Here is a 72089-nt window from a genome sequence, read left to right as displayed (position 1 = left end):
GCTAGCAAAGACGCACGCTCGACATAAGGTCGAACGCTAGCAAATCATTTATTCTTGTGAACGAACGTTCGGTCTAAGACCGAACGCCACTTAGTACTGACACTAAATTTAGGATTTCAAATGGGGACGCTCGTTCTAAGACAGCATCCTTTCCAAAACGAAAGAATTTAACTCTAATTCAAATTTAGAGAAGACGAACGGTAAATGACCGCACAAGGACGAGCGTAATTGATCAATCAGAGACAGAATATTTTTCCAGACTTCTCGTTTTACAATGACTTTACAGATTTTCATAACTTACGATTTCTCTCCACCATAATTCTCATACATTCCAGAATTCATATTATCATCTCATCAATATAAAATTTTCCAGTTCTAACATATCATCATCAACATCCAGTTCAAAACATTAACATTCCAAATCATACAGAAAATTTAATCATATCCTAAATCATGCTTCTACTTCTCTGCGTACAGTTCAACCAATAACATCATAAACATACAGTTCAAAGCATTTACCGTCATATACAACCAGTACAACATACAAGTACATGCATACTTCAAAATTCATATATTTCATACAATTCACATCCAACACACTTCCTTACTGTCATAAACATCAACCAAGTATTAAATCAAATTACTCAAGCTTCCCTTACCTGGTTCAGCAGTGACTTCCAAATGCTAAGGTTTCGCTCTTGCTCTCACAGATTTCTATCCAGCAACTTACACAACCAAATCCACTTAACCTAATATCACGAAACCATAGACAGATCAGACCCCTAACCCACGCATGCAACCAGAATTTTGGTTTGCAGGAACAGAAGAGAAGAACGTTCCAGGGAAGAGAACTCACCAGTCACAGAATGCAAACTTGATCGGTTCAACTGAAAGCTTACAGCTCCGAGAATGATCCTACGGTTTCTGAAATGGAAACAGAGGTGCTGGTGGTGAGTGATCGTAGAGAGAAGATGGAAAGGGTTTAGAGAGAAGTTGGAGAAAAAAATGGTTAGGGTTTCGTGAGGAAGAAGATGAAAGCTTGAATTGAAGTGAAGCGTATCAGAGAAATTATTTTCTCTTCCTCGCCAGCCAGCCATGCATTCACGCACTGCCACATGGTTTTCCACTAACGTTTTAGAAGCTTCTGTCGTGACAGTAGAGTGACAGCGCATGCAGAGGGTAAAAATTTCCTTCCTCTACGCAGAACCAACGTCCAATCCACTGCATGCCACTTGTTTCCCACCAAGCTTTCCGGAACGCTCCCTCAGTGACACATGGCAGGCGCATGCAGATTGGTTTTGACGTGTCAAAACGTGTTTAATGGTGATTAAAGAGTGGATTTTGGTGCGTTAATTATTTAGGGCTTCACACATTGTATCATTGGGCAAAATTATATATAGTTAAAGAAACATTCGTATACACTTATGATAAAAAGATATGTTCCTTATGTCATTTTCAAGGGCTAAGTAAATATGGTGACAAAACCCTCATTATCATTGATCTTTGTCAAGTGAAATAACTCATGTAAAATGTTTTAACCAAAAGATATGAAATTCGATTACCTAAAGCATTAAGAGTGTTTCGTTTTCTTACTTTCCATCTTTTTTTTTATCTACCCCCAAGCTTCTAATCTACCTTTAAAAAGTCTTTAAAAGTAGTTGTAAGACCTTGGAAATTTAAAACCGTAAGCCATCTGTCAAATCAAAATTAATGCGTTAAAAACCCTGCTCAGACCATTAAAAATCCACTCACTAACTCTGACGCGCAACTGCCAAGTGTCAAATTGGAACATTCTGAAATTAGTAGTGGAAGACAGGTGTCCGTATGAGAGAGTGTGTCCGTTTGACATTGGGAAGAAAACTGATTTTTCTGAAACACTTCTTCCCACTCTCCTACACGCACCTTCTTCTTCCCAAACTCAGACCTTCCATTTTCTCCTCCTTCTTTCTAGAAAACCTTATCTTCTCTCTACAATAACTCATTTTTCCTTTCCTCCGATCAACTTTCAGAAATCGTAGGAGCGTTCTCTGAGCCGTGAGCTTCAAGTTGGACCGAACAGTTTCAGAAGCTGAAGCTGGTAAGTTTTTCCCTTAGTTGTTCGTTCTTAGGTTTCCTGAAAAACTAAGTTTTGGCTGCATGCAAGTGTGTAGTCTGAGTACCTCGACTTTCTTGTGGTTAGATTTGATTGGAAGAGTTAAGTGACCGTTAAGGGTACAAAATGCTAGCTGGACGAGCCACAATTCTTACGTATAGAACGTTTCAGTCACAAATCCGGGTAAGGGAAGCTTATTTAATTTAATTGATACTTATGTGTTGTATGAACGTCCATTTTTGACTAAATGTATGAGATATATGCTGATTGATTAGGTATGATGATGGTTGATATGTATGCATGTGAATATGGATAATTATTGTAGAGTATGAATTGTTAATATGAATACTATAAAGTATATGAATTGATGATTGATATGAAATCTTAAGATATGAACTGTATGAGAAATGTTGAGTTAGAAATAGATGAAAAATCTGAATATGACTTTCTTAATATGATAATGTACGCTCGTCATCGAACGGTCTTATATCGTTCGGTCTTATATCGTTCGGTCTTCTAGTAAACGGTTTAAAAATGAAATTCTTTCATTTGGAAAGAACTCTGGTCGAGAACGAGCGTCCTCCTGTGAAATGCTATGTTTGAGCGTTCGGTTCAGCCTAGCGGTATCCGAGTCTCTGAAATAAAATAATGATATTTATACCCTTGTATTTTAAAAAGAGTAACGCTCGGTCTTACACCTAGCGTTCGAAATAAGTAGCGCTCAATATTATACTTAGCGTTCGTTCCAAGTAGTGTTCGGTTTTATACTGAACGCTCGTCCTTACCTTTGATTACCAACCGGGCGTAAATAGCGTTCGTCCAAATACTTTAGTAAATGTGTATTATCGCGTTCGGTCATTGACTGGCAGTCGATCTCTTTAAATGATTTGTCCTCAGTATAGTTAATTACTCGTCTTGTTGTATCTTTATCCATTTGGATTAAGTCTAGAGCCTTTGTACTTAAATTAATCTGAATATTGATTTGGATCGTTCTAGAGTCAGTTCATTCGACTGATTCGAGTGGCAATGACGTTCGTCATATAATACGTGTCGGTTTTGTTCTGTTCGGAAACGAGTCTTTCTAGGTCTCGTCTTTAACGTTCGTCCTCGTCCTTCAGAGGGCTGAACGTTCGTTATTTTAGGTATCTGAAACTAAAGACGAAAATGAGAATAAAGTAAAAGATTTAAAAGGGTGAACATGATATGGAATGATTATACTATTATGGATTTTGGACGAGCGTTCCGGGGAGGAACGACTCATATATATTTGAATATTGGATTTTTGGTAAAGTATGACTGTGGTTATGCTAATGCTGGCAGTCCATCCTGATGTTCCGTGAGTACTCATCCTCACGTAGAGGGGGTAGTTCATGTGTGGGAACGGTAGGAGGTCTTAGTCCTTAGGGGTACTTTGGATAGGGCTAACCTCGAGTGGCAGCTGTTGAGTGTATCCCAATTACTACATCACTCGGGTGCAAGGACGCCTGTAGCTACACAGATTCATACAGTCCGGATGGTCTGTCTAGTAATATATTTTGTAGGATGTTATATATTGAACTATGTGCTTGTGTGGATTGAAATGTTTATTTTATATGTTGATGTATGAATTAAATTACATAAGCTTACTCTTCGTTTCCCTTGTGTTGTCTGTTGTCCTTGTACGTCTGTCTTGTCTTTGCAATGACCATCCGTGTGGATGTGAGCAGATGGAAGTGTGCTACTTGAAGAGGCGCTGGAAGAAGAAAATTTGGAAGATGCGAACCTGGTAGACGTGGAAGTTAAAGCCGAGCCCTAGAGCGTTTGTTTGGTTTAGATGCTAGCTAGTTAGTTTTTGAACGTTCGGTTATTTGGTTTTGTAAAACCGTTCGTTCCGAACTTCTATTAGCTTTTAATTATGTATGGAATTCTGTAATTAAAGCCTTTTGGTTTATTGAACTCTAATCTTAGTGTAAGACTGCCTTGTTTTACTGTTAATTGTAATTAATTCTATTATATGGTGATTACTGTATTTTGGGATGTTACAGTAGTTTTCTTCCTTTATTGATTTTATTAAATATGTCGTCTTACTTAAATATGTTTCTTTAACCTTATCCTTTTTGTATTCCCTATCATAATATCCAATAAATGACAAAAACAAAATCCAATCGCTAAAATGTCACTCGTGACCCAATCAAGTGATGGCGTAATACCTATCACTCTTAAGCCCAATGATCCAATCAACATTCGACTTACCACCACAGGCAGGGGAAGAAAATTACTAAAAGAAAAATAACACAGTAAAATTTCGCCTAAATTTTTTGTAATCTAGTTTTCACTTTGTGGTTTCCATTTAGATAATGATACATATTATCACATATATTTTCACAATATTTTAACATAATATACATGTCATTTTTCATATTGAATTTAGAGTACAGTCAATATAATATCAAATAAAAAAAAATACACGTATGCAATGTCAAAATATATCTTTCCTTTTCGTTCAGACGACTAGAATGTACTAAATTTGTTCACTCCTAAAAGCTCTCAAACTTCCAAAAACACTTACCTGCTACCATGATCACCAATCTGAACTAAGAAGTTTCCATCGTCATTGAAGATGTTTATGATGTTGCTTGCAGAGTTTCAATTGTTGGTCCATCAAAAGACAAATCAACAAGGCTCTACCTTTAACACTAGGTTAATCTTCAAGAACTTAAGAGTATGTCTATGATGTTCTCACTGTGGCACCCACAACTACTTTGATTGGGATATCCACATGCTGACAGAGTTGGTCGTACAATTTTGGAACAACCTGTAATTTCAACCAAATGACCTTGTCTCGAAGGTCATCAAACAAGAGATTATGGTCAATCTCCAAACTATTGTTGTTGCCTTACAACTATGCTCCTTAATTGTTTAAAATGCTGAAAGCTCTATAATTAGTTTTCAAAATTCAATTAAAATAATTGATTATATGTTTCATACAATCAATAAAAGCGTAATTTTGTATTTTAAATAAGTGTTTTAAAAACTTTATAAATAGACATTCAATCTCAATCTTTGAAGTAATTTTGCAATTATTTTGACTGAATTATATTAAAATTAACAAAGTTGTTTCATATTTTGAAAAGTGTTTTCTAGCTTCAAATAATCAAAGTTGTGTTGAGTTATAAAATCTTTATGATTATTTCTATTTGTATTGACAAACTCTTTTTAATTTGTTATCATTTATTTGTTTCAATGTTGTTTTATGGTAGTTGTATTAAGAATTGATAAATCATATATCTTTTTTAAAAGTTGATGGAGACTGATATCTTTTTGAAAATGATATCTTCTTAGGTGTTTCAACATTCAACATTGATTGTTGTATTAAATTTGTAATTGTTGTTTGCTTTCTACAAACTCCATTTGATAGTTGAACAATTTTTCATCAGTGAGAAACTAAGGATTGAATATCAATATTTTGTGCAATATTTTCTATTATTATCAAAAAGACACATTAATACTAAGTCTATTATAAAAAAGACACATTAATACTGAGTCTATTATCAAAAAACACATTAGTTATTGATTATATTCATTTTGTAGCATTTTTTCTCATATAAAGTAATTTGGGTTTTTTATAACGAAAATGAATTAAAAACATAAAACAAAGATTGAAAAATATAAAATAAGAAGATAAAAAAGTCAATTTACAAATTGAAGCTCCATACAATTCACCTTATCATAATTATCTAAAAATTTAGATATAAATTGAAACAATTAACCAATTAAATTAATCAAATTAAAATATCATTTAATCTAATTTTTACCTAATTATCAAATAAAGATTCAATTGATTTCTAAAAATAAACACATTAGATTACAATCACAAAATAAATTTAAATTAGAAAAAAGAAGAACAATCTCATAGCATCAATTAATTGATGCAAATTTTAATCTGATTTGTATATATTGAATTCATAAATTAGTTTTCAGTAATTACTTTTCCATATATATAAAAATAATATCACAACAAGAGACAGAAAATGAAACAACAATTCTAAATTTGAGAGAAAAGGAAAGAAAAAAAAACAATAAACAAATGATTTATGTCTAAATGTTTAGAGTACATTTAGACTGTATATGACATAAGTCTATAGAAGGAATCTAACGAGGTCCATAACTTCAAATACAAAATTTCACTTTAATACAAGAAAAATCAAACACATAAATTATTTTATAGAAATTCAACAAATTTGTCTAAACTTCCAAAATTTATAAACGAGACTTCAAATCCAATAACTAATATATTCATTTTGAATCCTTTAAAAATGTAGATTTCAATGTAACTAAAACCAACAAATAAAATAACATCTAAAAAACATTGCTAGTCTATCTAACACTATTCACCTTATGTGATTAATAATGTCTAAAAATATACTTGTTAGCTTAATTAAAATATATTAACAAAATATGTGATAAAATATTAGTAGTTTGATTATATTTTATATATTCTTAATATTATATATCAACATAATATAATATATTTTATTAGTTTGTATTATCTTTTATTATTACTAAGTATAGGATATATCATAAGTTATCATTATTATTATTATTATTGATATTATGATTTTTGTGTAACTGATTTCTTAAGGACTTATAAACATTATAAATATATGTTATTTTTTATTGATTTGTAAATTAGAGAATTTTTTGTAGATGAATATTTTGTTTATGTTTCGATAGTCAAGAACATTCATGAAAAGTTTTCAAGCCACTCAAATCTTGTTATAAACAAAAAAACAATTATATTCAATTCAATTTATTACAACTAAAATAAAATTGATTTATATTAATTATTTTAAATAATATTTAAAAGATATTGATGTGAACTTTATTAAATATCCTCTTCATAATAAACTAAATTAAAATGATTTATATTTTTCAAAGAATATAATTAGGAAAATGATACTCGAACAACCAAATTTGACAACATTTGGACACAGCACACGTGTCAGCGTTTGAGCGGCCCACGTTTTGGTTAGAAAAAGCTGCTGTAGTCTGAGAATTTCTGATGAAACCTGGACGTGGCGAGGACGGGCACACGGGCACGGGCAGGGGTGTGCGTTTCAAAAATTAAAATGAAAATGAAATATCACTTGGAAAGGGAGCGGTCAGGGGTTTTTGTTTGGCGTTTGAAATTTGAATTTCATTTTTGAACAATTTTAGAGAGAAGTGAAGGTTGAGAGAGAGAGTGAGAGCCCGAGAGAGTTGGAGAAAGGGAGTTCGAGAGAGAGAGGTCCGACGGATTGCTTGCCGGAGTGCCGCCGGACAACGTTGAAGGCCGTGTCGGAGCTATTCAACCCCTCCAGCCGGTTTCGATTCACGGTCGCCGCAGCTCCGACGTTGGCCAACGATACGAAGGCGGCATCGTCTTCCCTCCAACCCAGCGAACTAGGGGCGCGTTCTGAGTCTCGATTCGTCCCACCTGCTTCCCTCCCTGTGCCGGACCTTTGCATTCACCGCCGGAGCATCGCCGGAGTGCCGCCGGAGTGTCGACTGTTCGGTGGACGAAAAAGAGGGGTTTTCCGGGTTGTCAGTCCCACCCACACCGTAGGCAATCGTCTCTGTTTCAACCGCCACACCTCGTGTTCACTCAAGGTTAGTTTTTTTTTTATTTCAGTGGAATGAATGTTGAATACGTGCATGATGTTGTTTGTGGATGATTTTGGTTATGTATGAGCTGTTACTGGATACGTAAAAGATAGGCAGGCAGTGATGTGTGATATCTTGTGGCAGGATAGCGAGAATTTTGTCGATGACGGGATTCAAATTGAGCCTTTCAACCTAGATAAAGAAACGGAAGAAGGTTATTTTCATGCAGCAGCCAATTTTGTTGAATATGTAAGAGAGAATGAGATTAAGGTGAGGGATTTATGTTGTTTTCTTTCTTTATTTGTGATATTTCATTTGTTAAGTGTTGGATTTTGGGGCAGCGATGGTGTGCAGAACATGCAGAAGTGTAAACAAAATGGAGGGCCCCACATGGCTTTATCTGACAGAGAAGCAAAAGAGTGATGGAAGAAATTCATTAAAGGTTGCTAATGGGAGACAACAGCATGGCAACCTGGCTGGAAACGCACGAGGCAGCACCAGAACGAGACTTGAGAATTTGGCTTTCTGTATTGTAATGAATTTTAATTTGAATGAACAATGTCATTTAATTTCCTGTTACTGAATTGTCAATTTTATTCTACTGATGCGATTAAATTTCTTCTGAAATCTGATCTGTGTTGTTGTGTGTCTGCCATTTAATTTATACTGTTGTTGATTGTTTGAAATTTAATTTTTACGTTTGTTTGTACTGATAGCTTTATTGTGCGAGTTTACTGTTCCTGCAATTGCGTTTCTGCTGGTTTTGAATACTACACGTTTACTGTTTCTGCCTGTCAAACCGTTCGGTCTTTAACGTCACTGTTAGAGTCGTTCGTCCATCTTTCATCTGATTTTTACTTCCTCTGTGACGTTCGGCTTGTCTCTGTGTTCATGCTTGTTGTTTATCGACCGTTCGTTCTTAATCTTCATACCGTTCGGTCTGTTAGAGATCGAATGGCTCCTTCATTTATACTTACATCTACCGTTCGAGCCTCCTCTGTGCGCGCTGGACGAGCGTCCCCTCTGGGCGACAAGCGTCTGGACGAGCGTCCTCAGCCAGCGTTGTCCGCTAGCTGGGCGAGCGATCTCCGCTCTCTGGACGAGCGTCCACTTACTGGACGAGCGTCCACTTACTGGACGAGCGTCCACTTGCTGGACGAGCGTCCACTTGCTGGACGAGCGTCCTCTGCGCGCTGGACGAGCGTCCTCTGCGCGCTGGACGAGCGTCCGCTGCGCTCTGGACGAGCGTCCCCTCTGGGCGCCAAGCGTCTGTGCGAGCGTTCTCCACTAGCTGGGCGAGCGATCTCCGCTCTCTGGACGAGCGTCCACTTGCTGGACGAGCGTCCCCTGCGTGCTGGACGAGCGTCCCCTGCGCGCTGGACGAGCGTCCCCTCTGGGCGACAAGCGTCTGGGCGAGCGTTCTCCGCTAGCTGGGCCAGCGATCTCCGCTCTCTGGACGAGCGTCCACTTTCTGGACGAGCGTCCTCTGCGCGCTGGACGAGCCTTCTCTGAGCGCTGGCCGAGCGTCCTCTGCGCTGCGCGCTGGACGAGCGTCCTGGCTTGCTGTTGGATGGGCGTTCTCTTCTCGATGCTGACAGCCAAATGATGCGCTCCTAACGTCCTAACGGCTCACAGTTGAGGACGAACGGTCACAGCAACAGTCAAAAGCCGAACGTCCTTTCTTCCTTCTTTTTTTTATTAATTTTTTTTATTTTATTTATTTTATTTTATTTTATTTTATTTATTTTTATTTTATTTTTTCTTTATGATGAAAGTTAATTTATTAATCAACCTGGACGAAATTGAGTGTTGACAATGCCCAAGGAACCATTCTTTGTACTGTGTGATTGAACGTTCGGTCTCTTTAAGGACGAACGCCCGGATCACTAAACCAAAACGAACGAACGCTCGAAATTGCATATGCTTTTAACGCTCGCTCTTGGTTCTGTGTTACTGATTGTGAGCGTTCGGTATGATTCAGACTGTGAGCGTTCGGTATGAAACGGAATCTCCAGCAAGGTCACCTGGGCATATTCAAACCGAACTCCACCACCAACATCATTATCCATTTTCACGGCATAATCCTTCAATCACCACCTCTGACCCCCGCCAAATACCGTGACCACTTCACTCATCAGCCACCAGGTTGCACCTCCACGGGACCACCAGGAACCCATCTTTGAGTCACAGTCGTCATCATCCCAAGCCCCCTCAGCCACCATTGCCATCCTCAATACTACCGTCTAGCTCCTTCATCACCATTGCACCACTGTAACTCTCCACCGTGACCAGTCCAACACCGTCATCATCTTCCTTGGAAACCTTCCACCCAAACCGCCAAGTTGCTGCCACCGTGCTCAGTCTAAAACACCAAAACCGAACGCTTAGGCTGAAACATCAAAGTTTGAATGGAACCATAAAACGCGTAGTATGACCTTACGTTCATGCACAAATTAAACTTAAGCATAAAACGCAAACCCAGAAACACAAACTTGAATGGAACCAGCGACTGAAAGCAAGCATGAACAATAAAATCCTACCATGGCAGCGTGAAAGAGATGATGAACAGTAAAACTTGCAGTACAATGAACAGTTAAAGCGTAAAATGAATAAGAAACTTGAGTGGAGAAACAGATTCAACTAGAAAATTTCAAAGAGACTCAGTTCAATACATGAAAATGGGAAAGAAACCAAACCCTAAACCTCCCCAAATGGGAAAGAAACCTAAACCTAAACCCCTCTTTTTCGTCCACCGAACAGTCGACACTCCGGCGGCACTCCGGCGATGCTCCGGCGGTGAATGCAAAGGTCCGGCACAGGGAGGGAAGCAGGTGGGACGAATCGAGACTCAGAACGCGCCCCTAGTTCGCTGGGTTGGAGGGAAGACGATGCCGCCTTCGTATCGTTGGCCAACGTCGGAGCTGCGGCGACCGTGAATCGGAACCGGCTGGAGGGGTTGAATAGCTCCGACACGGCCTTCAACGTTGTCCGGCGGCACTCCGGCAAGCAATCCGTCGGACCTCTCTCTCTCGAACTCCCTTTCTCCAACTCTCTCGGGCTCTCACTCTCTCTCTCAACCTTCACTTCTCTCTAAAATTGTTCAAAAATGAAATTCAAATTTCAAACGCCAAACAAAAACCCCTGACCGCTCCCTTTCCAAGTGATATTTCATTTTCATTTTAATTTTTGAAACCCTAAACCCCAAACTGCCCGTGCCCGTGTCCCCGTCCTCGCCACGTCCAGGTTTCATCAGAAATTCTCAGACTGCAGCAGCTTTTTCCAACCAAAACGTGGACCGCTCAAACGCTGACACGTGTGCTGTGTCCAAATGTTGTCAAATTTGGTTGTTCGAGTATCATTTTCCAAGTTGAAACCCTATACGGCGGGAAAAGAAAAAGGGAAACGTCCTTGGCGGGAATCAAAATAAAAAACGACGCGCAATTTTGATTAATTCATTCAAAGCATAACATAACCCACAACATATACCATCAACTGTTTCGCTTCCCTCTCTTTCTAGGGCTTCGAAGATGTTCTCCAGCTCCCAATTCGATGCCACCGCCGGCTTCTCCGGCGGCGGATTCATGTCCTCTCAGCCGTCTAACTTCAACGATTCCTCTCCGGCACCGCCAAAAGTATGCAATCGATCTCTTTTTTGTAATTTTCCATTCCTCTGCAAAATAGAAACCACCAAACAAAACACGCACGCACTTAGGATAATTTATTTTGTGAGATATGAGTCGAACGCGTTGGTGTTAACCTAATTTCAGTAGTTGCAACTAATTTTGTTTTTCGTTTTGAAAGCGAAACACTGTGCTCTACTAACTGTGTTGTGTGTTTCGGTCGTTGAAGAGTCGGGACACTCAGGGTTTGGTGCCGGTGACGGTGAAGCAGATCCGTGAAGCCTCTCAAACCGGTGACGAAAAATCGAATTTCGTGATCAACGGCGTAGATCTGAACAATGTATGCGTAGCGCTTTCATTAGTCATTTTTGAATATTTTTTCTTTCATTTTATAAGAATTGGTATGCCCGTGCCTTTTTGTTTATTACATGGGGAAAAACATATATTAGTAATGTCATGGTACCCCTGCTCGAAATATGGAAAACTATGTCGTGTTTTTGTTTGTCTTTAATTGGTTAAAGACTTGAAAGTGGAGGAGACATCTTTATATTGATCATGCATAAAAATTAAACTCTTACTTTACATACTTTAATGTTTGCTTAAGATTGTAAAATATATGCATTGACTGCGTTATTGTCATCTGTTGTCTGTTTACGAAATTCATAATGACCAATTTAAGAGCACGATCTATGAAAATTTTTGTTTGCCTAATAATGTACAATACATTATGTTGACAATGCCTTCTTATTGCTTTCTTTGCTTTACATTATTTTGGTTCAGGTAACACTAGTGGGGATGGCGTTTGAGAAAGTTGAGAGAAACACCGATGTCAATTTTGTTTTGGACGATGGAACTGGACGAATAAAATGCCGAAGATTGTATTATGTGCACTATTAATGTTTTTCAGATTAAATTAGTTTTCAAATAATTTGCATTGTGTTGCTTTGCTTTCTATTGTGGAAAATTTTCCCAATAAATGTTTGTAAAATGTGGTTTGAGTTTTCGGTGTTCTTTCATCAGGGTTAATGAGACTTTTGACACGAAGGAAATGGAGGAAGTAATGTAAGTTCTTGAATATGTAACATTTTATCATATTATTAAAATATCAAACGGTTATTGTAACATAATTACAATATAATAAAATTTAGTTTTCTTAGAATATATAATTATTTTAGTATAAATTTAATAATTTTATTTTAATAATTATTATAACATTTTAAGAGACTTGAAAAGAACTTTATTTATCTATAGTTTATATATATATATATATATATATATATATATATATATATATATATATATATATATATATATATATGTGTGTGTGTGTGTGTGTGTGTGTCTTTAATACTTATGTTTGTGATGTTGGAAACAAAAAAACACCAAAAGTAATACAATACATAGTTTGAAGTAATTAACTAAACTATAAATAAAAAATGTTTAACTTTTTTAAATTGAAAAACAAATGAGTATAATTCAGTTTTTATAAAAGTAGTTTAGTTTTAATAGTAAAATATAGTATAAATAATTCATAGTTAACCCAACCAGATTGAATCTAATCTCAACGAATTCAACCCAATTGAATTGAATCAATCAAAATCAAGTCGAGACGAGTCTAATTGAACTTAATCACGTCGAACTGAGCTGAGTCGAGTCGAGTTGAACAAAATTGAGTCGAGTTGAGTTGAAAAAAATCAAGCTGACTAGAGTCGAACTAAACCGAGCTGAGTTGAACCTTATCGAACTAAACCCAATCTAACTTGATCAAATCAAATATAATTGAATTGAAATGAACTGGACCTAACTAAAACTTATCGAACCTAACTAAAACTTATCGAACCTAACGCAACCTACCCCAATTGAAATCGAACTGAACTCCACCCAATCCAACTCAACTAAACTTGACCAAGTGGAACCCACTGAGCCGAGTCTAAGATTCAGAACAATAATTGGATTGCCATATCTCTTAGCAAGGTCTTCAAAATGCAATTTAGTTGCTTCGTATGTCGGATCATACCTCTGCACTGGAAGTCAAAAAGGAAAAAAAGAACAAAAAAACAGAGAATTTCCTGCGTTATAGTTTATAACAGCATGAAATTGAACAATGAACAAGATAAATACTAATCTCAACTATTTTGTACAAATCTTGATGCTTCTTGTGACCAAAAAAGTGGTATTGATCCACGCATTTGCACAACTGAACTAATTTTCCCCTTGCAAGAGCCAGCTTCTTCATCAAGGACAATCTGCTCTGTCTCAACATCATTAGCACCCCTCCCCCGATCATTAACACCCCTTTTCAAGTAACTGCAGAAAGTTTTCATTACAGAGAAAATTAGTTTAACCATTACTGTTATAGCCAGATAGACACAATGTGTGAGATCCCGGTAAATTAGAAGCGTAATTAAGTGTCAAATCAGCATTTATTACGCTGATGATTCACCTAGTTGCTTCCATAAATGAGCCGCGCCACACGTCCAGTGCATTAATTGCGCACTGAACGCTGCATGCATGAGCGCCACTTGTCACGATGGAAGTTTCTGGAGTCAGAGTGAGTGTGCAGGTGTTGGATCGAGAGACGTTCGTCCGCACGAACGTGGATTTGACAAAAAGAGTTTTCGAAAAACCCTTCCACTCACCTGTATCACTCATCTTCTTCCTCAGAACCAAACCTTCCATTTTCTCTGATCTCTCTCTAGAACCAGTTGCTCTTCTCTCTTCTGTAACTCATCTTTTTCTTCTCCGATTCACTTTCCAGAACCGTAGGAACGTTCGTCCAGCTGTGATCTTTCATTTGGACCGAACAGAACTTGGATCGGAACTGGTAAGTTTTCCTTTCTAAGCGTCGTCTTCTCTGGTTTCATGCGAACCCTAGTTTTGGTTGCATGCATGAGTTCTAGGTCTGAAATATGTTGATTTTTGGTGTCTTAGATTACGTGGGAACTGTTGAACGAAATCTGGGTGTGAGACGTGGTTAGAGAAAACCCTAGAATCTTGCTTTTGGAAGTACACTGCTATCCAGGTAAGGGAAGCTTACATATATTTAAATTTATACGTGTATGATTGTATGAAAGCATGATGTGGGTTGTCTGTATGAAATCTCTGTATACGTGTTTTTTCTGATCTGTATGAACGAGCCCTGTTGTGCTGTTATGAATGTTACTGATATGATTTCTGGATTGTTGAACTGCATGCTGGTTGAAACGTATGAGTGATGGATGAATACTATAATGTAGGACTTGTTAAGATGTTGATTATTGAATATTAATTAATCTGGAAGTGAAAGTGTAAAGTTCATAAATTTGAGATTCATTTGAAGTATAAAGTCTAAGTTAAATTGTTGAAATCTGGAAATTTGTTAAGGTTGAGAAATCTGCACTTAAATCCTGCTTTTGATAAATGACGCTCGTCACTGTACGGTCTTAGACCGTTCGGTTTCCTTTCAAATAACTTAAAAATGGAATTCTTTCATTTGGAAAGAATTCTGCTCGAGAACGAGCGTCCACATTTGAGTAAATGAGCGTTCGACCTCATGTCGAGCGTTGGTCTTCAATAGCGTTCGACCTCATGTCGAGCGATAGTCTTTGATAGCGTTCGACCTCATGTCGAGCGTTAAGTCTTCAATAGCGTTCGACCTCATGTCGAGCGATAGTCTTTGATAGCGTTCGACCTCATGTCGAGCGTTAGTCTTCAGTAGCGTTCGACCTCATGTCGAGCGATAGTCTTTGATAGCGTTCGACCTCATGTCGAGTGTTAGTCTTCAATAGCGTTCGACCTCATGTCGAGCGATAGTCTTTGATAGCGTTCGACCTTCTGTCGAGCGTTCGTCTTTGATAACGTTCGACTTTCTGTTGAACATTCGTCTTCGATAGCGTTCGATCTTCTGTCGAGCGTTCGTTTTCGATAGCGTTCGACCTCATGTCGAGCGTTCGTCTTTAATAGCGTTCGTTCTGAATTTTTAATAGTGTTCGTCCTGATCTCAAATAGCGTTCGTCCATACAGTTAATTAACGTTCGTCTTTTTAGAGAAGTGTAACTAAGAATGAAAATGTGATGTTGAGGGAATTATAAAATGAACGAACCGTATATGAGGTGATATTATGATATTGACATTTGAACGAGCGTTCCAAGGAGGAACGACTCTGATTGGATATTATCTTTGGTAAAGTATGACTGTGGATAAGTTAAGACTCGCTGTCCATCCTGATGTTCCGTGATACGCCTCTTCAATTAGAAGGGGGTACTCATGTGTGGGAACGGCAGGAGGTCCTTAGTCCATAAGTTAACATGGGCGACGTAAGAACGGACTTACCTCGAGTGGCAGCTGTTTGGTGTATCCCAGTTACTACATCACTCGGGTGCAAGGACGCTTGTAACTACACAGATTCATACAGTCCGGACGGTCTGTCTAGCATTAGTATATTTATGTTTTGATTGATGTTATATGTATATGTGCTGATTGCGTGATGGTTTGAATATAAATGTCGAAGTATGAATTTAAATTGCGTAAGCTTACCCTTTCGTTTTCCTTGTGTTGTCTTATGGTCTTTGTACGTTCGTCTTGTCCTTGCAATGATCATCCGTGTGGATGTGAGCAGATGGTGGAGCGCCTCTTGAAGCATTGCTGGAAGAAGAAAATTTGGAGGACGCGACACTGGTGGATGTTGAAGTAAAAGCCGAGCCTTAGAGCGCTCGCTCGTGTTTTAGTTTTGATAGTGTATTTTGCGGACGTTCGGTTATAGTCCTGTAAAGCCGTTCGTCCTTAAACCCTTATTATTGTAGCGTTCGTTATTTTTTTCTGTATGTTTTATGAGCGTTCGACACTTTAGCGCTCGTTCAGTTTTTGTAAGACTGCACTGTTTATCTTATTAATGTAATTAATCTTGATTATGGTAATTACTATATTATGGGATGTTACATTAGTGGTATCAGAGCAGTTTTGTTCTCTTAAGAACGCTGTAGGTTATGAGTGCATTACGTTTTTGCTGTGTGCTTATCGTGTGTTTAATAAGTTAATGTTTTAACTGTTAGACATTTCTAACGTTCGTTTTCTCTGGTACAGAAAACGATGGCACCTAGACTCCCTCCTCTACCCCAACCTAACGAACCTGATGCGTCCAACAACGCTAGGTTGTTGGAGACAGTGATAGACCGCTTACAACAGCAGAATACGACCCTAATGGAACAAAACGCCACCCTGATGCAGCAAAACCAAGCTGCCATGCAAAGTCTGGAAGCTTCCCGTGCTAGCTCGGAAACAACCCAACGACAGCTGATGGAGATTTTAGCAGCAACCAGGCACACTACGGGAGCGTCTTCTTCCAACGCTGCCCCGCCTACTGCTGAGTGGACCCTGGAGAGTTTCCTCCAACACCACCCGCCTAAATTCAGTGGAAAATGCCTTCCTGATGAGGCAGACCAGTGGCTGAGAGATATGGAGCGTATTTACAATGCTAAGAGGTGTCCGGATGAGAGCCGCTTGGCTTTTACAGAGTATTTGTTAACTGGGGAAGCTAGTCACTGGTGGACGAGTATGAAGGCCATCTTAACGGACGCTCAGAATCCCATAACCTGGGCGGTTTTCAGAGGCAAGTTTTATGAGGAGTACTTCCCGGACAGCGTACGTTACGCTAAGGAAGTTGAGTTCCTTCAACTGGCACAAGGAACGAAGTCTGTGTCGGAGTATACCAACACCTTTAAACACCTCCTGAGGTTCAATACGATGGCTACTAACGAGGAGTGGCAGTGCAGGAAGTTTGAGAATGGGTTGAGAAGTGATCTGAAAGTGTTGATCTCAAGTTTGTGTATTCGGTCTTTTCCTGCTATGGTCGAGCGAGCCAAGGTTTTGGAGAAGAACATGGCAGAGGCAGAACGATTGAAGAGGCAGCAACCAGTGAGTAGGGGACCGATCATGTCCAGGGGAGGTGCTGTACAGAGGAGACCTCCTTATGCTCATCCAAATCAGCCTTCTCATGCAAGCGGATCACAAGCAGTAGTTCATGTCGGACAGTCTGGACAGGGGAGTGTAGTTTGTTTCCGATGTGGAGGACCACATTATAGGTCTTCATGCCCTCAGTTGGTAGGAGTAAAGCAATGCAATCGTTGCGGGAGAAACGGGCACTTGGATCACGAGTGCAATATGAGTGGGCGTGCGGTGATGAGGCCACCCAATGCTGGAAGAAATCAGCCAAGAGGAGGACGAGCCCAAGCTAGTGGGCGAGTGTATGCTATAACGAGCGCTGAAGCAGCGAGTTCAGGTAACCTTATTGCTGGTGAATGCATGCTGTTTGGTAGACCCTGCTGTGCTTTGTATGATTCGGGGGCAACACACTCCTTCATCTCGAAGGCGTGTGTTGAAAAGCTGGGATTAGAAGTGAGCGAGATGCAGTTTGATCTGGTGGTGTCGACCCCAGCAGCTGGTGAGGTTAGGACGTCCACTATGTGCGTCAAGTGTCCTATAGAAGTGGAGGGGCGTAGGTTTAAAGTTAGCCTCATCTGCTTACCTCTTCAAGGTTTGGAGGTGATCTTAGGAATGGATTGGTTGGCTGCCAATCGCATTCTTATTGATTGTGGAGCGAAGGAGTTGATCTTCCCTAATGAAGAAGAAGAAGTTCTTTCAGTGACGCTCAGTCAGCTGAAAGAAGACATTATGGAAGGCGCCAGCTGTTTACTGATTATGACTCACGAGGATCAGGAATCCAGAGGAATGGTAGAGGAACGATCGTCCACTGGAAGCGGTAATGGACGATCGGTTGTGGACGAGTTTGCGGACGTTTTTCCGGAAGAAATCCCTGGACTTCCCCCTCAGCGTGAAGTGGAGTTTACAATTGATTTGGTGACTACAGCGGCTCCCATCTCGGTTCAGCCATATAGGATGTCGCCTGCGGAGTTAGCTGAACTAAAGGAGCAGATTGAGGAGTTGATAGAGAAGAAATTCATTAGGCCGAGCGTATCACCTTGGGGAGCGCCCGTGCTGTTAGTAAGGAAGAAAGATGGCAGCTCTCGGTTGTGTATTGACTACAGGCAATTAAACAAGCTGACCATCAAGAACAAGTACCCTTTGCCAAGGATAGATGACTTGCTGGATCAACTACATGGGGCTGCGGTGTTCTCGAAGATTGATTTGAGATCCGGATATCATCAAATTAGGGTTAAAGAAGATGACATCCAGAAGACAACATTCAGGTCGCGGTATGGGCATTATGAATATGTGGTGATGCCTTTTGGAGTAACGAACGCTCCAGCCGTGTTCATGGAGTACATGAACCGCATATTCAGGCCTTATTTGGATAAGTTTGTGGTCGTCTTCATAGATGATATCCTCATCTATTCCAAGACCGAAGACGAGCATGAAGAGCACCTTAGACTTGTACTTGGAGTGTTACGAGAGAAAGAATTATATGCCAAGTTGTCTAAGTGTGAATTCTGGATGAAGGAGATTCAGTTTTTGGGTCATGTGGTGTCGGCTGGAGGCATCTCGGTGGATCCAGCGAAAGTATGAGCGGTACTGGATTGGGAGAGTCCGCGTTCGGTCATGGAAGTACGTAGTTTTGTTGGACTGGCGGGCTACTACAGACGTTTCATTGAAGGTTTTGCTAAGATAGTGGCGCCGCTAACTCAATTGACCCGTAAAGATCAGTCGTTCGCTTGGACCGATCGTTGTGAGGCTAGTTTTCAGGAATTGAAGGTGAAGCTGACGAGCGCCCCAGTGCTGGTTATTCCAGATACGTCTAAACCGTTTGAAGTCTATTGCGACGCTTCTCATCAAGGTCTGGGCTGTGTTTTGATGCAAGAGAAGCGAGCTGTAGCGTATGCGTCTCGGCAGTTGAGGATTCACGAGAGGAATTACCCAACGCACGACCTGGAGTTGGCAGCGGTCGTTTTTGCGCTGAAGATCTGGAGGCATTTCTTGTATGGATCCACGTTCCAAGTCTTCAGTGATCACAAGAGTCTCAAGTACCTCTTTGATCAGAAGGAGTTGAATATGAGGCAGAGGAGGTGGCTTGAGTTCTTGAAGGATTATGACTTCGAACTACTCTATCATCCAGGAAAAGCGAACGTGGTAGCGGACGCTCTAAGCAGAAAAGTGGTGCATATGTCGTCTATGATGGTGCGCGAGCTAAGCTTGGTGGAGAGTTTCAGAGATCTAAGGTTACAGTTTGAGTTAGAACCGAACAGCATCAAGTGCTGTAACCTTAGAATATCTAGCAATGTGTTCGACCGAATTAGAATGAAGCAGCGTGAGGATGAAGATCTGGTGAAGATATTAAACGCGCTCGTTTCAAATAAAGATAAGGACTTCAACACAGGAACGGACGGCATGCTGCGTTACAAGGGTAGGACGTGCGTTCCTAACGATGGCGAGCTGAAGCAGATTATTTTGGAGGAAGCTCATCACAGTCGTCTTAGCATGCACCCTGGCATGACCAAGATGTATCAAGACCTCCGAAAATCGTTTTGGTGGCCTGGAATGAAGGGTGATGTCGCTCGTTTTGTGGCATCATGTCTAACATGTCAACGAGCGAAGGCAGAATATCAAAGACCTGGCGGCTTGCTTCAACAGTTGGAAATTCCCGAATGGAAGTGGGATAGCATATCCATGGATTTCGTGACTCATCTACCACGCACGGTCAGGAATCATGATTCAATCTGGGTGATCGTGGATAGGCTAACAAAGAGCGCCCACTTCCTAGCTGTTAACTTAAAGATGTCGTTAGCCAACTTAGCTAAGTTGTATATCCAGGAGATCGTTCGTCTGCATGGAGTACCTTCGAGCATAATTTCCGATCGAGATACAAGGTTCACTTCACGGTTTTGGCAGTCACTACAAAGCGAGCTCGGTAGTAGGTTGCAAATGAGTTCAGCCTACCACCCTCAGACGGACGGCCAGTCTGAACGAACCATCCAGACGCTAGAGGATTTGCTGAGGACGTGCGTCCTAGATCACTTAGGTGCATGGGATGAGGTTTTGCCGCTAGTGGAGTTCACGTATAACAACAGTTTCCAGGCGAGCATTGGAATGGCACCATTCGAAGCACTCTATGGGAGGAAATGTCGAACGCCACTTTGTTGGTTCAAGGAAGGAGAGAACGTACTAACTGGACCTGAGCTTATCCAGCAAACGACCGAGAAAGTCAAGCAAATCCAGGAGAGGTTGAAGACGTCTTTAAGCAGGCAGAAGTCGTACGCTGATAAAAGGAGAAGACCGTTGGAGTTCGCTGCAGGAGATCATGTGTTCCTTCGACTCAATCCAGTCACTGGTGTAGGACGAGCCGTTCGTCCAAAGAAGCTGTCTCCCAAGTTCATTGGACCCTACCAGATATTGAGGAAGATCGGACCAGTGGCGTACGAGCTTGCGTTGCCACCCCAACTATCCAACCTTCACCCTGTTTTCCACGTCTCTCAAATTCGAAAGTATATAGCAAATCCGTCACACGTACTGGAGTTAGAAGACATTCAGCTACGTCCGGATCGAACTTTAGAACTGCATCTAGTCCGTGTTGAAGATAGCCGCACCAAGTACTACAAAGGCAAGGAAGTTCGCTTGGTGAAGATGGTGTGGGACGCTAAGACGGGTGATTCAACGTGGGAAGTTGAGAGCGCTATGAAGGACTTGTATCCTAATCTGTTTCTGGGTGAGTCTCTAATTTTCGAGGTCGAAAATTTTTGTAGATAGGTGGAATGTGAGATCCCGGTAAATTAGAAGCGTAATTAAGTGTCAAATCAGCATTTATTACGCTGATGATTCACCTAGTTGCTTCCATAAATGAGCCGCGCCACACGTCCAGTGCATTAATTGCGCACTGAACGCTGCATGCATGAGCGCCACTTGTCACGATGGAAGTTTCTGGAGTCAGAGTGAGTGTGCAGGTGTTGGATCGAGAGACGTTCGTCCGCACGAACGTGGATTTGACAAAAAGAGTTTTCGAAAAACCCTTCCACTCACCTGTATCACTCATCTTCTTCCTCAGAACCAAACCTTCCATTTTCTCTGATCTCTCTCTAGAACCAGTTGCTCTTCTCTCTTCTGTAACTCATCTTTTTCTTCTCCGATTCACTTTCCAGAACCGTAGGAACGTTCGTCCAGCTGTGATCTTTCATTTGGACCGAACAGAACTTGGATCGGAACTGGTAAGTTTTCCTTTCTAAGCGTCGTCTTCTCTGGTTTCATGCGAACCCTAGTTTTGGTTGCATGCATGAGTTCTAGGTCTGAAATATGTTGATTTTTGGTGTCTTAGATTACGTGGGAACTGTTGAACGAAATCTGGGTGTGAGACGTGGTTAGAGAAAACCCTAGAATCTTGCTTTTGGAAGTACACTGCTATCCAGGTAAGGGAAGCTTACATATATTTAAATTTATACGTGTATGATTGTATGAAAGCATGATGTGGGTTGTCTGTATGAAATCTCTGTATACGTGTTTTTTCTGATCTGTATGAACGAGCCCTGTTGTGCTGTTATGAATGTTACTGATATGATTTCTGGATTGTTGAACTGCATGCTGGTTGAAACGTATGAGTGATGGATGAATACTATAATGTAGGACTTGTTAAGATGTTGATTATTGAATATTAATTAATCTGGAAGTGAAAGTGTAAAGTTCATAAATTTGAGATTCATTTGAAGTATAAAGTCTAAGTTAAATTGTTGAAATCTGGAAATTTGTTAAGGTTGAGAAATCTGCACTTAAATCCTGCTTTTGATAAATGACGCTCGTCACTGTACGGTCTTAGACCGTTCGGTTTCCTTTCAAATAACTTAAAAATGGAATTCTTTCATTTGGAAAGAATTCTGCTCGAGAACGAGCGTCCACATTTGAGTAAATGAGCGTTCGACCTCATGTCGAGCGTTGGTCTTCAATAGCGTTCGACCTCATGTCGAGCGATAGTCTTTGATAGCGTTCGACCTCATGTCGAGCGTTAAGTCTTCAATAGCGTTCGACCTCATGTCGAGCGATAGTCTTTGATAGCGTTCGACCTCATGTCGAGCGTTAGTCTTCAGTAGCGTTCGACCTCATGTCGAGCGATAGTCTTTGATAGCGTTCGACCTCATGTCGAGTGTTAGTCTTCAATAGCGTTCGACCTCATGTCGAGCGATAGTCTTTGATAGCGTTCGACCTTCTGTCGAGCGTTCGTCTTTGATAACGTTCGACTTTCTGTTGAACATTCGTCTTCGATAGCGTTCGATCTTCTGTCGAGCGTTCGTTTTCGATAGCGTTCGACCTCATGTCGAGCGTTCGTCTTTAATAGCGTTCGTTCTGAATTTTTAATAGTGTTCGTCCTGATCTCAAATAGCGTTCGTCCATACAGTTAATTAACGTTCGTCTTTTTAGAGAAGTGTAACTAAGAATGAAAATGTGATGTTGAGGGAATTATAAAATGAACGAACCGTATATGAGGTGATATTATGATATTGACATTTGAACGAGCGTTCCAAGGAGGAACGACTCTGATTGGATATTATCTTTGGTAAAGTATGACTGTGGATAAGTTAAGACTCGCTGTCCATCCTGATGTTCCGTGATACGCCTCTTCAAGTAGAAGGGGGTACTCATGTGTGGGAACGGCAGGAGGTCCTTAGTCCATAAGTTAACATGGGCGACGTAAGAACGGACTTACCTCGAGTGGCAGCTGTTTGGTGTATCCCAGTTACTACATCACTCGGGTGCAAGGACGCTTGTAACTACACAGATTCATACAGTCCGGACGGTCTGTCTAGCATTAGTATATTTATGTTTTGATTGATGTTATATGTATATGTGCTGATTGCGTGATGGTTTGAATATAAATGTCGAAGTATGAATTTAAATTGCGTAAGCTTACCCTTTCGTTTTCCTTGTGTTGTCTTATGGTCTTTGTACGTTCGTCTTGTCCTTGCAATGATCATCCGTGTGGATGTGAGCAGATGGTGGAGCGCCTCTTGAAGCATTGCTGGAAGAAGAAAATTTGGAGGACGCGACACTGGTGGATGTTGAAGTAAAAGCCGAGCCTTAGAGCGCTCGCTCGTGTTTTAGTTTTGATAGTGTATTTTGCGGACGTTCGGTTATAGTCCTGTAAAGCCGTTCGTCCTTAAACCCTTATTATTGTAGCGTTCGTTATTTTTTTCTGTATGTTTTATGAGCGTTCGACACTTTAGCGCTCGTTCAGTTTTTGTAAGACTGCACTGTTTATCTTATTAATGTAATTAATCTTGATTATGGTAATTACTATATTATGGGATGTTACACAATGTAAAACCAAACATCAGCTCAAAATACATATAACTCATGATATCAAAGAATATTTCCATGTTTAATTCATATATATTCCAATCAAACCAACACAAACTCGTAAAATTGTAGAGAACAAGCATCAGCAAATGTTTAACCAATTGTGTACTATGAACTCTGCTCTAACTATAATAACCACAAAATCAAAACTTTGGCTCAGGAACCACTGTAAAATCTAATATAAACAATCCTATGGAATAAAACAATTGCAAGAAATGAAAATAGGATAAAAAATCATAGTTCTAGGGAAAATTATTTAGAAGAGTAGAAGTTTCCCTTGCAAAAAAATAATGATAGATAAGTCTAGGAAAAACAATCCAGGGCAACAAAACTCATTACATAAGAGAAATATGGTACTAATCATTCCATCAAATTGCACCAAACGATGCAAAGCCTATAATTAGTCAAATATACAACATACATACGACTATCATCACAGCTTAAACAATTGAAAACCCATATTTCACCAAGCTCAAAAAAAGAGAACTTGAAAAATAGAGGAATGATAAGCTGAATTAGGCAAGAATCACAATAAAATGCTCCCAAATCTACCTAACTAATTTAAGACTGAATGCATAAGGACAGATCATGAAGTTAAATTCTTTACTTAGAATGTGTAAAGCTAGACCTCTTTTGCAAATGCAGACCACTGAGAAGTTAGGTGAACAAGTTGAAAACAACAGGCTACCAAAAAAACAAATTCAAAACTAAGAATGAAACCTAGGTGTACAAAAAGGAGAATAAGGAACACAATAATAATAGTTCCCTAATCATTTTCGAATCACATTTACCCCACATGGAAGATGTTGAGATCATTTTTTAGAGAAATGAATTCATTTCATTTCTATACCTAATCAGCATAAACACGGGACAAATAAAGACGTAAAAAATGTTCCCTTAAAGCAGAGTTATGATCATCAGATCTAGGTAATGGAAAGGACATGAGAAAAGAAAACAATTGGATAATGTGTATCATCAATGTGGAATGAGAAGAAAAATAAAGCATGCATGAATTCAAACATCGGAGACATGACTGAGTTGGCATAGTCAAACACGGATATCTCAGGATAAACTAAAAGTGCAGAACAGTTAAATGGGAAAGGGACACACATGGTCAGAAAGTAGAGCAAAGAATCATAACCAGCTTTTACTCTACCACATTTCACTTAGTGATAATTCACACGACTCTCCATTGTTAGAACCCTTAACCGGTCAAAACCCTCCACAGATACCCCTTTCAAATACATTGACAACCAACTTTGATACCAATTTATACATCCAAGCACTTGGTAAATCCACCCTCAAAAGCTAGCTATTAAGGAAACGAACGGAGTATCTCATATTGCTTAATGTAGGACTTAGGCGCCCCATAAAAAATTATAGTTCAAATGTAGGATAAAAATAAGACTTGTAAGGATAGTCACTTCCGTACATCTTGAAACAATAGAAATTTAGAATATTCTTCCTCGTTTAAAATTATACCAAAAATGCAATTTATAGAATGGTCTAGCATGGTCTCTAATGAGTATTTTCTCATTGTGGAAGGAACTGCAACCATCATCCATCCAATCAACCACTGTTGCTTTGCAGTTGACTAGTCATTCAAACTGTTAAACTATAGGAAAGAGAGAGACATTTAGTTGAAATGTGTTTATGAGACAACACAAGTGTTTTATTTGTATTAAGAAAACGAAAACAGGACAATAAATAAGTAGAAGAGCTTTGACATCCTCTAATAACAAAGATATGAAATTGGAATAAAAATGTCCCTAATAATACATATATAATCCAATTTTTCCTTATTATAAAGGATTTGTACTTTATTTCTATAATTATAAAATAATCCTTACAGAAAATTGCCTTAGAAAAAAGTTGACTAGTCGGGAAATTTTACAATGTACTAGATAGTTCTACCATTAATCATCACAGAGAAAGAGAAGAAGAATATTATATTAATATATAATTTGAAAAAAAATCATATATAACTAGAAATTTAACAAAACACTTCTAAGGATGAAATTAAAATATAATCACAAAAACACAGAGAACACTTATCTAATTTAAATTATCATAGTGGTTCGTGACATTTGAATCAAATGTGAAATAAGAAAAACATGAATAAAATATAAAAATAAAAGCTTATCGTGTCCCTGCAAAATGTCTAGATCGTCTAGAAATCAGGGAAACACTGAAGTCTCTTCCAAAAACTGATAGACGACTCTGCAATTTTTTAGAACCACAATTCAAATTATACAATAACAATTGTTGTGAATAGTTAAACTAATTGACAAGACAACAAAATAACGTAATAAAAGTGGGTAAAGGCGATGGAGGATAAATAAGGATCTCAAATAAACCACACCCATAGATATTGTTCAAATCTATCCAATTTTGACAGAGAATCCTCGTATTGAACCTGACGATATGTGCATATTTGTCTTGTCCCAATCTCCATACCCATTTTATATTACTAAACCACACTTCGTTATTAGGTAACCTAAAAATCTTATTTTCATTGTTGTCTTTGATCCTTTGTTTTTTTCATTTGAAGAACTCTTCTTTCGCTACACAATCTTTCATTTTCTCTCTCAATTGTTCAACTCGTTCAATGTCCACTAAGTTCACTACATTCAAAAGGTATTTTCCCTCTATCACAACCTCAAGTAACAATTGTTTTCCTTTGTGTGGTTTTGATCAAACGATGTATTACATTTTAGGAAATGTAAACCTCAATTTCATCAAATTAAATCATTTCTAGGGCACACATTTGATAGTTTTTTACTTGTTTTTTTAATTATGAAGTGAAAATGTTCAAGTCTCAATTTCAATGGTGTAAACTCTTAGTTTATTAGGTAACTTCAAACACTTATATCTTTTCTCTTTAGTTCTTAGTTTTGTTTCATTTTAAGAACCCTTATTTTGCTTCACAATTTTTCATTCTCTTTCTCAATGGTTCACTTAACATTTGCAAAAGAAATAGATGTTGTAATTTCCCTTAAATTTCAGTTATGTGTTTTTTTTTACTCTTTTCTACAATTACTTCACATTTATGCAATTGTTATTTGGTAATCTATTTTAAGATTTATGCAATTATCATTTCTTCCTTGACATTGGACATTGAAGAAAATAAAATGTGTCCCCCTAACATTAAATCCTTGACAATATCATGGCCCCCTTGATGTGACTTCTTTTTTGTAACAAATTTTTTTAGTAAATATTTGAGATACTACAAGAGTCGATATGAATGTGGATATGAGTATACCCGTTCCTCAACAAGGACAGAGATGAGACACAAGATTCTTACATGACAAGAATGAGTACATTCAAACCCGATCCTTAAGCATAGTTGTAAGTATTAAGTCCAGATCTGAATAAGCAGAGACTACACAACCATGTGGACTGATTATATTTCCAACACGCAACAAATTATTGAAATGAAACACTCAAATAGCTCTTATAAGCCATAAAAGATCATTTCAATCAAAAGTCGTGATTGAATGAAGTCAATGAACAAAATTTCCGAATAGTTGCTGCATTATTGATGATTTCCGTTTCCTTTTTGATTTGCTCTTCTTGAAACATATATTATAATATTAGTACTTTATTTTATCTTTAATGGAATTCATATTTGAGTCTAAAATTAAAATCACTCTTATATTTGTATGAAAGTGGATACGAAATGGATTTACAAGACAACACCATAATGAATCTAAAGATAGAATCATGTTATGAATTGAATGACAAACATAGTCTCGAAAGTCAAGGGCCTCTTCGTTACTTTCTATGCATTTAACTCATTGAAAACTACTCATAAGAAATGACTTCAAAATGATTTTGAAAACCATTATTACTTAAAAATATATTACAGTGGATTAGTTTAAAAGTTTTAAAGCAACAAAACATCTTTCGATAACAAGTTTTATGACAATTCTCCTTTCTTCCCATTACCACCAACCAGATGCCTGTCTCATGAATCAATAAAATATACTGTTTTCGGCCCTCACTGTTATCCAGTACTTGGCAATCATTATTGCATTAAGTTAAAAGAAATACAGGATCAAGAAATACAGTACTAATGTTTTACTTTGCATGGTCAATTGGATTTGAGGACCAATTAGCAACTGGCTAGAGAGGTAATGGAGTTGCACAGGTTCGTAATCTTTTTCTAAATTATAAAAAAGTTGCATGTTATATGAGCATGAGAAATTTTAGAATTGTGGATACATTTACTCAAAGCTAATATGAGACATAACTTTCATTGTGATTAATGGATGTGACTTGATATTTCATAAATTTAGCACTTACAGCCTAACCAAGTGAGATAGTAGATAGTGATTTGAAATTCAAAATTATCAGTTTTTTTGCATTGTTTTTCATACAATTATTTTGCTTCAATCTCTTTAATTTCATGATCACATATTTTGTGCGAGGAAAGAATCAAGACATTGATTTTTTGAATTATAATCACTTAGCTAAAATGGCCAACCTAACATGTATCATTATCCTTTGTTACCCAATTGAACCAAACAGAAAGATTTTGTTTTGGAACCTTTGAGCCTAATGAAAAACAAATGCTTTCCACACCTTAGAGTGTTTATCACACCCACCAAAAGAGGAAAATATTGGGTATCTAAAGCAATAACTATATATATATATATATAATTATTATTGTTCAAAATAATTTCAAAGAAAATAAAAACTAGTTAGGAGTTTGAAATATATATGTGTGTGCTTGTGCATCTATGTGTGTTTATGAAGTAAGAACACAAATGCTCTCTTGTTTCCCCAAGTGGTGTAAAACCATGTTATTTGTTGGTAAGGCCTTATTACAAGTCAAGAAAGACCTTAGTGATCCTTCCACACATTTTTTATTATGTTTTCATGACAGATGAAGAGCATGCGTGTAGAATAATCCGTGCAAAAAGACCCTTTGCATAAGGCCTCTAGTTATTGAGGGCCTCTAGATTTTAGAAACCCACAAATTTGTGCTAGCCTGTTATTTCTTTTGCCTTCTAGAAATACAAAGGGGTTCAACTTTCATGCCTCCAAAACCTTTATGACAACCTCTATAAAGGGCAAATTTGTTTTGTGCATTTTTAATGCTGACTTGAGTGGAACACTCACCTGATGCATTTCAATTGAGGAAAACAAATTATAAAAGGTGTTTATTTCTACGAGTAATTAGCCATAATTATTAATTTCTATAGAAGAAATTTGGGGCCAATACTTCTAAAATATTATCTTTTATATTTCTAAAATCATAAATGTATTTATTTTCTTTTTCTTTTTTCTTGTTTGAGGAGACGACCAAAGTTCTAAGTTTGGGGTGTTTCTATATATTTTTGTGAGTATTGAAGCTAACCACTTGTTATTCTATCCCGAGTTCCAGTAATAGTGAAGTTAAGACATTTTTCATCTTGCTCTACCAGCAGGTATACTATAAATAATTGTAAATTTACCATGGATCTTTAATGAAAATGCATGCTTCAAAGAAGAGCAAGTAGGCTTTCATTTAACAAGAAACGAACTATAATGAATGACGGACGGCAGAAAGGAAGTAACGTACCTACCTAAAATGACCATGAACTAAAGCTATGGTCCAAATAGTGTTATTGTATCTTGACCTAATTGCTTGTGTCAAATATGCATTCCAAACAAATATATTATCATACGACATCCCTCCATCTTCGCTAGGAGAAACGTTCTTTTGCAAACTTTGCATTATAGGGTAAGTGTAACGATAGAAAAAATCCTTGGTCAAATCGACACTAGACAAAAGCTTTTTGTACCTACAGTGAGACGTGGTGATGGTAAGAAAATGATGTTGTTAGATGTGGTAAACGTTTTTGAAGGGTTATCTACCTGAGCTCAGTCTTAGAGTGAGCTAAATCAGATTGGATTGAAACATGTGGAATGATTATCAATTGGCTCTCCTTGATGCTATAGATTGCATGGCCACATATAGCACCAATCTGTCTACGTTTAGTAACGAGAATCAAGTAGTAAGACTCGAGAAACTTGATGCAGCCTTGAAATGATAGAGAAATTGGTTGAGATATATATAGTACACATGTATATACACATGATGAGAGAGAAAGAGAGAAGAAAGAGAGAGGTACTAACCAGCAATTTCGAAAACCTTAGCGACGAAAGTGAGGCCGCCAGTGGCTCTATTACCCTCAGCAATCCACTGAAGCAAGTTCTTGATCTCCTGGGGTGAATACAAGACGGGGTCTTGGCTGATATTCAGATCCAACGGCTCTGATCGATTGATTTTCAACACTCGGAAGAAACTCTTGCTCCGATCACTTCCGATCAGGTAGAACCTCTACGATTGCGATTGCAATTTCAAAATAGGTTAATTTAATCGGTTGTGTAAAAGATTATTGCGTGACGAATGAATGGATAATTACCGCTCTGGTTTCGTAGAGTCTGAACTTCTTGAGGGCGTAAGAGTCCGGGTCCAGTTCGGGATCGTTGGAAGCGTGAACCTTTGTCGAGGCAGTGACAGGGGTTGATCCCGATTTCGCCATCTAGTCTCTTCTATTGTCTTCTATTCTCTATCTATTTCACTCCCAATTTTCATTGTCGCACTCGTTCCCTATCCCATTTCATCTTTCAACTTTAAATACCCTTCTGCTACCATTCCTGCGGATTATCCCAAATAATCCTAAATCATTACAATAATAATAAATAATACAAATAAATTGTATATATTTATAAGTGTCAACTATAATTTTTTATACTTCCTGGTCCACTAAAATCTAATTATATTTTTTAAATTAAAGTTTCTAAAAACTATCTAAATAATATATACTTTATCAAACTTTAAATTGTTTACATAAATAAAAAATTATAGATTTTTGTCAAACTAAACAATAAATATTTAGTATCTTTTGATCCAGAGGATGTTTGAAAAAACCATTAGATTTGGAAGCGGTGTGAGAAGGAGGAAGGAACCAACTCAACTCATTTCTTGGCAGATGGAGTCTCGTCCTCACATACACAGGCACTGGTAATCAAATAAATTAGCCCCTTTTTTGTTTCACGCAACCTTCGTCGTTCTTCCTTTTTCTTTATCGTCCACTAACCCTATGCCCCAATTTGTAAAGTTTCGGCTTTTCTCGCGTTGCGTTGCACTCAAAACTCTTCCTTTATCCACCCACCGAATGGGCATGGTCGATACCCTCTGTACCCATCTCCACCAAAACAATGGCAGTGTTGAGAACTCATATTCCAAGGTTAAGCCTAAACTCGATTCTCAATGTGTCATTGAAGTCCTCAATTCCTGTCATCCCAAGCAACCTCTATTGGGCGTCAGATTTTTTGTTTGGGCTGGATTTCAATCTGGCTAGAGGCACAGTGCTTACATGTACAACAAAGCTTGCAAGTTGTTTGGGATTCAGCAAAATCCCCAAATTATTCGCGATCTCATTCTGTCTTATGAGGCCGAAGGGTGTTTAGTCAATGTCAACATGTTCAGGGAGGTTCTAAAACTGTGCAAAGAAGCCCAACTAGCTGACGTGGCATTGTGGGTGTTGAGGAAGATGGAGCAGAGTTTCAACATCGGTGGTGACACTGTGCTGTATAATGTGGTTATTAGGCTATGTTGCAAGAATGGCGACATTGAAACGGCTGAGAAGTTGATCGGGGAGATGAGTTTGAACGGTCTTTACCCTGATCTTATTACGTACATGGCAATAGTGGAGGGATTATGTGATGTGGGTCGCCCAGAGCATGCGTATTCTTTGCTTAAGGTTATGAGAGTACATAGATGTTCAACCAATTTGGTCCTTTTATCAGCCATTTTAAATGGCTTGTGTAGGTCTGGATCTATGGAAATGCCATTGGAGTTGTTGGATGAAATGGAGAAAGGTGGGGATTGCCGTCCAAATGTTGTTAGTTATACATCTGTGATTCAAAGTTTTTGTAAGAGAGGTCAGTGGACGAAAGCATTGGATATTCTGGATAGAATGAAAGCTTCGGGGTGCCATGCAAATCATGTTACTGTTTTTACTTTGGTTGATAGCCTTTGTGTTGAGGGTCGTGTAGGAGAAGCTTACAAGTTGATTGATAAGTTTATGGTGGAACATGGTGTTTCTTATGGTGATTGTTGCAGTTCACTTGTGATTTCATTGATAAGGATTAAAAAGCTGGACGAAGCAATGAAGCTCTTCATGGAAATGTTTTCTGGTGATGCCAGACCTGATACTTTGGCATCTAGCCTTTTGCTAAAGGAGATCTGTATGAAGGACCAGGTATTGGATGGATTCTACTTGCTTGAAGCAATTGATAACAAGGGATGTTTGTCTGCCATTGACTCTGATATTTATTCTATTCTTTTATTTGGCCTTTGTCAAAGAAGCCACCTGACCGAGGCCACAAAGCTGGCCAAGATAATGCTTAAAAAATCAGTTTCACTGCAATCTCCATACAAAGAGGGTGCAATCGATGTCCTAATAGAATCTGGAGAAAAAGATCTTGTGAATCATTTGACTGGCATTCGTAAGGGACTTTGATGATAAAAGGTCGTATGAAGGAGGTCACGTCCATTGTTCTCTGCTGCCTCTGGTCATATCATAAGTTTGCATTGTATAACAGCAACAGTAAGAATTGGTTTTTGTGATGTAGTCTGCTGGTACTTTGTTCATTTCTTCCCCTTGTAGGAGACACTGTATTCTTGAGAAACAATATTCTTGTCTTTATCTGTGAATGCTAAACCCATTCTCCTGTAGATTCCTTTTAATATCGATAAGTTGGCAAGCCCATTTTCCTCATACAAAATGCTTTCTCAATCCAATTCGCATCACACACCGCACCATAGTCACTGAATTCGTTCATCCATCCATCCTTATTTTCGTTGCATTCGTCACTCTGTATGATCAGTCCAACACTTGTTCCATGCAGAGAACAAGTGTTGGAGTGATCAAACAGAGTGATGAATGCAATGAAAATAAGGATGGATGGATGAACGAATTCAGTGACTATGGTGCGGTGTGTGATGCGAATTGGATTGAGAAAGCATTTTGTATGAGGAAAATGGGCTTGCCAACTTATCAATATTAAAAGGAATCTACAGGAGAATGGGCTTAGCATTCACAGATAAAGACAAGCATATTGTTTCTCAAGAATACACGGTCTCCTACAAGGGGAAGAAATGAACAAAGTACCAGCAAACTACATCACAAAAACCAATTCTTACTGTTGCTGTTATACAATGCAAACTTATGATATGACCAGAGGCAGCAGAGAACAATGGAGGTGACCTCCTTCATACGACCTTTTATCATCAAAGTCCCTTACGAATGCCAGTCAAATGATTAACAAGATCTTTGTCTCCAGATTCTATTAGGACATCGATTGCACCCTCTTTGTATGGAGATTGCAGCGAAACTGATTTTTTAAGCATTATCTTGGCCAGCTTTGTGGCCTCGGTCAGGTGGCTTCTTTGACAAAGGCCAAATAAAAGAATAGAATAAATATCAGAGTCAATGGCAGACAAACATCCCTTGTTATCAATTGCTTCAAGCAAGTAGAATCCATCCAATACCTGATCCTTCATACAGAGCTCCTTTAGCAAAAGGCTAGATGCCAAAGTATCAGGTCTGGCATCACCAGAAAGCATTTCCATGAAGAGCTTCATTGCTTCGTCCAACTTTTTAATCCTTATCAATGAAATCGCAAGTGAACTGCAATAATCACCATGTTCCACCACAAACTTATCAATCAACTTGTAAGCTTCTCCTACACGACCCTCAACACAAAGGCTATCAACCAAAGTAAAAACAGTAACATGATTTGCATGGCACCCCGAAGCTTTCATTCTATCCAGAATATCCAATGCTTTCGTCCACTGACCTCTCTTACAGAAACTTTGAATCACAGATGTATAACTAACAACATTTGGACGACAATCCCCACCTTTCTCCATTTCGTCCAATGGCATTTCCATAGATCCAGACCTACACAAGCCATTTAAAATGGCTGATAAAAGGACCAAATTGGTTGAACATCTATGTACTCTCATAACCTTAAGCAAAGAATAAGCATGCTCTGGGCGACCCACATCACATAATCCCTCCACTATTGCCATGTACGTAATAAGATCAGGGTAAAGACCGTTCAAACTCATCTCCCCGATCAACTTCTCAGCCGTTTCAATGTCGCCATTCTTGCAACATAGCCTAATAACCACATTATACAACACAGTGTCACCACCGATGTTGAAACTCTGCTCCATCTTCCTCAACACCTACAATGCCACGTCAGCTAGTTGGGCTTCTTTGCACAGTTTTAGAACCTCCCTGAACATGTTGACATTGACTAAACACCCTTCGGCCTCATAAGACAGAACGAGATCACGAATAATTTGGGGATTTTGCTGAATCCCAAACAATTTGCAAGCTTTGTTGTACATGTAAGCACTGTGCCTCTAGCCAGATTGAAATCCAGCCCAAACAAAAAATCTGACGCCCAATAGAGGTTGCTTGGGATGACAGGAATTGAGGACTTCAATGACACATTGAGAATCGAGTTTAGGCTTAACCTTGGACAATGAGTTCTCAACACTGCCATTGTTTTGGTGGAGATGGGTACAGAGGGTATCGACCATGCCCATTCAGTGGGTGGAGAAAGGAAGAGTTTTGAGTGCGTCGCAACGCGAGAAAAGCCGAAACTTTACAAATTGGGGCATAGGGTTAGTGGACGAGAAAGAAAAAGGAAGAACGACGAAGGTTGCGTGAAACAGAAAAGGGTCTAATTGATTTGATTACCAGTTAATGGAAAACAAAGAGAAAGGGTGCAAGAAGAACTAGAGAGAGAGAATTCAGAGAATGTTAAAACTGTATTATGTATGTAAGAGAGGTAATGTAAATATATACAGAGTGAGAGTATGCCAACTATCGTACCATACAGAAAACCTATACTGTATGACAACTTTAATTACATATTCTAACACACCTCCTTAATTCAAGTTGTCCAAGGATAATACTCCAATCTCTTTCCTAAGTAACTCAAATATGTCAAATTTAAGTGATTTAGTGAAGAGATCAGCCAATTGGAAATCTGTTTTGCGGTAAACCACTTCAACTTTTCCTTTGTTTACCATGTCTCTTAAAAAATGGAATTTTATTTCTATATGTTTGCTTCTTACATGGCTTACTAGATTCGTTGCTAAATTTATTGCCGATGTGTTATCCATCTTCAATACCACTGAACCCTCTTCCTGTATCCTTAACTCCTTTAGCACTTCACTTAGCCAGATACCTTGGCATGCAACATTGTAGCCAGATATGTATTCTGCCTCACAACTTGATAAAGCAACAACATATTGCTTTTTAGAGCACCACGAAACAGGTGCTTTGTTCAAGAAGAAGATGTTCCCTGAAGTACTCTTTCTTTCAACTTGATCACCTCCATAGTCTGAATCACTAAATCCAGCAAGCTTCAGCTCATTATTCTTCATCCCGTATGGAAACCGAATTCCACAACTTGTAGTTCCTTTAACATATCTCAGCATGCGTTTGGCAGTAGTCATATGACTCTTCTTTGGATTGCCCATAAACTGACTTATCAGACCAACGCTAAAGGCAAGATCTGGCCTACTGTTGCAAAGAAAACGCAGAGATCCCACTATCTGTTTGTAGACAGTTTCATTCACACCTTCTTTAGATTCATCTAATTTTAGCTTCTCATTTATCTCCAGTGGGCTTTTGGTCTCGTTGCAGTCGATCATCTTATATCTCTCCAGTAGTTCTTTTGCATATTTCTGTTGGTGCATCAGCAGTCCAGTTGCTGTATGAGTGAACTCCATTCCCAAGAAGTAGCTAAGTTTCCCGAGATCCGTCATCTCGAATTCAACCTTCATCATTTTCTTGAACTCATCAATCTCCTTTTGACTTGAACCGGTAATTAGTAGGTCGTCAACATACAAGCAGATGATCATTTTTGCACCATCAGAATTCTCCTTCACGTAGAGGCCATGCTCCACAGTGCATCGCTCAAACCCATGACTACTGAAGAAGGTATCAATCTTCTTGTTCCAAGCTCTTGGAGCTTGCCGTAAGCCATAGAGAGCCTTCTGGAGCTTGTACACTTGCTGCTTCCTGTCCTTGACGTTGAATCCAGGAGGTTGTTGAACGTATACCTCCTCCTCCAAGGGTCCATACAGGAAAGCCGATTTAACGTCAAGTTGAAAAAGTGACCAATGTTTGGCACAAGCAATAGCTATAACTAATCAGTTTGTTTCTAACCTTGCAACTGGAGCAAAGACCTCTGGGAAATCGACCCCTTGACGTTGTAGGAAGCCTCTCGCCACGAGCCTGGCTTTGTGCTTTGCCACGGTGCCATCAGGATTGAGTTTGCGTTTAAAAACCCACTTTACTCCAATGCAGTGTTTATCAGGTGGCAGGTCGACCAACTTCCATGTCTCGTTCTTTTCTATAGATTTCATTTCTTCAATCATCGTTGTCTTCCAAATAGGTTGCTTTAAGGCGTCTTCTAGAGTTATTGATTCTGATCCAGCTAACAAGGCCATATGTACGAAGTTTCCTTCATCACTCACCCCTGTATCAGAGTAAACTTCATAGTCCGAGAACCAGGATGGTCTCACAGGTTGTCTCCTTGGTCTCTGTGTTGTGTTTTCCAGATCTGCTTCATTGTTGGTGACGTCAGCAGGATCTGTTTCAACAGATGTAGATTCATCTGCTACCCCATGCATTATCGAAATTCTCTTTATCTCTGTCTTTCTTTGTTTCCAGTCCCAATTTTTATCTTCCAGAAACACCACATCTCTACTTAGCACCATCTTGTCTTTCAAAGGATCATAGAGCTTATACGCACCGGTTGGATGATATCCTACGAATACCATTGCTTTTCCTTTATCTTCCAGCTTCGTTCTTATTTGATCTGCAAAATGAACAAAAACCAAAGATCCAAATACTTTGAAATGTTTAACCGAGGGTTTCTTACCTGTCCAAGCTTCGATGGGCACTTTGTCTGCAAGACGTTTAGTGGGACACCTGTTCAGAATGTGAACAGTTGTTGACACAGCTTCGCCCCAGAGAATCCGTGGCACACTCTTCTCTCTTAGAAGACATCTGGTCATGTTCAAGATTGTCCGGTTTCTCCTCTCAGCCAGGCCATTATGCTGTGGAGTATAGGGAGCTGTTACCTCGTGATTGATTCCATTTTCTTGGCAGAATTGCTCAAACCGGTGAGATGTGTATTCGCCTCCACCGTCAGTTCTTAACACCTTGATTGCTTTTCCACTTTCTTTTTCAACTCTGACTTTCCACTTCTTGAATATTCCAAACGCTTCACTCTTTAGCTTTATTAGAAACACCCAAGACATTCTACTGAATTCATCTATGAAAGTAATGAAATACCTATTTCCAGCCAAGGTTGACACCTCCAAAGGACCGCAAATGTCAGAGTGCACTACCTCGAGACACTCTTTAGATCTCATTTCTATCTTTGACTAAAATGATCTTCTCGTTTGCTTTCCAATGACACAGGATTCACACACGCTTTCTGGTAATCTGATGTCTGATATTCCATCTACCAAGCCTTTCTCACTTACCTTTTTCAAATCTTTGAAATTCAAATGGCCGAGCCTTAGGTGCCATTTCCAGGTTTCATCGTCTTTCACAGTGGATAAGCAGCGCCAACTACCTATTGTATCCATACTGACTTGGAAGGTTCAGTTTTTGCTGATCTTGCTCTTCAAGACAAGTTTCTTTTTACTGTCAAACACCTCCACACTATCCTGATTTCCCATGACTACAATGAATCCTTTCTCTACTAGTTGACCGAAACTCAATAAGTTTCATCTCATTGCTGGTACGAATAGCACGTTTTCTATCATTGCATGTGATCCATCTTTCTTCCTGACAACAACATTTCCAAGTCCTTCTACTCTTAGTGTGCTGTCGTCTGCGAATTTAATCCTGCTTCTCTTTGACTCATCCAAACTAACCAGCCACTCCCTATTGCATTTCAGATGATTTGAGCAGCCTGAGTCCATATACCAAGATTTACTTACGGATGTAGATCCTTCAAATGAGGTGGTCACCATTAGAGTTAACGTTTCTGAATCTGAGTCTTCCTCTTTTGCTAGATAGGCCTCCTTTTTCTCAATTTTCTTGCTCTGCTTACCTTTGTTTGAATAGCATTCATACGCAAAGTGCCCCATCTTGTGACAGTTGAAGCACTCTATATTCCTTCAGTCCACCTCTACTTTCTGCTGAATCATCCTTTTCTTCTTGATCATCCGTGCAGTTGTCATTCTTCCATTTTCCTCTTGTAGCGGATTTACCTTTCCATTTCTTAAACTTCTTCTTTCCTTCACCCTTAACATGCTGAGCCTTCAATGCCAGCTCATCAGTCTTGACTGAATTCCTTTCCCATCTCCTCATTTCATATGCCTCCAAAGAATTTTGTAGTTCTTCAATCTTGAGTTTTTCAAGGTCTCTTGATTCTTCGATTGCTACCACGATGTGATCAAACGTTGGAGGCATCAATCTCATAATTTTTTCGATTATCATTAGATCGGTAATGGCTTCACCATAGCCTTTCATCTGGTTAGTAAGAGTCAAGATATGTGAGGACGAGACTCCATCAGCCAAGAAATGAGTTGAGTTGGTTCCTTCCTCCTTCTCACACCGCTTCCAAATCTAATGGTTTTTTCAAACATCCTCTGGATCAAAAGATACTAAATATTTATTGTTTAGTTTGACAAAAATCTATAATTTTTTATTTATGTAAACAATTTAGAGTTTGATAAAGTATATATTATTTAGATAGTTTTTAGAAACTTTAATTTAAAAAATATAATTAGATTTTACTAGACCAGGAATTATAAACAATTATAGTTGACACTTATAAATATATACAATTTATTTGTATTATTTATTATTATGGTAATGATTTAGGATTATTTGGGATAATCCGCAAGAATTGTAGCAGAAGGGTATTTATAGTTGAAAGATGAAATGGGATAGGGAACGAGTGCGACAATGAAAATTGGGAGTGAAATAGATAGAGAATAGAAGACAATAGAAGAGACTAGATGGCGAAATCGGGATCAACCCTTGTCACTGCCTCTACAAAGGTTCACCCTTCCAACGATCCCGAACTGGACCCGGACTCTTATGCCCTCGAGAAGTTCAGACTCTACGAAACCAGAGCGGTAATTATCCATTCATTCGCCACGCAATAATCTTTTACACAACCGATTAAATTAACCTATTTTGAAATTGTAATCGCAATCGGAGAGGTTCTACCTGATCGGAAGTGATCGGAGCAAGAGGTTCTTTCGAGTGTTGAAAATCAATCGATCAGAGTCGTCAGATCTGAATATCAGCCAAGACCCCGTCTTGTATTCACCCTTGGAGATCAAGAGCTTGCTTCAGCGGATTGTTGAGGGTAACAGAGCCACTGGCGGCCTCAGTTTCGTCGCTAAGGTTTTTAGAATTACTGGTTAGTACCTCTCTCTCTCTCTCTCTCTCTTCTCTCTTTCTCTCTCATCATGTGTATATACATGTGTACTATATATATCTCAACCAATTTCTCTATCATTTCAAGGAAGCATCAAGTTTCTCGAGTCTTACTACTTGATTCTCGTTACTAAACGTAGACAGATTGGTGCTATATGTGGCCATGCAATCTATAACATCAAGGAGAGCCAATTGATAACCATTCCACATGTTTCAATCCAATCTGATTTAGCTCACTCTAAGGCTGAGCTCAGGTAGATAACCCTTCCAAAACGTTTACCACATCTAACAACATCAGTTTCTTACCATCACCACGTCTCACTACAGGTACAAAAAGCTTTTGTCTAGTGTCGATTTGACCAAGGATTTTTTCTATCGTTACACTTACCCTATAATGCAAAGTTTGCAAAAGAACGTTTCTCCTAGCGAAGACGGAGGGATGTCGTATGATAATATATTTGTTTGCAATGCATATTTGACACAAGCAATCAGGTCAAGATGCAATAACACTATTTGGACCATAGCTTTAGTTCATGGTCATTTTAGGTAGGTACGTTACTTCCTTTCTGCCGTCCGTCATTCATTATAGTTCATTTCTTGTTAAATGAAAGCCTACTTGCTCTTCTTTGAAGCATGCATTTTCATTAAAGATCCATGGTAAATTTACAATTATTTACAGTATACCTGCTGGTAGAGCAAGATGAAAAATGTCTTAACTTCACTATTACTTGAACTCGGGATAGAATAACAAGTGGTTAGCTTCAATACTCACAAAAATATATAGAAACACCCCAAACTTAGAACTTTGGTTGTCTCCTCAAACAAGAAAAGAGAAAAAGAAAATAAATACATTTATGATTTTAGAAATATAAAAGATAATATTTTAGAAGTATTGGCCCCAAATTTCTTCTATAGAAATAAATAATTATGACTAATTACTCGTAGAAATAAACACCTTTTATAATTTGTTTTCCTCAATTGAAAGGCATCAGGTAAGTGTTCCACTCAAGTCAGCATTAAAAATGCACAAAACAAATTTGCCCTTTATAGAGGTTGTCATAAAGGTTTTGGAGGCATGAAAGTTGAACCCCTTTGTATTTCTAGAAGGCAAAAGAAATAACAGGCTAGCACAAATTTGTGGGTTTCTAAAATCTAGAGGCCCTCAATAACTGGAGGCCTTATGCAAAGGGTCTTTTTGCATGGATTATTCTACACGCATGCTCTTCATCTGTCACGAAAACATAATAAAAAATGTGTGGAAGGATCACTAAGGTCTTTCTTGACTTGTACTAAGGCCTTACTAACAAATAACATGGTTTTACACCACTTGGGGAAACAAGAGAGCATTTGTGTTCTTACTTCATAAACACACATAGATGCACAAGCACACACACATATATATTTCAAACTCCTAACTAGCTTTTATTTTCTTTGAAATTATTTTGAACAATAATAATTATATATATATATATATATATATATATATATATATATATATATATATATATATATATATATATATATATATATATATATATATATATGAACTAGGCAGGTTATTGCTTTAGATACCCAATATTTTCCTCTTTTTGGTGGGTGTGATAAACACTCTAAGGTGTGGAAAGCATTTGTTTTTCATGAGGCTCAAAGGTTCCAAAACAAAATCTTTCTGTTTGGTTCAATTGGGTAACAAAGGATAATGATACATGTTAGGTTGGCCATTTTAGCTAAGTGATATAATTCAAAAAATCAATGTCTTGATTCTTTCCTCGCACAAAATATGTGATCATGAAATTAAAGAGATTGAAGCAAAATAATTGTATGAAAAACAATGCAAAAAAACTGATAATTTTGAATTTCAAATCACTATCTACTATCTCACTTGGTTAGGCTGTAAGTGCTAAATTTATGAAATATCAAGTCACATCCATTAATCACAATGAAAGTTATGTCTCATATTAGCTTTGAGTAAATGTATCCACAATTCTAAAATTTCTCATGCTCATATAACATGCAACTTTTTTATAATTTAGAAAAAGATTACGAACCTGTGCAACTCCATTACCTCTCTAGCCAGTTGCTAATTGGTCCTCAAATCCAATTGACCATGCAAAGTAAAACATTAGTACTGTATTTCTGGATCCTGTATTTTTTTTAACTTAATGCAATAATGATTGCCAAGTACTGGATAACAGTGAGGGCCGAAAACAGTATATTTTATTGATTGATGAGACATGCATCTGGTTGGTGGTAATGGGAAGAAATGAGAATTGTCATAAAACTTGTTATCGAAAGATGTTTTGTTGCTTTAAAACTTTTAAACTAATCCACTGTAATATATTTTTAAGTAATAATGGTTTTCAAAATCATTTTGAAGTCATTTCTTATGAGTAGTTTTCAATGAGTAAAATGCATAGAAAGTAACGAAGAGGCCCTTGACTTTCGAAACTATGTTTGTCATTCAATTCATAACATGATTCTATCTTTAGATTCATTATGGTGTTGTCTTGTAAATCCATTTCGTATCCACTTTCATACAAATATAAGAGTGATTTTAATTTTAGACTCAAATATGAATTCCATTAAAGATAAAATAAAGTACTAATATTATAATATATGTTTCAAGAAGAGCAAATCAAAAAGGAAACGGAAATCATCAATAATGTAGCAACTGTTTGGAAATTTTGTTCATTGACTTCATTCAATCACGACTTTTGATTGAAATGATCTTTTATGGCTTATAAGAGCTATTTGAGTGTTTCATTTCAATAATTTGTTGCGTGTTGGAAATATAATCAGTCCACATGGTTGTGTAGTCTCTGCTTATTCAGATCTGGACTTAATACTTACAATTGTGCTTAAGGATCGGGTTTGAATGTACTCATTCTTGTCATGTAAGAATCTTGTGTCTCATCTCTGTCCTTGTTGAGGAACGGGTATACTCATATCCACATTCATATCGACTCTTGTAGTATCTCAAATATTTACTAAAAAAATTTGTTACAAAAAAGAAGTCACATCAAGGGGGCCATGATATTGTCAAGGATTTAATGTTAGGGGGACACATTTTATTTTCTTCAATGTCCAATGTCAAGGAAGAAATGATAATTGCATAAATCTTAAAATAGATTACCAAATAACAATTGCATAAATGTGAAGTAATTGTAGAAAAGAGTAAAAAAAAACACATAACTGAAATTTAAGGGAAATTACAACATCTATTTCTTTTGCAAATGTTAAGTGAACCATTGAGAAAGAGAATGAAAAATTGTGAAGCAAAATAAGGGTTCTTAAAATGAAACAAAACTAAGAACTAAAGAGAAAAGATATAAGTGTTTGAAGTTACCTAATAAACTAAGAGTTTACACCATTGAAATTGAGACTTGAACATTTTCACTTCATAATTAAAAAACAAGTAAAAAACTATCAAATGTGTGCCCTAGAAATGATTTAATTTGATGAAATTGAGGTTTACATTTCCTAAAATGTAATACATCGTTTGATCAAAACCACACAAAGGAAAACAATTGTTACTTGAGGTTGTGATAGAGGGAAAATACCTTTTGAATGTAGTGAACTTAGTGGACATTGAACGAGTTGAACAATTGAGAGAGAAAATGAAAGATTGTGTAGCGAAAGAAGAGTTCTTCAAATGAAACAAAACAAAGGATCAAAGAGAACAATGAAAATAAGATTTTTAGGTTACCTAATAACGAAGTGTGGTTTAGTAATATAAAATGGGTATGGAGATTGGGACAAGACAAATATGCACATATAGTTAGGTTCAATACGAGGATTCTCTGTCAAAATTGGATAGATTTGAACAATATCTATGGGTGTGGTTTATTTGCGATCCTTATTTATCCTCCATCGCCTTTACCCACTTTTATTACGTTATTTTGCTGTCTTGTCAATTAGTTTAACTATTCACAACAATTGTTATTGTATAATTTGAATTGTGGTTCTAAAAAATTGCAGAGTCGTCTATCAATTTTTGGAAGAGACTTCAGTGTTTCCCTGATTTCTAGACGATCTAGACATTTTGCAAGGACACGATAAGCTCTTATTTTTATATTTTATTCATATTTTTCTTGTTTCACATTTGATTCAAATGTCACGAACCACTATGATAATTTAAATTAGATAAGTGTTCTCTGTGTTTTTGTGATTATATTTTAATTTCATCCTTAGAAGTGTTTTGTTAAATTTCTAGCTATATATGATTTTTTTTCAAATTATATATTAATATAATATTCTTCTTCTCTTTCTCTGTGATGATTAATGGTAGAACTATCTAGTACATTGTAAAATTTCCCAACTAGTCAACTTTTTTCTAAGGCAATTTTCTGTAAGGATTATTTTATAATTATAATTATAGAAATAAAGTACAAATCCTTTATAATAAGGAAAAATTGGATTATATATGTATTATTAGGGACATTTTTATTCCAATTTCATATCTTTGTTATTAGAGGATGTCAAAGCTCTTCTACTTATTTATTGTCCTGTTTTCGTTTTCTTAATACAAATAAAACACTTGTGTTGTCTCATAAACACGTTTCAACTAAATGTCTCTCTCTTTCCTATAGTTTAACAGTTTGAATGACTAGTCAACTGCAAAGCAACAGTGGTTGATTGGATGGATGATGGTTGCAGTTCCTTCCACAATGAGAAAATACTCATTAGAGACCATGCTAGACCATTCTATAAATTGCTTTTTTGGTATAATTTTAAACGAGGAAGAATATTCTAAATTTCTATTGTTTCAAGATGTACGGAAGTGACTATCCTTACAAGTCTTATTTTTATCCTACATTTGAACTATAATTTTTTATGGGGCGCCTAAGTCCTACATTAAGCAATATGAGATACTCCGTTCGTTTCCTTAATAGCTAGCTTTTGAGGGTGGATTTCCCAAGTGCTTGGATGTATAAATTGGTATCAAAGTTGGTTGTCAATGTATTTGAAAGGGCTATCTGTGGAGGGTTTTGACCGGTTAAGGGTTCTAACAATGGAGTAAAAGCTGGTTATGATTCTTTGCTCTAGTTTCTGACCATGTGTGTCCCTTTCCCATTTAACTGTTCTGCACTTTTAGTTTATCCTGAGATATCCGTGTTTGACTATGCCAACTCAGACATGTCTCCGATGAAGAATTTAACTTCATGATCTGTCCTTATGCATTCAGTCTTAAATTAGTTAGGTAGATTTGGGAGCATTTTATTGTGATTCTTGCCTAATTCAGCTTATCATTCCTCTATTTTTCAAGTTCTCTTTTTTTGAGCTTGGTGAAATATGGGTTTTCAATTGTTTAAGCTGTGATGATAGTCGTATGTATGTTGTATATTTGACTAATTATAGGCTTTGCATCGTTTGGTGCAATTTGATGGAATGATTAGTACCATATTTCTCTTATGTAATGAGTTTTGTTGCCCTGGATTGTTTTTCCTAGACTTATCTATCATTATTTTTTTGCAAGGGAAACTTCTACTCTTCTAAATAATTTTCCCTAGAACTATGATTTTTTATCCTATTTTCATTTCTTGCAATTGTTTTATTCCATAGGATTGTTTATATTAGATTTTATAGTGGTTCCTGAGCCAAAGTTTTGATTTTGTGGTTATTATAGTTAGAACAGAGTTCATAGTACACAATTGGTTAAACATTTGCTGATGCTTGTTCTCTACAATTTTACGAGTTTGTGTTGGTTTGATTGGAATATATATGAATTAAACATGGAAATATTCTTTGATATCATGAGTTATATGTATTTTGAGCTGATGTTTGGTTTTACATTGTGTCTATCTGGCTATAACAGTAATGGTTAAACTAATTTTCTCTGTAATGAAAATTTTCTGCAGTTACTTGAAAAGGGGTGTTAATGATCGGGGGAGGGTTGCTAATGATGTTGAGACAGAGCAGATTGTCCTTGATGAAGAAGCTGGTTCTTGCAAGGGGAAAATGAGTTCAGTTGTGCAAATGCGTGGATCAATACCACTTTTTTGGTCACAAGAAGCATCAAGATTTAGCCCTAAGCCTGACATAATTTGTACGAAATAGTTGAGATTAATATTTATCTTGTTCATTGTTCAATTTCATGCTGTTATAAACTATAACGCAGGAAATTCTCTGTTTTTTTGTTCTTTTTTTCCTTTTTGACTTCCAGTGCAGAGGTATGATCCGACATACGAAGCAACTAAATTGCATTTTGAAGACCTTGCTAAGAGATATGGCAATCCAATTATTGTTCTGAATCTGATTAAGGTAATTCCTTAAATAAAAATAGTTAGTTAGTGCGGAAAAAGTTAGTAAATATCTATGTACTTGTTAATTGATTCTTTTTTTCTTTTAGCAAGGGACCTACATCTATTTGCATCCTGGTTCTTGTAGTGAAAATTGATTTCTGTCCATGTATCGTGCTTCTACCAAATGACTTCCCATTTGAAATTTGAATTTCAATCTAGCAAGTTCTTTTCATTCATCATATCAAATCATAAGTGGAAATTGCAAATGAATAAAGATGTAAAAGAAACGCCTAACACACTGCTAACAGTGCCAAGCATGCTAGAATTTTTTTCCCTACTGTCTTTAGCTCTGAATCCTCTACCGAATATGGTTCTTTGTTACATGTGTTTGCATTAATGAATTGCGTCTTTTGTAAAATAGAAAATATTTTATAGTTTCTTGTACCAAATGCAGACAGTTGAGAAAAGGCCTTGAGAAATGATGCTGAGACGTGAATTTGCAAGTGTTGTTGGTTATCTTAACCAAATTCTACCAGTAGAGAACCATCTTAGATTTATTCACTGGGACTTTCACAAATTTGCAAAAAGGTAAGCCTACTGTGCTTTATCTCTTAGTCTCACAGTGGTGGTCTTTTACTTTTCCTGCATTTCAAACATATATGTGACTATTCTATATTCTTTTGTGCCTTTTCAAAGCAAGTCGGCCAATGTTTTAGCAGTTTTAGGAGCTGTAGCAAGTGAAGCGCTTGATTTAACTGGTTTTTACTACAGTGGTAAACCCAGTATAATAAAGAGGGCCAACAAGAGTAATCGAACTAGCACAGGAACGTATGATCTATCATTGAAATTGTTACTTGACATTCAATACAGTGTTTTTCTTGTTTTTTTACATATTTTTTTTCGAATTGTAACTCTTAACATGGAATTACATTTTTTACTATCCAGTATTATCTAACCAAGCCCTTTTGTCTTCCATAAAATAACAAAGATAGGAAAAAAATGCAGGGTCCTGTTACCTTTTCCACCTCATACTTCTGCTTTGAGGTTTGACCATGTTAGACCATTAAAAGTGTATATGAGGAGGAATAAAAGAAGAGAGAGTTAGTGGCGGGTAGAGGGGAAATCAGTTAGAGGAGAGAGGGTGAGTTTGTTAGAAGAGAGAGAGTATAAATAACAAATAGTTTGAGAGAGGTAGGGGATTATGATTTTGGAATTAAGACTGGACCTCTTGGCTAGTGGAGGAAGGGAGGCTTCCTTGGGGGGAGAGTGAGATACCTGTATTCATCTTTTCTTATCATTACAGAGGAAATATCAATACATATACATACATATTTCTTATATTGTTGAGTGTGTGAGTATTATTTGCTGCTGTTCGGTTCCTTGCATAAAGGAACCTAACAGATTTGGTCCGACCTGCCGGATCATTTCGGAGGGAAGAGGAGTACGCATGATCGGAGAAGAATGGAGGGACGAATGGTGGCTGTGGAGTCGACAATGGAGGAGTTGAAGGCAGAAATGCGAGCGATGACTCTCGAGTTTCGACGAGCCCTCGGAAGACGTTCTGGAACCCGCGATAGGAGTTCTGAGGGGAGTCGAAATTCCGTCCAGGGTGATCGAGAACGAAGGTCGACAGAGAGCTCTGATGAAGAATCGGAGGAGGACCGGAACGACGTACAACGCAGTTGGATGAAGCGAGTTGAGCTTCCAACTTTTGAAGGTACTGATCCAACGGGATGAATAGCGAAGGCTGAGAAATTTTTTGACATCCAAGGAGTGACGGAGAAAGAGAAGATGAAGTTAGTGTATATATGCATGGACAGAAGCGCTAACTACTGGTTCCGCTTCTGGCGGAAGAAAACCCGACATCCAACATGGAAGGCGTTCATGGAGGCGTTGACGAGGAGGTTCGGCGGATTAATTAGGGGAACCGTCTTTGAGAAGTTGGCCGCGGTGCGACAGAAAGGGGGCGTTGATGAGTATATCCAGGAGTTCGAGGTACTCGTGGCGCAGGCGACCGGAGTAACCGAAGATCAATTGCTAGGATATTTTTTCGCGGGTTTGCAGGAGGGATTACGAAATGCTGTGAGACCGCATGACCCACGCGATTTGTTGACGGCGATGGAGAGAGCTAGGGACATCGAACAAGTGGGATGGACGTTGCGAGGAAGTAGTGGAGTGGGAGGAAGAGGCGGAGCGACGTGGGGAAGATATTCCGCGAGTTCAGGGACGGTGGCGAGGACAAAAACGTTTCGCGGACCGTCAGAGGGAACAGTGAATGGCGGCGGAGGGCAAGGAATGAAGAAGGACGTTAGTGCGAATACTATGGCTTCGAAGGCTGGTAACAGTGGAGGAGGAACCGCAGGACGAGGCATTCGGACCCTGCCTTATCAAGAATACATGAAGCGGCGAGAAGAAGGACGTTGTTTCCACAGCGGTGGACCTTACAGTCCAGGTCATCGTTGCGCTGAACGGAGCATGTGGGTGATGATATTGGCGGAGGAGGATGAAGATGAAGAAGAGGAGGCAAGTGTCGAAGTAGAACAGAGGGCTATGGAGTTGTCGGGATTGTCCGCGGGTGGCCTCTCGCAATCAAACACGATGAAGCTGCAAGGTTGGGTGTAGGGGAAGAGAGTTCTGGTGCTTATTGACAGTGGAGCTACCCATAGTTTTATATCCACCCGATTGGTGGAAGAGCTGGATCTGGAATGCACCGACACACGCCCTTATAAAGTGTGTTTAGGGGATGGACAAAGGAAAGAAACCAGCGGGTATTACATAGGAGTCTCGGTGTTATTAGAAAACTTAGAAGTTAGAGATAAGTTATATCTCTTTGAATTAGGCGGTGTGGACATAATATTGGGAATGACCTGGTTATCCTCCCTAGGAGAGATCAAAGTAGATTGGGGACAACTCATCATGAAGGTGGCGCATGGAGGAAGAGAAGTGGAGGTAAAGGGGATCCATCATTGACACGTAGGGTAGTGACTCCTGAAGCTCTTATAAAAGAAAAAGGGATTGAAATGCTGTCTTTAGTATGGAGCTTAAGCCAAACAGAATTGGTGGATGAGAAGACGGAAGAGAGTGGCTTAATGCAAAAGGAGGAGGTAGAGCTGGAACAAATTCTGAGTGCTTTTGAAGGGGTATTCCGAGACCCCCAAGGCCTCCCACCCGAGAGGAGAGTGGATCACAAAATCCCTTTAAAAGAGGGTAGTGAGGCCGTCAATGTGAGGCCATACAGGTACCCCCATGGAATGAAAGTTGAGATAGAGCGTCAGGTGGAAGAGATGTTGAATTTGGGCATTATCAAGCCCAGTAACAGTCCCTACTCTAGTCCTGTAATATTGGTAAAAAAGAAGGATGGAAGTTGGAGGTTTTGTGTGGATTATAGGGCATTGAACAGAGTAACAGTGGCTGATAAATATACCATTCTAGTCATTGAGGAGCTGCTGGATGAACTTCAAGGTGCGTCATATTTTTCTAAAATTGATTTAAAGGCTGGGTATCATCAGATAAGAATGAAGAGGGAAGACATTCCAAAAATTGCTTTTCGGACACATCAAGGGCATTATGAATTCCTTGTGATGCCCTTTGGATTAACAAATGCACCAGCCACATTCCAGGACATGATGAATTCAATTTTAAGGCCGCTATTGAGGAGGTTCGTGTTAGTATTTTTTGACGATATACTTATCTATAGCAAGACTTGGGAGGAGCATTCTCAACACCTCACTCAAGCCTTAAAAGTCTTGGCTAAACATGAACTTTTTGCAAACAAAAAAAAGTGTGAATTTGGGAGAAGACAAGTGAGATATTTGGGGCACAAGATATCGGCAGCAGGGGTGGAGATGGACAAGGAGAAGGTGGCAACTGTCTTGGAATGGCCAGAACCCAGAAACATCAAGGACTTAAGAGGGTTCCTTGGATTAATTGGGTATTATCGCAGGTTCATTAGAGATTATGGAAAAATGGCTAAACCCCTTACTGATTTGTTGAAAAAAGGAATGTTTAAATGGTCTAAAGAGGGGGTCATGGCATTGCAGAAGCTTAAAGAGGCAGTGACTACAGCTCCAGTGTTGATTCTCCCTGATTTTGAGCAAACCTTTGTTGTATAATGTGATGCTTCGGGTACAGGCGTTGGGGTTGTTTTGTCCCAGAAAAACAGACCCATAGCTTTCTTTAGTAAGGCGTTATCTGATTCTTCCTTAACCAAGTCCATTTATGAGAAGGAATTAATGGCACTTGTGCTTGCTATACAACATTGGAGGCCGTATCTATTGGGTCAGAAGTTTGTTGTTTTTACTGACTAGAAGAGTTTGCGTTATTTATTGAAACAACGCATTACAACTCAAAGTCAACAAAATTGGCTAGCTAAACTTTTGGGGTACGAATTTGAAATCAAATATAGGACAGGTGCTTCCAATCATGTGGCGGATGGATTATCCAGAAAAGGCATGAAGGAGGAGGAAACAGATAAGATGCTACGGATGATATCACGACCATATTGGCCTGAATTTCAAGAGATCATGGAGGAGGTGGAAAAAGATGAGAGGTTGTAGAAAGTGTTGGAGGAATTAAGGGTAGACCCTAACTCTCATCCCGCTTATACGTTGGAACATGGAAGATTACATTACAAGGGGAGACTTGTCTTATCAGCAAAATCTGTTTGGATCCCTCCCTTGTTGGCTGAATTCTATAGTAGTGTCACGGGAGGGCATTCTGGGGTTTACAGAACCTATAGACGGGTGGCCCAATCTTTGCATTGGATATGAATGAAGAAAACTGTTACAGATTTTGTGGCTGCATGTCTAGTATGCCAACAACATAAATACTTGGCAGCTTCTCCCCAAGGATTGTTGCAGCCTTTGCCAATACCCAAAGCCATTTTGGAGGAGATTAGTATGGATTTCATTGTAAAATTACCCAAATCTCAGGGGTTTGATACTATATTGGTGGTGGTGGACAGACTTAGTAAATATGGCCATTTCATCCCAGTCAAACACCCTTATACAGCCAGATCCATCGCTGCATTGTTGGTGAGGGAAGTGATTCGGCTTCACGGGATACCCATGACCATTGTAAGTGATCGCGACTCAACATTCATGAGTGTTTTTTGACAGGAGATTTTCTGCTTGCAGGGAACTCAGTTGAACATGAGTATTGCTTATCATCCAGAGTCAGATGGCCAAACAGAGGTGCTGAATAGGGTGCTGGGAACGTATTTGCGTTGTTTTAGTTCTGAACAACCAAAAAATTGGAGTACAGTCTTGCCTTGGGCGGAATATTGGTACAATACTAGTTACCAAGGAGCTTCAAAATGCACACCTTTTGAAACTGTGTATGGAAGACCCCCTCCAACTCTCACACGTTTCATTCCTGGAGAAACAGGGGTGGAAGCCGTTGCACAAGACTTACAAACAAGAGATGAGGCTTTGACACAACTTAAATATCATCTTGCCAGAGCTCAAGATCAGATGACCCACTATGCCAACAGGAAGAGAATGGACACCAAGACCAAGGAGGGAGATTGGGTATTCTTGAAAATCCGGCCTCATAGACAAACTTCTATGCCCATACGCTTACACCCAAAACTTTCTGCACGGTATTATAGACCATTTTTGGTGGAGAAACAATTAGGACCAGTTGTTTTTCGCTTGCAGTTACCTACAACATCAAGAATCCACCCTGTTTTTCATGTTTCCCAATTGAAGCTAGCTATAGGGGATCATTCGGTGGAAGGGCAGCTTCCCACTGAACTGCAGGTTGACAACCCTATGTACACACCTCTAAAGGTATTAGAGCGCAGAAACCAGCTGCAACAAGGAGAGGAAATTCCCCAAGTTCTAATACAATGGCAACACGGTGGGTTGGATGAAGCTACTTGGGAAGAGGAACAATACATTCGACAACAGTTCCTTGATTTCAACCTTGAGGACAAGGTTGATCTTGGGGAGGAGGGTAATGTTAGACCATTAAAAGTGTATATGAGGAGGAATAAAAGAAGAGAGATTTAGTGGCGGGTAGAGGGGAAATCAGTTAGAGGAGAAAGGGTGAGTTTGTTAGAAGAGAGAGAGAGTATAAATAACAAATAGTTTGAGAGAGGTAGGGGATTATGATTTTGGAATTAAGACTGGACCTCTTGGCCAGTGGAGGAAGGGAGGCTTCCTTGGGGGGAGAGTGAGATACCTGTATTCATCTTTTCTTATCATTATAGAGGAAATATCAATACATATACATACATATTTCTTATACTGTTGAGTGTGTGAGTATTATTTGTTGCTGTTCGATTCCTTGCATAAAGGAACCTAACAGAGCACCTGCTGCTTTATAGCCTTCACTGTTAATATATGCTCTTTCCAAAATTAAGAAACATAGAACTAGAAGTCTCCATGAAAATCATGAACTTTTTGAATAAATTCATATCCTTTCTTGTTTTGATCTTGCACTTCTTAAGGTTTTGATCTATACTTAAGCTTTCCTGTCTCATCTATTTTTGGACTTTGAACATGAAGTTTGTTTCCGGTTGTCTTTTCATTTTTGTCTGTTTCACTTGAGTTTTGGATTATTGAGAAGTGGACTTAATTTGTAATGAATGATGATGATTTCTGATAACAATGGAAAGCTAGGCCTTAGTAAGGTTATCAAACTCGCGAGTTAACTCGTTAACTCGAACGAGTTTGTGTTTCTAGTCCTGGCTTCCGAGTTAACTCGGAAGAAAACTCGGTGGAATCGTAACTAAACTCGATGGGATCGGTTAAAATCAGGATTTTGCAATGATTGTGCGCGTTTGAAATAGGGAGAAACGAAGAAAGAGGAAGTCCTTTTGAGTTTAGGGTGTCGTCGCGTTTCGATGTCGTTCGTGGTCGCACTTTGTTGGCTCGTCTTTGTTTACTATGCCGAACTTTTAGGCCAAAAATAAAAAACATAAACACTGTAGATAGAAACGCACAAACAGTGGAGTGGATTTCATTTCTCTAATAAAACTCTAACGATTTAATTTCTTTAATAAAAGCACAAACAATGTCATTTTGGGGTTCTAATGTTAAAATAAAAAAGCTTTACTCCACACGCAGAGCTTAGAGGAGGCGAGATCAAGAGCGGTTGCGGCGAGCGCAACGGTGAGCGCAAACAAGGAGAATGGAGTACAACCACGAGCCAATCGAACGACGACCAAAAACCAGGTGATCGGCGAATGTGAAGGCGAGCCAACAAAGTGCGACCACGAACAACAACGAAACACGACGACACCTTAAACTCAAAAGACTTTCTCTTTCTTCGTGCAGAATCGCGATTCTAACCGATCCCACGAAGTTTAGTTACAATTCCACAAAGTTAACTCAGAAGCTAGGACTGGAAACGCAAACTCGTCTGATGATACGATCTTGTCTAGGAAAAAGTATGGGAATTAAAGAATGCGGAATAAGACAGATATGGGGACGCCACAATCTAGCAAATTGATAAGTCAAGTGAAGATTTGCCACAAATATTAATCTTTGATAAAAATTAAAGTTCTAATCGAACAACCAAGAGAATCTTCTCTGACTCAAGTGTTTACATAAACTTTTAGTATCTTTATATACAGGTATATAAGTTAAAAAAACCTCAAAATCCTAAAATAAAGCCCAAAGCCCTAAAGACAAAAATCACGAGTTTACTCGAAAACCGAGTTTGCTTCCGAGTTAACTCGGAAGCTAGGACTGGAAACGCAAACTCGTAAACGCAAACTCGTATGAGTTAACGAGTTAACTCGCGTTTGATAACCTTGATTTGGTATTAGTAGAAAATAGGACTGATTTTATTATTCTTAATCATGAAAAATACATTCTTATATCCTTTATTTGTAACAATCTAATTTTCCTAAAAAGGGAAATAGGGAAACTAGGGAAACAAAACAAAATAGAAGATTATACGTCTATTTCCTTTAATTAGGAAGATTATAAAGATATCTTATGTAATTACGACACTCCCCCTGTAGTTGGTAAATGAATATCAATCATTCCCAACTTGCCTACAAAATCCTTAAATCTACTCGGAGGAAGCCCTTTTGTAAAAATATATGCTATTTGAAGTTATGTAAGAACATGAGTTGTAATTAGAAAGCCTCTGTCAATATTATTTTTGATGAAATGTCTGTCAATCTCAATGTGTTTGGTTTTGTCACGTTGTACTGGATTATGGGCTATGTGATGGACAAATTTGTAAGCACCAAAATATGATGTCACAAACTTGTTTCACAATCGGCAAGTATGACCGAATCGTTCAAGTAATAAACTTGGTAAGACCAAGTATCGTTCTTCCCAAAGGACTCACGGCCTAGTTTAGTTGTGTGGTTTCTTGATTAACTAAGACTTAAAGACGAAATAGTTGGATTTTATATGCAAGAGACGAAATTTAAATATGTATGCATGAAGTTTGATCAATGGCAAAGACAAAAGATAAACACTTTCAATGGAATATATGACTGAATATGTTGTTGGGGGTCAATTTCATCTCATCCACTCTCATACATTTTAGGAATTCAACATTCAAATCATCATTGTTAATGCCACTCTCTAAAGTACCATTCTAGATGGCTTCTCCCTAATCACGAGTTCATACAATTCCTAGCATTCCTAATGATTAGTTCATAAGTGCAGGAGCTTAACGACAACCAATATAATATTGGGAGAAATTCCCCGGATCTAGACTTCCCCGTACGTGTCCGTATCGACAAAACCAATAATCATGCAATAGAATGAGTTAAACAATGCAAGCATTAAGCATTGAGGAAAAACCCTAACTAATGATGAAAGAAAGCATAAGTCTTAGATTAAGATGCAAGCATAAATTCCATATATGAGAGCTTCAAGAGATTACATTGATTCCCCAACAAACATACAAGGTTTAGTTCACCATATTCATGGTGAACCTAGATGAACAATGAAAGAATGAAAGAATAAACCCAATAAAGGTGAAGAGGTAGCCTGAGCATCCAAGATCCTCCTTCAAAGGGGTGGAAGAGAGAGTGTTTGCTTCGTTTCTGCCAAAGATACAAACCCTAGGACGTCCTAAAGCTTATATACTATTCTAAAATTACAAAGAATCAAAAGCCCAAGCCCATTAAAGTGCCGCTCAGCGGTAAAATACCGCTCAGCGGTGATTGCGCGTCTCGTTTTCTCCCCTCAGCGGCCATTTTGCCCCTCAGCGGACCTCCCGCAACCTCTTGAGTGCCGCTCAGCGGTAAAATGCCGCTGAGCGGTGCCTTCGGCTTCTCCTTTTGCACTCTTTGATTCCTTTTCTGATTCTATCTCTCTCCTTCTTCACTTCTTTCACTAAATTCACCTTAAAACCTGCACAAAAACACTGAAATCAAGCATAAACTTGTCCAGCTCTCTTATTTCTGAAAATAAAGATAAAAGCATGATTTCAAGCTAGTTTTTAAGTCTAAAGGTTGCTTTTAGTATCAATTTTAAGCATGAAAATAACAGTTTTTCAACTGTTATCACAACCCCAAACTTAGAACTTTGCTTGTCCTCAAGCAAACAAAATGTAACTCCATCTCCAACCAATTCATATGACGGTTCACTCATTCAAAAATCCTCTTTTATTCAAGATAAGTAACTACTTCACTCAAACTTATGACCAAGAGTTCAATCAAGATGTGCTCATGCTTTAGTGTTCACAAAGTCATTTAAATTCCAACAAATGTTATTTTTCATGAATGATCAATCAATTAAGCATGGATGTTCATGTGCTCATGGAATATTTCCTCACTAGATAAAGTGTTTCACTCAACACACAAGTGTATAAGAGGTAAAGTGTTTCACTCCTTCACTCTACTATCACAATGTCACATGAATCAACTTTGCCTTTCATTTTACCACAATCAAAAACATTCACAAGCATGCATCATCACAAGGACTTTTCAATGGCTTATAATGTGGCTGGGCTAACAAGAAAATTGGTTTTTCTGGATCACAAAATCCTTGAGTTAAGAGAATCATAACAACACAATCATCTTATTCATTCCCAACTTTCTTTTACCTTTGCATTTGCATTGAGCTTTACTTCTTTTTCTTTTCTTTTTCTTTGCTTATTCTTACTTTTTAGCTCTTAGCTCAATGCTCTTCTTTTCATGTTTTCCCAACAACCCCAAACTTGAACATTTAACAATACCATACAAGATCTTCTACTTAACTCAAGGTAAAGATTTTCAATCAAGGGTTTTCAGTGTATGTTCAAGGCTAAAGGTTCAAAGGATAGAACACAACGTGTTCTCTTTTAGTAGGCTAACTTTATGAATTTGGCCAATAAAAAGGGTTCCAACAAATGGCCTTGATCACATGATGCAAAACAAGCAATTGATTCAATCATAGAAAACCTGGGCAAAATCATTCATGCTTTCAAAGTAATAGCATTCAATCATACCAAAAACTCTGGAGCTCAGAACCTCACATATAAGCTCATTCACATTTGACATACACATCCTGCTTAATTTCACAATCACAATCATGATATCATGCATTTGTTCACAAAGCTTGTGAATCACCTGTATAAGCATTTTAATGTGCACATCTATCTCAACATCAATCAATCAATAAGCATCATCAAGCAGTACTTATCACACAATCACAGTTAATAGCAAACCATCATAACAAACCAGGTGTTCAATAGAGTACATCAAACCCTAATCTAAAAACAAAAAACAAATAAGTTCAGAAAACTTAAACCACAAAAGCATAATCATATGATAGCATTCATCAGTAAATGCTATCTCAGCTCCTCATCAGTCTGAGCTGTCCTCTGTATCTTCCTCTTCCTCCTTGGATCTTATAGTCTTGATTCTTTTTGCCTGATGAGGAGGCCATCCCTGCATCAAACATAATTCACAAAACCAACAGATACATTGTTAAGCATTAGTAAACCACAATGAAGAAATCATCCCCTTCAATGATGCTATCTCCCAACCCCAAACTTAGATGGAAAACTAGTGAGAAAGTGAGTGAAAGGGAGATTTTCTTAAGAGGGAATAGAGAAAAGATGTGGAGAACCTTAGAAAAGGTATGTGGGAGTGTGTGTGCAGAGAAGAGCCTGAAAATAAAAGCTTATGCGCAGCTTAGGGTATAAAAATACCCTAATGGGCTCGGGTCCCGCTAAGGGGAACTAAAGCCCATTCTGCGAGAGTACCGCTCAGCGGTAAAATACCGCTCAGCGGCACTTGCGTGATGTGCTCTTCTCCTTCTTTTCTTAACCTACGTGCCTCCTAGACATGTCCCTCATAGGTTCCCTGTAATTCAATGTTAAAAATGCTTATGCAAACCCTAACTAAAATAAACAAACAAAAACAATCAATCAACTGGGTTGCCTCCTAGGTAGCGCTTGTTTAACGTCACGAGCCTGACCCAAAATCCACCAACACCCATCAGTAGGTGTTTCAAACTTACCAGCACCCATCAGTAGGTGTTACAAACTGAGTATCCATCAGTAGATACTTAACCACCTAGCATCCTTCAGTAGATGCTATATCCAACAAAATAGTTACAAAAATAATGTCCACAAATTAAAACTTACAAAACCAAAATAAAATCAAAAGTTCTTAAATCACTGGGTTGCCTCCCAACAAGCGCTCTTTTAACGTCATTAGCTTGACCCAGTAAAGCTTAAGTTCCTTCTTCTTTTTCTTCTTCCTACTGAACTTCTTCAGAAATTTGATCAAACCAGGAACCTGTTGCAGTGTCTCAATCATAGGAACTTTAATCTCCAATTTCTTGAAGATTTCCATAAAGCACTTGAATTTCTTTTCCTTCCCATGATTCTTCTTTAGATGAGGATGGGATTTTTCATATGATTTCTTCTTCTTTCCTCTCATCTTCTTTTTCTTCCTTTTTCTCTCCCTAAAATTTCTCTTTTTCCTTTCTTTCATTTTTTTCTTCCCTTTTCTTTTTCTTTTCAACTTCTTTCTTTTCACACAAATCTTCTTTCTCTCTTCTCTCTCAACCACTTCTTTCTCTTTTTCTTCATCTTTATTTTTCTCACTCAACTCTTCTTTCTCTTTTCTCTCTATCTTTTCCGCATCTCCCTCTATTTTTTTCTCATCAAGAATCTTGTCACTTTCAGTGACATTGGTTTGCCCTTCCTCCTTAAGGTTAACTTCAGTATTAACCTCATCATTCAATCTCTGACTAATGTAACGAAAGTGCATCTCCATCCTTTTACATGATTCTTCAATGCTTTTCTGAGTAGAGTCGGAATTTTTCAAAAATCGTTGAAGGGTGTCCTCCAAACTTTCTGATAGAGAGGGTTTTCGCTGCCATTGTTGTGGTGGCGGCCTATCAAATTCTTCGGCAGCTTGAGTGTTTTTGTGATGACAATCAGGTATCTGTATGTACTGTTGAACTGCCTCCTCCAACGTTCTCCTTTTTCCCGATAGAGAGGGTTCTTGCTGCCATTGTTGTGGTGGTCGATTCTTAAATTGTTTGACAGCTTGCCAAAATTGATCATCATTCATGCCTGAGTGAGATCCCACCAGTGGTTGAAATTACCTTAGTAGAATTGAGTGCCCATATAGTTAAATTCTTGACCAAATTGCATCTTGCAAACATTAGGCACAAAACTCTAGGAAATATTTGTTAGCACAAAAAGATAGAGAAAAAATCAAAGGATATAATTGAAAAGATAAGAAAATAGGAAACAGAAAATAAAATAAAATAAAAACAGAAAAAATCAAATAAAATAAAAACAGAAAAAATAAAATAAAATAAAAACAGAAAAATAAAATAAAATAAAATAAAATAAAAACAGAAAAAATAAAAACAGAAAAATAAAAACAGAAATTCAAAATTAAAGTCAAAGATAATCAATAATCACACAAATTAACCAGTTAAACCACGAGTCCCCGGCAACGGCGCCAAAAACTTGATGGACAAATTTGTAAGCACCAAAATATGATGTCACAAACTTGTTTCACAATCGGCAAGTATGACCGAATCGTTCAAGTAATAAACTTGGTAGGACCAAGTATCGTTCTTCCCAAAGGACTCACGGCCTAGTTTAGTTGTGTGGTTTCTTGATTAACTAAGACTTAAAGACGAAATAGTTGGATTTTATATGCAAGAGACGAAATTTAAATATGTATGCATGAAGTTTGATCAATGGCAAAGACAAAAGATAAACACTTTCAATGGAATATATGACTGAATATGTTGTTGGGGGTCAATTTCATCTCATCCACTCTCATACATTTTAGGAATTCAACATTCAAATCATCATTGTTAATGCCACTCTCTAAAGTACCATTCTAGATGGCTTCTCCCTAATCACGAGTTCATACAATTCCTAGCATTCCTAATGATTAGTTCATAAGTGCAGGAGCTTAACGACAACCAATATAATATTGGGAGAAATTCCCCAGATCTAGACTTCCCCGTACGTGTCCGTATCGACAAAACCAATAATCATGCAATAGAATGAGTTAAACAATGCAAGCATTAAGCATTGAGGAAAAACCCTAACTAATGATGAAAGAAAGCATAAGTCTTAGATTAAGATGCAAGCATAAATTCCATATATGAGAGCTTCAAGAGATTACATTGATTCCCCAACAAACATACAAGGTTTAGTTCACCATATTCATGGTGAACCTAGATGAACAATGAAAGAATGAAAGAATAAACCCAATAAAGGTGAAGAGGTAGCCTGAGCATCCAAGATCCTCCTTCAAAGGGGTGGAAGAGAGAGTGTTTGCTTCGTTTCTGCCAAAGATACAAACCCTAGGACGTCCTAAAGCTTATATACTATTCTAAAATTACAAAGAATCAAAAGCCCAAGCCCATTAAAGTGCCGCTCAGCGGTGATTGCGCGTCTCGTTTTCTCCCCTCAGCGGCCATTTTGCCCCTCAGCGGACCTCCCGCAACCTCTTGAGTGCCGCTCAGCGGTAAAATGCCGCTGAGCGGTGCCTTCGGCTTCTCCTTTTGCACTCTTTGATTCCTTTTCTGATTCTATCTCTCTCCTTCTTCACTTCTTTCACTAAATTCACCTTAAAACCTGCACAAAAACACTGAAATCAAGCATAAACCTGTCCAGCTCTCTTATTTCTGAAAATAAAGATAAAAGCATGATTTCAAGCTAGTTTTTAAGTCTAAAGGTTGCTTTTAGTATCAATTTTAAGCATGAAAATAACAGTTTTTCAACTATTATCACTATGCTCATGGCAGATTTATTGTCATAATGTAGTTGCACCGGGTTCTCCACTTTGACTTTAAGATCATCCAAAATGATTTTCATCCAGAGTTCTTCACATATTCCTTGAACAAGAGCTTGAAATTCAGCTTCTGTACTAGAACGGGATACTCTATCTTGCTTTTTGCTTCTTCATGTACCAGACAATCTCCAAGAAGCACACAATACCCAGAAGTAGATTTTCTGTCAGTAATAGAAGCTGCATAGTCAACATCAGTATATATCTTCATAGTCAATGTCTTCCCTTTTGAATAATAACCCCTTTCCTGGACTTGACTTCAAGTATTGGAGATTTTTGTCAACTGCTTGCATCTGTCTCTCTCTTGGATCATGCATAAATTGGCTCACTACACTAATTGCATAAGCAATGTCTGGTCTTGTGTGTGATAGATAAATCAATTTCCCTACCAATCTCTGATATTGGGCCTTCTCTACAAGAGCACTTTCTTCACTTCCAATTTTGTGATTCTGTTTTATAGGAACTGCTGAGGTTCTACATCCTAGTTTTCCTGTTTCTTTGAGGATATCAAGTACATATTTCCTTTGGGAGATGAAAATTCCGTTCTGGGAGTAGGCAACCTCTATTCCAAGAAAATATTTGAGTTTTCCTAGGTCTTTCATTTCAAATTGAGCTGCCAATTTATCTTTTAGTGCCAATTTTTCTATTTCATCATCTCCTACAATAATCATATCATCTACATAGACAAACAATAGAGTGAGTTTACATGTAGAAGAATGCTTTATGAATAGAGTGTGATCTCCTTGGCTTTGTTAGTATCCCAAGGAAACCATTGCTTTTGTAAATCTTCCAAACCATGCTCTAGTGGATTGCTTAAGCCCATACAATGTTTTCTTCAAGAGGCATACTTGCTTCTTTCATTTTTTACTTCAAAGCCTAGGAGGCTCCGGTGACCTTTTCTGAGACAACGACAGCGTGTGGGTCACACCGAAAAAAAAGGAGCAGAACTTAAAACTCAGATCTACTCAAATATAGGCCAAACGGGTCGTCACCGACCCTAGGAACAGACTCAGGAGGCTTTGACGACTCTGTCTGTGGCGGTGGCGGCAAGTGAGTTTCACCGGAGGTGGGTGCGTGGGCTATACGCGCCGACGACGGTGGCGGCGAGTGGCGGCTTCTCTCCTGGAGCAACGTCTGACGTTGTGGTCGTCGGTGTTGGGCGCATCTTTCTGCCCTATCAACGACCCCAACCGGCGACGGCGGCAACGGCGGTAGTCGGACAGCAGCAACGGCCCGACTTGTGCAGCGGGATGGAGCTCGAAGATCAGAGCTCTGACACCAAGTAGAAAATAGGACTAATTTTATTATTCTTAATCATGAAAAATACATTTTCATATCCTCTATTTGTAACAATCTAATTCTCCTAAAAAGAGAAACAGGAAAACTAAGGAAACAAAATAAAATAGAAGATTATACATCTATTTTCCCTAATTAGGAAGATTCTAAAGATGTCTACTCTAATTACAATAGTAACTAAGAAAAAAATTCAAACCAGAACCTTGCTCTAATACCCAATGATACGATCTTGTTTAGGAAAAAGTATGGGGAATAAAGAATGCGGAATATGAGAGAGATGGGGATGCCACAATCCAGTAGATTGATAAGTTAAGTGAAGATTCGCCACAAAGATCTTAGTCTTTGATAAGAATTAAAGTTCTAATACAAGAACGAATAGAATCTTCTCTCAAAAAATACAAATGCATATAATATGACTCAAGTGTTTACATCAACTTTTAGTATCTCTATATATAGGTATATAAGTTTAAAAATACCTCGAAATCCTAAAATAACACCCACAACACAAAAATAAGAGAAAATGAAAATTACAGACGCAAACTTTCACTTTCACTTAGCGAGGCCCACTCGCCTAGCAAACACTGATTGGGTCGCCCAACAAATTTAACATTTTGTAAAATTAAAATAAAATTAAAATTTATTTAATTTCTTAAATTATTCTATAATTGTGTTCATGATCTTCATGTTCTTTATTTTCCTCCTTCATGGAATATTATAAGTTTCATGGAGACATGTTATCTTTGACCTTGTCATAGATCCTTTGAATGACAAATGTTCTTCCTCAAGTTCTTCTCATATATGTTTAGGAGATAATACTTTATCATACCCTCTTTCTTGAAGAGAATTTATTCTCAAATTTGTACCACTTGAAGATTCCTTATCACGTGAAGTGTGGCCAAGGACCAAACAACAAACGGAACCTTAGAACTAACAGCTCAAACCTATTACTAAGAATATCAATCTTTGGTTGGGTTTGTCTGTGTACTGGGCTGACAGCCCAATAGAATGCTATTGCAGTTTTATTTTATCATAATTGTAAAAGTGCAACATGTTGCTTTAGAGATGTTCTTTTGTTCGCTGGTCCACCTCTTCACAAAATCTATCCTTCTCTCCCGACCATTGATTCTTCCATCCACCTTTCCCTCCTTAGCCTTCATTCTAATTGTAAGCCCGTTCGGCCAATTACTAAGAGATTGTTTGGACTGAATTTCCGTTTGGCCAATGACTAGGAGATCGTTTTGAGTGTAAAATCGTTTGGCCTTTTACTGTAAATGTAAGATAGTTCGGTTCCTCCTGTCCTTTCACGTTCGGATTCAGCAGTTCTTTCCCGTTCGTTTCCGGACCGTTTAGTTCCTTCAGTCCTCTCGGGTTTGCAGCTTGTAGTGCTAACCTGTTCAGCTTCGCCAACCCTCTCCCGTTGGGTCCAGCAGTCTTCTCTTGTTCGGATCTGACCGACCGCTCAGCCACTCTCGATCGACCTGGGGTATAGCACTTGGCCTCCGACCGTTCGGTAACTCTCGATCGGCCTGGGTTATAGCGATCAGCCTCGGACCGTGTCACCTCACCGTTCGTTCGTCTCCAAGACGACTTGTCTTCTATGGCCTCGGACCTCTCGGCCACTCCCGATCGGCATGGGCTGTAGCACTTGTCCTCAGACCGCTCGACAACTTTCGATCTGCTTGTTTTATACCAATTGGCCTCGAACTGTGTCACCTCACCGCACGTTCGTCACCCACACAATTGGTCTTCTATGGCCTTAGACTGCTCGGCCACTCCCGATCGGTATGGGCTATAGCACTTGTCCTCAGACTGTTCGGCAACTCTCTGGAACTCCTCAACATCCCTTGCGATCCGCATCGCCACCATCCATTCCTGCGGTTCATGCTGTCGGACTTGATTCCGGATGTCCTCTTTCAATCCCACAAGAAAATATCCCAACAGCTGCTCGTTCGGTACCTTCTTTGTTCGACCCGCCAATATCTTGAAGTATTATACATACTCATCCACCGTCCCCGTCTGTCTTAATGCTGTCAACCGCTCAACAATGGTTCCAAACCTTATCACCAAGGCTTCCTTCAAACCATCCCATGAACGATTCTTGTCTTTCTCCTTCCAAGCTTTGAACCAGTAGCCAGCGCTCCCCTCCATGCTCACATACGCTAATCATACCTTCTCCTCTTCCGCTACTCCTTGAAATTCGAAGAATCGCTCCGCCCAATTGATCCAGTTCAATGTATCTAATCCTTCGAACATGGGCAGCTCCACCCTCTTTCTCCAATTGAACCGCTCACCTTCTCCACCCCTAATTTCGTCCTTGTGTCTCGTACTCCTATTGGCGTTCACAGGCGCCTGACTATCGTCAGACAGTTCCCCTTGAATGCGGTGCCATCCCCCGATAATCGCCTCACTTCTTGAAGATCCTGGCGTGTGGCTGCCGAGTCTTGTCGAACTGCCGCTGTTTTCACCTTCATTTCCTCCCTTGACGACTCCATCTCCGCCTTTCGTCCATCCATTGATGGCTCCATTGCCGCCATTCGTTCCTCCATTCTTCCTTCTAGTGCGTTTAATTTTTCCCCCCTTTGTCTTCGCTCTCGTTCCTCCCCCGACCACTCCCTTCTCCTTCTCCGATTCTCGTTAACAGTATGTTGATCTTCATCTACAAACCCTGGACTGCCTTCTAATCCCTTTTCCTGGTTCCACACCCTTCCTCCAAGAACTCGCAAGAGTTCTCTGGTTTCCTGCCGCATTTCTTGCTTATTTCTTCTCCATTCTGCTAGCTCCCTTTTCTGTTCACTGATCCTCCTATCCCAATAAATGTCTCTTCCTACCATGCTTCCCCTTTTCTTGACCACTTCTTGATCCGTTCTTGACCCCTCTCCTAAGGATATCCGGCAGGTCGGACCAATTGTTAGGTTCCTGGGTTTGGAACCTAACAAGAAAACACTCAAAAGATAGAAACAAAAATAAAAGAATGAGTTTTGCTATTATTCACCGTAAACGAATCTCTTTATCATACGACATCCCTCCGTCTTCGCTAGGAGAAACGTTCTTTTGCAAACTTTGCATTATAGGGTAAGTGTAACTATAGAAAAAATCCTTGGTCAAATCGACACTAGACAAAAGCTTTTTGTACCTGCAGTGAGACGTGGTGATGGTAAGAAACTGATGTTGTTAGATGTGGTAAACGTTTCGGAAGTGTTATCTACCTGAGCTCAGTCTTAGAGTGAGTTAAATCAGATTGGATTGAAACATGTGGAATGGTTAATAATTGGCTCTCCTTGATGCTATAGATTGCATGGCCACATATAGCACCAATCTGTCTACGTTTAGTAACGAGAATCAAGTAGTAAGACTCGAGAAACTTGATTCAGCCTTGAAATGATAGAGAATTTGGTTGAGATATATATAGTACACATGTATATACACACGATGAGAGAGAGAGAGGTACTAACCAGCAATTCTGAAAACCTTAGCGATGAAAGTGAGGCTGCTAGTGGCTCTATTACCCTCAGTAATCCGCTGAAGCAAGTTCTTGATCTCCTAGGGTGAATACAAGACGGCGTCTTGGTTGATATTCAGATCCGACGGCTTTGATCGATCGATTTTCAACACTCGGAAGAACCTCTTGCTCCGATCACTTCCGATCAGGTAGAACCTATGCGATTGCGATTGCAATTTCAAAATAGGTTAATTTAATCTGTTGTGTAAAAGATTATTGCGTGACGAATGAATGGATAATTACCGCTCTGGTTTCGTAGAGTCTGAACTTCTTGAGGGCGTAAGAGTCCGGGTCCAGTTCGGGATCGTTGGAAGGGTGAACCTTTGTAGAGGCAGTGACAGGGGTTGATCCCGATTTCGCCATCTAGTCTCTTCTATTGTCTTTTATTCTCTATCTATTTCACTCCCAATTTTCATTGTCGCACTCGTTCCCTATCCCATTACATCTTTCTCCTTTCAACTTTAAATACCCTTCTGCTACCATTCTTGCATATTATCCCAAATAATCCTAAATCATTACAATAACAATAAATAATACAAATAAATATATTTATAAGTGTCAACTATAATTGTTTATAATTCCTGGTCCACTAAAATCTAATTATATTTTTTAAATTAAAGTTTCTAAAAACTATCTAAATAATATATACTTTATCAAACTTGAAATTGTTTACATAAATAAAAAATTATAGATTTTTGTCAAACTAAACAATAAATATTTAGTATCTTTTGATTTTTATCCAGAGGATGTTTGAGAAAACCATTGGATTTGGAAGCAGTGTGAGAAGGAGGAAGGAACCAACTCAACTAATTTCTTGGCTGATGGAGTCTCGTCCTCACATATACAAGCACTGGTAATCAAATATATTAGGCCCTTTTCTGTTTCACGCAACCTTCGTCGTTCTTCCTTTTTCTTTCTCGTCCGCTAACCCTATGCCTGAATTTGTAAAGTGTCAGCTTTTCTCGCGTTGCGACGCACTCAAAACTCTTCCTTTCTCCACCCACCCAATGGGCATGGTCGATACCCTCTGTACCCATCTCCACCAAAAAAATGGCAGTGTTGAGAACTCATTGTCCAAGGTTAAGCCTAAACTCGATTCTCAATGTGTCATTGAAGTCTTCAATTCCTGTCATCCCAAGCAACCTCTGTTGGGCGTCATACTTTTCGTTTGGGCTGGATTTCAATCTGGCTACAGGCACAGTGCTTACACGTACAACAAAGCTTGCAAGTTGTTTGGGATTCAGAAAAATCCCCAAATTATTCGTGATCTCGTTCTGTCTTATGAGGCCGAAGGGTGTTTAGTCAATGTCAACATGTTCAGGGAGGTTTTGAAACTGTGCAAAGAAGCCCAACTAGCTGACGTGTGGGTGTTGAGGAAGATGGAGCAGAGTTTCAACATCGGTGCTGACACTGTGATGTATAATGTGGTTATTAGGCCATGTTGCAAGAATGGCGACATTGAAACGGCTGAGAAGTTGATCGGGGAGATGAGTTTGAATGGTCTTTACCTTGATCTTATTACGTACATGGCAATAGTGGAGGGATTATGTGATGTGGGTCGCCCAGAGCATGCTTATTCTTTGCTTAAGGTTATGAGAGTACATAGATGATCAACCAATTTGGTCCTTTTATCAGCCATTTTAAATGGCTTGTGTAGGTCTGGATCTATGGAAATGACATTGGAGTTGTTGGATGAAATGGAGAAAGGTGGGGATTGCCGTCCAAATGTTGTTAGTTATACATCTGTGATTCAAAGTTTCTGTAAGAGAGGTCAGTGGACGAAAGCATTGGATATTCTGGATAGAATGAAAGCTTCGGGGTGCCATGCAAATCATGTTACTGTTTTTACTTTGGTTGATAGCCTTTGTGTTGAGGGTCGTGTAGGAGAAGCTTACAAGTTGATTGATAAGTTTGTGGTGGAACATGGTGTTTCTTATGGTGATTGTTGCAGTTCACTTGTGATTTCATTGATAAGGATTAAAAAGTTGGACGAAGCAATGAAGCTCTTCATGGAAATGCTTTCTGTTGATGCCAGACCTGATACTTTGGCATCTAGCCTTGTGCTAAAGGAGCTCTGTATGAAGGACCGGGTATTGGATGGATTCTACTTGCTTGAAGCAATTGAGAACAAGGGATGTTTGTCTGCCATTGACTCTGATATTTATTCTATTCTTTTATTTAGCCTTTGTCAAAGAAGCCACCTGACCGAGGCCACAAAGCTGGCCAAGATAATGCTTAAAAAATCAGTTTCGCTGCAATCTCCATACAAAGAGGGTGCAGTCGATGTCCTAATAGAATCTGGAGAAAAAGATCTTGCGAATCATTTGACTGGCATTCGTAAGGGACTTTGATGATAAAAGGTCGTATGAAGGAGGTCACGTCCATTGTTCTATGCTGCCTCTGGTCATATCATAAGTTTGCATTGTATAACAACAACAGTAAGAATTGGTTTCTGTGATGTAGTCTGCTGGTACTTTGTTCATTTCTTCCCCTTGTAGGAGACAGTGTATTCTTGAGAAACAATATGTTTGTCTTTATCTGTGAATGCTAAACCCATTCTCCTGTAGATTCCTTTTAATATCGATAAGTTGGCAAGCCCATTTTCCTAATACAAAATGCTTTTTTAATCCAATTCGCATCACACACCGCACCATAGTCACTTAATTCGTTCATCCATCCATCCTTATTTTCGTTGCATTCGTCACTCTGTTTGATCAGTCCAACACTTGTTCTCTGCATGGAAGGCTTGGCCTCTCATCTTACACAAAGAGGGAGTCATCAGTAATTGAGTTTAAGGGGTTTTGCAAGCAAACTAAATGAACTTAATAATTGAATTGCAAATTTTAACTGGTGATCATAGATTTAATTGATTTAAAATAAAGTAATTACTAAGATTCGGTAACTATAAGATAGTGGGAAAAGTGAGAAGTGAACTATTGAAATAATAAAATTGAGATAAGCTGGCTAATTAGACTAGAACCGCTGACCCCATTAGCGTTCTAAGTCAACACAAAGACAACACAATTAACTTGTAATTCGAATTTAAAGATGATGAATATAGCCAGCGAAACATTTTGTTGAAGTGAAGGCCATCATAAAATTTCTGGTTTATATTTTGCAAACCCAGTTATGAATTCTAATTATTTATTGCACACCCTTTGCATTTTCAGTTAATCATAACATGGCTCGCCTGAACACCATTCGAATTTGATACTTGTTCTATATGGCTTATAATGCTGCTTCCTACTGATCACTATACAACAAACTCATTAATATAGAGGAAGACATCGAGTGGATAAAGGAACAATGCTAGTAAAGTATCTAAAAAATGAATTAATTGCTTAGTAAATTAACCTGCTACTAAACGAATCAAATTTATTTGCAAGTGATTGTTACTGCTCTTTCATTTTATCCAATTCTAAATTTATTTTTGCTCGTGATTGTCAAGATTCAGAATCCCTACAGATTTAATTGTTAAGCATTCTCCTAAGTTTTTGTCTTTTGCTGTGAATTATAAATCTTATAACTGAATGACTAAATAAATAGCCAATAAGAAGGATAGAGGAGAGGAGTACCATCTTTTGCAACCGAACTTTTTTGCTATTTGTTTGAAGAAAGAGCAGGGACTAAAGGTGTTGGTTTTGTTCCTTGTGTTGTTGTGGTAGAGACTTGTGCAGTTCCCTGTATCAGGTGGGATAAATCATTATTAAGAAGGAGCAATATGGTGATATTTCTCAACCCAGAATAGTTCTTTGGTGTAATTAAGCTGCGAATTCAGAACGGAAAAGTGGCTAGAGAATTTCAATCAGAAAATGAAAAGGAGCCTGAGGCCGAGGCTAACACGTTCATAATTGGAAGATTTTATCTGCTGATACATTGTAAAAGAGAGAAAGGAAAGATGTTTCTGTAATGAGTTACTATGAATAATATCACTCTTTTTCACTTTTAACTTCATTACATTTGGGTATTGCTATTGGAGAAATAAATCTAAGATAGATGAAGGGCCTGAAAATCTCGGCACTCATTTTCTTAGTCATTTTTAGTTTCTTCTCTGGTGCTGCCACCACAATTTGAACGAGTGCTTCCTACATTTCCAAGTAATAACACTTGTGTTTTTCATATTAGGATCTATCTAATTTCAGTTTCTGATTGAATTATTAATTTAAGATGACATTTAATCAGAAACTGAAATTAGATAGATCCTAATATGAAAAACACAAGTGTACCTTTGGAACGCCTCGGCCGGGTGACATAGTGTTCCGCGCATATACCTGGGCTTGTGGTAACGTCGGACGACAGTGGTTCTTCGGAAAGAACTCCCCGTTCACCGCCCGGGCCAAGCTGAGTGGTTCTTCGGAAAGAACTCTCCGTTCATCAGCTTGGGCTTGTGGTCACGCCGCACGGCAACGGTTCTTCGGAAAGAACTCCCCGTTCACCGCTCGGTCCAAGCTGACAGTGGTTCTTCGGAAAGAACTCTCTGTTCATTTGCTTGGGCTTGGTCTATGTTTGATGTCGGATGATAGAGGAGAGCTCGTTTTTGCTTCATGTAGTCGTGCAATCATTCCAGGTTACCTGTATTAGGAAGAAGACGTAATCGAATTTGAAGTTTAAAGAAAGTAGATGATTATACCTTGTAAGGTAGACCGGTCAGTTGAAGATGCTCGAATGAGAAGGATTGTTCCTAGAGAGCGCTTCCGAGAATAACCGTCCGTAGCCCAGGAGAACTTCCTAGCAGACGTTAATGACCGTGTGTGACCCAGGAGTTCTTGAAGAACATCCTAGTTGATGAGAGGGTCGCACCTCCCACAAAAGTTGTGCATAAAAGAATGCAGTATAGACTAGGAAGTGACTCCTAGGTCGTCTCTCAAGGACCAAATGTGGTTCGAGTCTTAGGTCAAACACATAGTGGGGGGGTTTTGAAGATTTTGTGAATGCACTTAAACTAAATCTAAACTTTAAAATCAAACACAACCTAATATGACTAAAAACATTAAAATGAAAATTGCTTAGAACAAATTGAACATGCAACAAACCGAAAAGTATCAAACTGACAATTCCATAAACTCAAGTAGGCACCAACTCATACGCACATAATTAAGCAAAAGAAATAAAAATAAAAATTTATGGAAGTTGGTAATTGGAATGCACCAAAAGTCAAACACGCTTCAATTAGGATGTATGCTAAGAAAAAGGGGATCCACTTCTGTGCACCCTTCCATCCAATCTCAATCACTGTTTCGGGCTTCTCTTATCTAAGTTATCATTCATAAAAACAAAAATCATTCCCTTTTCTTCCAGCAGGGCCGTGACATGCGCTCCTTCTTATCTAAAGCAATGTAAGTCACGCTTCCTCTTAATAAAAAGAATCAATCAGCACTTCTCTTCAAGCCCGCGTGGACCCAGCTTCCACTTCTCTTCCAGCTCAATAGCGTGCTTGCTGCAAGCTTCTACCAAGACGCCATGTGTGCTTGCTCTTCCATCCAAGTCGTGACAACACATTGCTACTTAGACCATCACCATCCAGCTGCCAAATCCCGTGAGTTTGGCTTTCTCTTTGCGCACTGCTTTTCCCAAAAGATAAATCACATTTATCTTCCAACCATCCGTGCCACCTCTTGGTTCATTCCAACTCCAAGGCTGTGACACTTGCTTGAAGTTTTCAGCTGCTCCTGGATGTGGCAATGATGACCGAAATCTCCTATGTTTGGACGAGACACAGCAACGAACGCATTCCAGCCTTCTCCTTGCTTGACCGTGCTCACCACTTCTTCACCGTGCAACTGCTGTGCGCTTCTTCCAACCAGGTGAATCAACGCTTCTAGCTAAAGAAGGAAAACATGCTTCAAGAATTTAAAATGCGTTCCGTCATTCATTCCTAATGTGAGTCGTGACAGTGTTCATCCAGTGACCGTAGCATACACAATTCACTAATCAATCACAATGCAACGCTGGACAATACAAAATGTATGAACCACAATGAAAAGAGCCATGAGTAATCAGCAAATCAGAGTAAAAATCAGTGCTTCATTCATTCTCCCAAAACGTTCAAAACCGAGAGAAAAGGAACTAGTAAGCAGCGGCCAAAAAAAAAATGCAAGTGGCGGCTCAACCTAAGGGCCGTGTGTCTCCCCTTTAATGAGGGTGGGGTCCACACAAAAACCCTAGAGTCTAAGTCACTAATCTCAACTTTTGGGCCTAATCTACTTTACCAAAAATTGACCCAAAATATAAGAGTTGATCCAAAAATTCTAAACTACTGAATTACAATTTAATTAATTCAAAAATGTCTGTGTGGGGAATCTTGAATTTATTCGGCATTCTTCCTGATGTCCCAAAATGTATTTCCGAAATTTTCCTGCACTTCAAAAAATGCACTTAATCAGCTCAGAAAATCCAAATTAGCACAATTACAAATTTCCGACCAAATTAAGCGGCATTCGGAAAACTGGGAAATAACAAACAATTAAACACAATTCCCTGGTTTATTTGAGTGCAGTAAACTAAATCTAATTCAAGAAATAACGATTCATCAAAATAGACCACACTTAGTCTTTTGCACTCCTGGGCAAAACTAAAACGAAAACCAGGGAACTACTCAAACATCAGGGAGCTGACACAGACTCGAAAGACAGACAACAAAGACTCCAAAACAGAAACACAGTTGCACAATTCTCACAAAATTCTGGACGGTAAAAGGTATAGGCAGAATCCAACACAGAGTCAACAAAAGCAGATACTCAAAGAATCATCCAAACAATTCAGTACAAGGAAAGCAGTCAATCAGTTCAAGAGATGAATCAACAGCAACAGAGCCTCACAGATGCACACAATCAGTGTTTCTCTCAAGTGTTTAAGGTAAATCAATGTCAATGCACTCAATGCACTCAATGCACTCAAGAAAGCAAACAACAACAGACTTGGCAAGCCTCTAATATCAACACTCAAACACATATGCATGTTCAAATCAAAAGGTCTTTTCATGGTTGTAATGGGGCCAAGGACAAGGGAGGATATATCTAGATAAGAAGCTACAAACCATAAGGAACAGAGGAGCAATGGGGAACAAGTGTAAACACATCAAACACACCCACAACCTCTAATTCCATCCTCTTCTTGACTCCATTATTCACAATTATTCACATTTTTTTTTTCACTATTTTTCTGCTTTCTTTTTTTTTTTTCATCCTGTCTCTTTTCTTTTCTCTCTTTTCAAAACAAAACTGTAAAAGACAAGATACACATATATTTACCAAAGCAAAACAAGAATAGGAACCAACTAGCCAACTCATCAGAAACCCCCAAGAGACCACACTTGTTCCCAAAACACTTCCAAAGCTCCAAAATTCCCTAGGTTAAGGTAATCATTGTTTTTCACTGAGGGCTAGTGTATGAGCTTCAAAACAAGAAATGGTGGAAAGTATAGGCTCAAAAGGGTTATCAAAGATTAAACAAGGTAAGCTTATTTGGCTAGAGAGGCTCAAGAACAAAATTGCCTTTATCACTTCCAAACATGCATATCAATCAAGAATTATCAACAAGAGTCAAGCCAAGGCATATGTGCAAGCAATCAAGAGACATATCACACACAAGAAAGAACATAAAGTGGCTCAAATTCTCACACAGGGCATTTGTGTCACAATCAATTCAACTCTCAAACATCATGATCATCTTCCAAGCAAAGAAAAGCAAGGAATCCAACATCTCAGAGTATCAATGAAGTGAAG

General features: G+C 38.6%; 2 protein-coding genes and 5 pseudogenes across 2 annotated transcripts; 5 read left to right on the top strand and 2 right to left on the bottom strand.

Annotated features, from left to right (window-relative positions):
* The first annotated feature begins 11173 nt into the window (after nt 1-11173).
* Nucleotides 11174-12466, top strand: LOC148200291 (replication protein A 32 kDa subunit A-like). Its single transcript, XM_088114655.1, has 3 exons — nt 11174-11346; nt 11564-11674; nt 12115-12466. Exons 1-3 carry the CDS (start codon nt 11242-11244, stop codon nt 12229-12231), a joined length of 333 nt encoding a protein of 110 aa, XP_087970781.1. The 5' UTR covers nt 11174-11241; the 3' UTR covers nt 12232-12466.
* Nucleotides 12467-16401: 3935 nt separating this feature from the next.
* LOC148200290 (uncharacterized) lies at nt 16402-18834 on the top strand. The gene is made up of 3 exons (XM_088112889.1): nt 16402-17590; nt 17909-18282; nt 18370-18834. Exons 1-3 carry the CDS (start codon nt 16402-16404, stop codon nt 18832-18834), a joined length of 2028 nt encoding a protein of 675 aa, XP_087969015.1.
* An 11858-nt stretch (nt 18835-30692) lies between these two features.
* On the top strand, nt 30693-32212 carry LOC124823041 (pentatricopeptide repeat-containing protein At5g47360 pseudogene; annotated as a pseudogene).
* Nucleotides 32213-32890: 678 nt separating this feature from the next.
* Nucleotides 32891-34368, bottom strand: LOC148200289 (pentatricopeptide repeat-containing protein At5g47360 pseudogene; annotated as a pseudogene).
* A 4300-nt stretch (nt 34369-38668) lies between these two features.
* Nucleotides 38669-46377, top strand: LOC148200288 (phosphatidylinositol-3-phosphatase SAC1-like; annotated as a pseudogene).
* Nucleotides 46378-60518: 14141 nt separating this feature from the next.
* Nucleotides 60519-64728, bottom strand: LOC148200287 (uncharacterized; annotated as a pseudogene).
* Nucleotides 64729-65297: 569 nt separating this feature from the next.
* LOC148200286 (pentatricopeptide repeat-containing protein At5g47360-like) lies at nt 65298-66716 on the top strand (annotated as a pseudogene).
* Nucleotides 66717-72089: the final 5373 nt, after the last annotated feature.

The sequence above is a fragment of the Vigna umbellata genome, chromosome 4, assembly GCF_029865625.1.
Source record: "Vigna umbellata cultivar VRB3 chromosome 4, Vumbellata_1.0, whole genome shotgun sequence".
Taxonomy (NCBI): domain Eukaryota; kingdom Viridiplantae; phylum Streptophyta; class Magnoliopsida; order Fabales; family Fabaceae; genus Vigna; species Vigna umbellata.
This window is presented reverse-complemented; position numbering and strand designations above follow the sequence as displayed.

Bases quoted from the DNA above. Each gene is read 5' to 3' on its own strand.
- LOC148200290 (XM_088112889.1), top strand. From the start codon at position 16,402: ATGGCACCTAGACTCCCTCCTCTACCCCAACCTAACGAACCTGATGCG. The intron at 17,591-17,908 runs GTAACCTTATTG...TTGATTGTGGAG, and splicing joins CGCTGAAGCAGCGAGTTCAG to CGAAGGAGTTGATCTTCCCT. The intron at 18,283-18,369 runs GTATCACCTTGG...CAATTAAACAAG, and splicing joins AGAAATTCATTAGGCCGAGC to CTGACCATCAAGAACAAGTA.
- LOC148200291 (XM_088114655.1), top strand. From the start codon at position 11,242: ATGTTCTCCAGCTCCCAATTCGATGCCACCGCCGGCTTCTCCGGCGGC. The intron at 11,347-11,563 runs GTATGCAATCGA...CGGTCGTTGAAG, and splicing joins CCTCTCCGGCACCGCCAAAA to AGTCGGGACACTCAGGGTTT. The intron at 11,675-12,114 runs GTATGCGTAGCG...ATTTTGGTTCAG, and splicing joins ACGGCGTAGATCTGAACAAT to GTAACACTAGTGGGGATGGC.